Genomic DNA, 72,089 nt, shown 5'->3' with positions numbered 1-72,089 from the left:
TCTCGGATGCAGCTCTTGCCATGGGTGCCTCTCCTGCCACAAGTGCCATGACTGCCACTCTGTCTCGCGTTCTGCTCTTGCTGTGGGTGCTGCTTTTGCCGTGGGTGTCAAGAGTGCTGCTGCTGTCTCAGGTGCTCCTGTTTTCCTGGGTGCCAATGGTGTCTCGGGTGTCACTCTCTCATGGGTGCCACTGGTGTCCTGGGTATCACTGTTGTCATGACTCCCCTGGTTTCTTTGGTGCCCCTGGTGTCCCAGGTGTATCGGATGTCACAGGTGCTGCTCTTGTCATGTTGTCACTTTTGTCACGAGTGCCACAGGTGCCGCTGGTGCCTCGTGTGCAGCTCCTGCCATGTGTGAAGCTATTTCCACAAGTGTCATGGGTGTGGCTGGTGTGTCTCGTGCCACTCTTGTCCTGGGTGCCACTGTTGTCTCAGGTGCAAAACATCGTGAGTGTCAAGAGTGTGGCTGCTACCTCAGGTGCTGCTCTTGTGTGGGGTGCTGCTAGTCTCAGAGGCCATTCTTGCCATGGGTGCTGGTCATGCTGCGAGTATCAAGGGTTCGGCTGGTGTCTCTGGTGGCACTTTTGTCCCCGGGGTCACTGGTGTCTCGGGTGCCACTCTTGTCTTGTGTGCTGCTGGTATCTCAGCTTCTGTACTTGTCCTGCATCCATTGGTGTCTGGTGCCCTCTTGCTTTGGGCGCCACACTTACTGCGAGTGACACTGGTGCAGCTGATGTCTCTGTTACCGCTCCTGTCCTAGGTCCACTGGTTACTTGGCTCATGCTTTGTCCTGGGTGCCACTGGTGTCTCGGGTGCTGCTCTTGTCATGGGTGCTACTCGCAACGAGTGGCATGGGTGCCACTGATGTCTTGGGTGCAGCTCCTGCCATGTGTGCCTCTATCTTGCATTGAGGGGAGAATCTCCTTGCTTTTCTCGAGTTGTGGCAGGAAAAGTGGGATTGCTCTCGAGTTGTGCCAGGGACCTCAGGGAACTGCTCGTGTTGCTTCAGGAAAGTCAAGCTGCCATTCGAGATATGCGGGGCATCTTGGTATTCCTCTCCTATGCAGAGGCATAGGGCTTCATCTCGAGTTGATGCTGGAACCTCAGGATTCTTCTCTAGTTAGGACATGGATCATGGGCTTCCTATGGAGTTTCAACAGGGGAGTCAGGCCTCATCTCGTGTTGAGACAAGGAACTCCGCTTTCCTCTCGAGGTGTCAAAGGGGTGTCAGGCTTCTTGTTGAGTGGACATAGGCATCTGGGGCTTTATCTCCAGGTGCCAAAGGGCTGTCACACCTCCTTTCGTGTTTTGAGTGGATCCTCGGGTTACAGTCGAGTCGGTGCCGGGGAATCAGGCTTATCTGGAGTGGATGTGGACATCAGGGTCTTTTTGAATTGAGGCACGACTCCCGGGGATGAGCTCGACTTTCAAGGTGAGACCGGCCTCCCCTTGACGTGTGACAGGAACGTCCAGATTCCTTTCCCGATGAAGCACGGGAATTGACCCTTATCTCGAATTGAGGAGGGGGAACACGGGACTCTTCTTGAGTTGGGGCATGAAACTCGGTATTCCTCTCGAGTGGGGACGAGTATCTCAGGAACCTTCCTGAGTTGCATAAAGGGTGTAGAGTAACTTTTCGCGTTTCAAGAGGGAATGTGGGATTTCTCTCAAGACCTTGCTTTGGAAAAGGGCCTCATCTCGCATTGAGGGGAGAATCTCGTGGTCTCTAGTTGCGGCAGGAAGCTTAGAATTCCTCTTGAGTTGCGACGGGGACCTCAGGGACCTACTCGTGTTGCCGCCGAGACTTCAGGTCTCTTTTTGAGGTGCGAGGGGCACAACGGGATTCCTTTTGACTCGCTGCTGGTGAAGAGGGCCGTGTCTAGAGTTCAGTCAAGAGACTCAGTGTTCCTCTCCAGTGGCGACAGGGATCTCGGGTTTCCTGTCAAGGTTCAACTAGGGAGTCAGGCCTCGTCTGGTGTTGAGGCATGCAACTCTGCTTTCCTCTTCACTTAAAAGGGGTGTCAGGCCCCCTGTTGAGTTCAGGCAGGAATTCGGGCTTTTTCAAGAGGATCAGCAGTGGAGTCAGGCCTCCCATCATGTTGTGAGAGGATACTCAGTGTTCCATTGGAGCCGGTGCAGGGTAATCAAGATTTCTCTTGAGCTGAGGGGGAACTCAGTGTCCTTTTTCCTTGCAGCAGGATCCTCAGGCTTCCATTTGAGATTCAATACGTGAGACAGGCCTCCTCTTGTGCGAGGGGAAGTTGGGATTCCTCTTGAGTTGAAGCAGGGAATGGGCTTTCACCTCCAGATGAGGTGGGAAACACGGGGCTCTTCTCGAGTTGTGGTGGGAAACTCGGGTTTCCCCTCGAGGTGTGACTTGATTTCTGGGCCCCCTTGCGTTGCATGAAGGGAATCAAGCTTCCTCTCGAGTTTGGAGAGGGCACTCAGGATTGCTCTCTAGGCACTGAAGGAACAAAGGGCCTCATGTCACGAGGATGGGGGAATATCCTGGTTTTTCTCGAGTTGGGGCGGGAGGCTTGAGATTCCTCGGCAGGTGCCCTGGGAGACTCAGGGAGCCTTTCGTGTTGCCTCAGGGAAGTCAAGTCTTCATTCGAGTTGTGAGGGGGAGCACGGGATCGCTCTGGAGTCTCAACAGGGGAATCAGGCCTCAATTCGCATGGAAGGGGCAATCTCAAGGTGTTTCTTGAGTGGTGGCAGGAATTTTGGGTTCCCTGGAGTTGTGATGTGGACCTGAGGGAACCTCTCATCTTGTGTCTGGCAAGTCAGGAATCCTTTCGAGTTGTGAGGGGCCTCTTGGGATTCCTCTCGAGTTGGTGCAGGGGACTAGGGGCTCATCTCAAGTTGAGGCGGGAAACTCAGGGTTCCTCTCCAGTTCTGACTTGGATCTCGGGGTTCTTATGCAGATTCCCCTGGGGAGTCAGCCATCGACTGGTGTTGAGGCACGGAACTCCGCTTCCCTCTCGAGGTGTAAAAGGGGTGTCACGCCTCCTATCGAGTTGAGGTAGGGATCTGGGTCTATTTCTAAAGGTGTCACGAGGCTCTCAGTCTTCCCTTCATGTTGTGTGGTGATACTCGGGGTTCCATTCGAGTCGTAGCAGGGGAATCAGGCCTTATCTCGAGTGAATGGGGACATCAGGGTATTTTGGAAATGTGGCACGACCCCTGGAGTTCCTCTCGAGTTTCAAGGTGAGACTGGCCTCCTCTGGAGGTGCGACCGGAACGTTGGGATACCTTTCCCAACAAAGCAGGGGAATGGACGCCCATCTCGAGATGAGGAAGGGGAAACGGGGCTCTCCTTGAGTGGTGGCAGGACACTCGGTGTTCTTCTCCAGTGGAGACGGGTAAGTCGGGGAACTTCTGAGTTGCATCAAGCATGTCAAGGACCCTTTCAAGGCTCAAGAGTGAAGGTGGGATTTCTCTCAAGATGCTGCAGCGGTAAAGGGCCTCTTCTCGCATTGAGGGGAGAATCTCCTGGTTTTTCTCGAGTTGCGGCAGGAAACTGGGGTTCCTGTCAAGTTACGACGGGGACTTCAGGGACGCACTCGTGTTGCCTCAGGAAAGTCAAGTCTCCATGAGGATTGCGAGGGGCCTCTCGGGATTCCCCTCCACTCAGTGCAGGGGCTTAGGGCCTCATCTCAAGTTGAGGCCGGAACCTCAGGCTTCCTCTCCAGTACTGACATGAATCCCGGGGCTCCTATGGAGTTTCAACAGGGGAGTCAGACCTCGTCTCCTGTGGAGACATGCAACTCCGCTTTCCTCTCGAGGTGTAAAAGGGATGTCAGGCTTCCCATCGACTTGATATAGGGATCTGGGGCTTTCTCTTGAGGTGCCACAGGGCTGTCACACCTCCCTTCGTGTTTTGAGTTGATACTTGGGATGACAGTCGAGTCAGTGCAGGGGAATCAGGCTGATCTGGAGTGGATGGGGACATCAGGGTCTTTTCAAATTGAGGCTAGACTTCCGGGGATGTGCTTGAGTTTTCAGGTGAGACTGGCCTCCTCTTGAGGTGCGACGGAAACGTCAGGATTCCTTTCCCAACGAAGCAGGGGAATCAACCTTCATCTCGAGTTGAGGAGGGGGAACACGTGGCTCTTCTTGTGTTGTGGCATGAACCTCGCGGTTCCTCTCTAGTGGGGACGGGTATCTCGGGGAACTTGCTGAGTTGCAGAAAGGGTGTCAAGTAAACTTTCACATTTTAAGAGGGAACGTGGGATTACTCTCGAGACACTGCTCTGGAAAAGGGCCTCATCGCACATTGAGGGGAGAATCCCGTGGTTTTTCTCAAGTTGCAGCGGGAAGCTTGGGGTTCCTCTCGAGTTGTAACGGGGACCTCAGGGACCTGCTTGTGTTGGCTCCGAGAAGTCAGGTCTCTTTCCCAGTTGCAAGGGGGCACATCAGGATTGCTCTTGAGTCACTGCCGTCTAATAGGGCCACGTCTAGAGTTCAGTTGGTCAACTCAGTGTTCCTGTCTGGTGGCGACAGGGATCTCGGGCTTCCTCTCAAGGTTCAACTAGGCAGTTAGGCCTCGTCTGGTGTCACAGCATGGAACTCGGCTTTCCTCTCGAGTTTTCAAAGGGGTGTCAGGCCTCCTGTCGAGTTCAGGCGGGGAATCGGGGCTTTTTCAAGAGCATCAGCAGGGGAGTCAGGCCTCCCATCATGTTGTGAGGGGATCCTCGGTGTTGCATTGGAACCGGTACAGGGGAATCAGGACTTATCTCGAGTTGAGGGGGAACTCGGTGTCCTTTCATTTTGCAGCAGGATCCAAGGAGTTCCACTCGAGATTTGATAGTTGAGACAGGCCTCCTCTGGTGGTGAGAGGTGATGTTGGGATTCCTCTTGAGTTGAAGCAGGGAATGGGCCTTCATCTCCAGATGAGGTGGGAAACACAGGGCTCTTCTCGAGTTGTGGCAGGAAACTCGGGTTTCCTCTCGAGGTGTGACTTGATTTCTGGGCCCCCTTGCGTTGCATGAAGGGAATCAAGCTTCCTCTCGAGTTTGGACAGGGCACTCGAGATTGCTTTCTAGGCACTGAAGGAACAAAGGGCCTCATGTCGCGAGGATGGGGGAATATCCTGGGTTTTCTAGAGTTGGGGTGCGAGGCTTGCGATTCCTCTGCAGGTACCCCAGGGAACTCAGGGAGCCTTTCGTGTTACCTCAGGGAAGTCAAGTCTCCATTCAAGTTGTGAGGGGGAGCACGGGATCACTCTGGAGTCTTGGCAGGGGAATCAGGCCTCAATTCACATGGAAGGGGCGATCTCAAGGTGTTTCTTGAGTGGTGGCAGGAAGTTTGGGTTCCCTGGAGTTGCGATGTGGACCTGAGGGAACCTCTCATCTTGTGTCTGGCAAGTCAGGAATCCTTTCGAGTTGTGAGGGGCCTCTTGGGATTTCTCTCGAGTTGGTGCAGGGGACTAGGGGCTCATCTCGAGTTGAGGCGGGAAACTCAGGGTTCCTCTCCAGTTCTGACTTGGATCTCGGGGTTCTTATGCAGATTCCCCTGGGGAGTCAGCCATCGACTAGTGTTTAGGCACAGAACTCTGCTTCCCTCTCGAGGAATAAAAGGGGTGTCAGGCCTCCTGTCGAGTTGAGGTAGGGATCTGGGTCTATTTCTACAGCTGCCACAGGGTTCAAAGTCCTCCCTTCATGTTGTGAGGTGATACTCGGGTTTCCATTTGAGACGTGGTAGGGGAGTCAGGCCTTATCTCGAGTGAATGGGGATATCGGGGTATTTTGGAATTGTGGCACGACCCCTGGAGTTCCTCTCGAGTTTCAAGGTGAGACTGGCCTCCTCTAGAGGTGCGACGGGAAAGTCGAGATTCCTTTCCTGCCGAAGCAGGGGAATGGACCCCCATCTCGAGATGAGGAAGGGGAAACGGGGCTCTCCTTGAGTGGTGGCAGGACACTCCGTGTTCCTCTCCAGTGGAGACGGGTAAGTCGGGGAACTTCTTGAGTTGCATCAGGAATTTCAAGGACCCTTTCAAGGCTCAAGAGGGAAGGTGGTATTTCTCTAGAGATGCTGCAGCGGTAAAGGACCTCTTCTTGCATTGAGGGGAGAATCTCCTGGTTTTTATCAAGTTGTGGCAGAAACTGTGGTTCTTGTCGAGTTACGACAGGGACCTCAGGGACGTGCTCGTGTTGCCTCAGGAAAGTCAAGTCTCCATGCAAGTTGTGAGAGTCTTCTCGGGATTCTACTGCAGTCGGTGTTGGGTCCTAGGTCCTCATCTGGAGTTGAGGCCAGAACTCAGGGTTCCTCTCCAGTGCTGACATGGATCCCCGGGCTCCTATGGTGTTTCAACAGGGGCGATAGGCCTTGTCTCGTGTGGAGACATGCAACTCTGCTTTCCTCTCGAGCTGTAAAAGTAATGTCAGGCTTCCTGTCGAGTTGACATATGGATTTGTTGCTTTCTCTCCAGGTGCCACAGAGCTGTCACAGCTGCCATCGTGTTTTGTGTTGATATTCGGTGTGACAGTCGAGTCATTGCAGGGGAATCAATTTTATCTGGAGTGAATTGGGACATCAGCATCTTTTAGAATTGTGGCACGACCCCTGGAGTTCCTCTAGAGTTTCATGTTGAGAACGCCTCCTCTTGAGGTTTGACAGGAATGCCGGGATTCCTTTCCCAACAAAGCAGGGAAATGGACCCTCATCTCGAGATGAGGATGGAAAAACAGGGCTGATCTTGAGTTGTGGCAGGACCCTCGGTGTTCCGCTTGAGTGGAGATGAGTATGTCGGGGAACTTCTTGAGTTGCATCAAGGATGTCAAGGACCCTTTCAAGGCTCAAGAGTGAAGGTGGGATTTCTCTCTAGATGCTGCAGCGGAAAAGAGCCTCATTCTCACGTTGAGGGGAGAATCTCCTGGTGTCTCTCGAGATGTGGCAGTAAACTTGGGGTTCCTCTCCAGTTATGACGGGGACTTCAGGGACACACTCGTGTTGCCTCAGGAAAGTCAAGTCTCCATGCGAGTTGTGAGGGGCCTCTCGGGATTCCTCTCCAGTCAGTGCCGGTCCTAGGTCTTCATCTGGAGTTGAGGTCGGAATCTCAGGCTTCCTCTCCAGTGCTGACATGGATCCCGGTGTTCCTATGGAGTTTCAACAGGGGAATCAGGCCTTGTCTCGTGTGGAGACATGGAAGTCCGCTTTCCTTTCGACCTGTAAAATTCCTGTCAGGCTTCCTGTCGACTTGACATAGGGATTTCTGGCTTTCTCTCAAGGTGCCACAGGGCTGTCACACCTCCCTTCGTGTTTTGACTCAATACTTGGTGTGACAGTCGAGTCAGTGCAGGGGAATCAGGCTGATCTGGAGTGGATGGGGACATCAGGGTCTTTTCAAATTGAGGCTCGACTCCCGCGTGTGCGCTCGAGTTTTAAGGTGAGACTGGCCTCCTCTTGAGGGGCGACAGAAGCGTTGGGCTTCCTTTCCTGATGAAGCAGGGGAATTGACCCTCATCTGAAGTTGAGGAGGAGAACACGCGTCTCTTCTGGAGTTGTGGCGTGAAACTCGGTGTTCCTCTCAAGTGGGGAGGGGTATCTTGGGGACCTTCCTGGGTTGCATCAAAGGTGTGAAGAACCCTTTCATGTTTCAAGAGGCAACTTGGGATTCCTCTAGAGACACTTCTCTGGAAAAGGGCCTCATCTCGTGTTGAGGGGAGAATCTCATGATTTTTCTTGAGTTGCAGCGGGGGGATTGAGGTTCCTCTCGAGTTGTGATGGGGACCTCAGGGACCCGCTCGCATTGCCTCCGATAAGTCAGGTCTCTTTTCGAGTTGCCACGGGCACGTCGTGATTCCTCTTGACTTGCTGCCGGTGAATAGGCCTGTGTCTAGAGTTCAATCAGTCAACTCAGTGTTCCTGCAGTGTCTTGAGAGAAATTCCACCTTCCCTCTTAGGCCTCAAAGGGTCCTTAACATCCTTCATGCAAGTCAAATAGTTCATTGACATACCCATCTCCACTTGAGAGGAACACCGAGGGTCCCGCCACCACTCAAGGAGAGCCCCGTTTTTCCCTCCTCATCTCGAGATGAAGGTCTATTTCCATGCTTTGTCGGGAAAGGAATCCCGACGTTCCTGTCGCACCTCAAGAGGAGGCGGTCTCCACTTGAAACTCAAGAAGAACTCCAGGGGTCATGCCACAATTCAGAAAAGACCCCAATGTTCCAATCCACTCCAGATAAACCTCATTCCCCTGCACTGACTTGACTGTCACCCTGAGTATCAACTCAAAACACGATGGGATGTGTGACTGCCCTGTGGCACCTCAAGAGAAAGCTACAGATCCCTAAGTCAACTCGACAGGAAGCCTGACACTACTTTTACAGCTCGACAGGAAAGTGGAATTCCATATCTCCACACGAGACGAGGCCTGACTCCGCTGTTGAAATGCCATAGGAACGGCGAGGTCCATGTCAGCACTGGAGAGCAAACCTGAGGTTCTGGCCTCGACTCGTGATGAGGACCTAGGACACTGCACCAACTGGAGAGGAATCCCAAGAAGCCTCTCGCAACTCGCATGGAGACTTGACTTTCATGAGGCTACACAAGCGGGTCCCTGAAGTACTCATTGTAATTTGAGAGAACCCCAACTTTCCTCCCACAACTCGAGAAAAACCAGGAAATTCTCTCCACGCTAGATGAGGCCTGTTTCCACTGCAGCATTTTGAGAAATCCCACCTTCCCTCTTGGGCCTCGAAAGTGTCTTGATGCACCCTTGATGCAACTCAAGAAGTTAACTGACATACCCGTCTCCACTCGAGAGGAACACCAAGTGTCCCACCATAACTAAAGAAGAGCCCCGTTTTTCCCTCCTCATCTCGAGATGAGGGTCCATTTCCCTGCTTTGGCGGGAAAGGAATCCTGGTGTTCCTGTCGCAGCTCAAGAAGAGGCGTTCTCAACTTGAAACTCGAGAGGAACTCCAGGCGTCTTGCCACAATTCAAAAACACCTCAATATCCAAATGCAGCACAAATAAACCTGATTCCTGTGAACTGACTCGACTGCCACCCTGAGAATAGACTCAAAACACGGTGGGAGGTGTGACAGTCCTGTGACACCTCGAGAGAAAGTGACAGATCCCCTTGTTAACTCGACAGGAAGCCTGACACTACTTTTACAGCTCGAGAGGAAAGGGAACTACCATGTCTCCACAAGAGACGAGGCCTGACTCCCCTTTTGAAACTCAATTGGAACCCTGAGATCCATGTCATCACTGGAGAGGAACCCTCAGATTCTGGCCTCAACTCGAGATGAGAACCTAGGCCCCTGCAACGACTGGAGAGGTGAGGCAGTTAAAGATGTAACCCAGCAGCTGCTTACTTGTTTTTCATATTTGGGTATGCCAAAGGCTTTAAAAACTGACAATGACCCTGCTTATTCCTCTAAGTCCTTTCAGGAATTTTGTACAAAGTTTCAAATTAAACACAATACTGGCATCCCTTATAATCCACAGGGACAAGCCATTGTGGAAAGAGCTTACCAAACATTAAAAACACCAATTCAAAACTTAAAGGAAGGGGAATTTAAGTATAGTTCCCCCCATCAGATTTTACAGCATGCTCTTTTCGTAATAAATAATTTAAATGCTGATTCACCCAGAACCACTGCAATGCTTCGTCATTGGTGCCTGGAGCAATTGAATGCAAAACCATTAGTAAAATGGAGGGACCTCCTCTCTGGACAATGGAAAGGTCCCAACCCATTGTTAACCAGCGGCCAAGGATATGCTTGTATTTTTCCACAGGATGCAGATTCTCCAATTTGGGTTCCGGATAGACTGATTCACCATGTCACAGCTCCCTGGATACCGGATTCCTCCACTGCCATGACCCCTAAAAAGGAAGAGGCCTCCTCTACCTCCGCACCCTCCGCTTGCACGGGAAATGCCACGGACCTCGGGATGACTGACATCGGAGATCCCAGATGAGCAAGGAATGGATCCACCCACCAGACAGATGTCTCAACTTCACATATGGGGTATTACTCCCCCTAATATTTCTCCCTGCAAAAAGATGCCAGGTCGCCCTACTCAGGTGACTCAGCAAGCCCCCATACCCACTTGGGGTCAAATTAAAATGCTCTGTCACCAGGAATGGGGAATAGCTTCTTTACAGGGATCTTCAGCCTCTCCTGAGAAAATGTTTATTGCCATATGTGCTTTGCTTTCCTGCCAGGTAAGCGCCTCTCCCATTACAACTAAATATTGGGCATATCTCCCAGATTCTCCAAATTTCCAGGTTGTTACTGGGAATAATGAACCTATATGGGTTAACATAGACCAGCCTCAACTTTTGGGAGGATTTTATACTTCTTATACTAAAGATAAATACCGCCATTAATGTTAATTATACATTTAGGGGATTAACTGATGAACTCCCTATTTGCTTTAATTTCCCTACCAATAAAACAGGGCATTTTATCACTCCCACCAAAGAAGGCTGTGTTGGAGCTTCTAAAAAAGTAATTCTGACAGAATCTCTGACCCAAAAACCTGATTTTAAAGGGCCTCGGTCAGTATGGATATTACAGGCTCATATGTCTGGGATCCATGACCCCTTTAAATCCTTGTTCCTTGAGGCACCTTCAGAATACCCAAATTGTAGAAAAGTTACTCCTTCAAATGCCATCTGGAGCGATATAGACAATCATTCGGGGTTTCCGATTTGGAAATCTTGTACTTATAATTCAAGAATTGATTATAGAATACCAGGAGGAGGGAATTATTCAATTCAGGACTGGAGCAACCCAAATCCATCTCATAGCCATAGTTCCGAGGATGAATACATCTCTGGAATTGAAAACTGGCATGCCAGTATGATTCCTTGGCAACTAGACGCCACTAGGTGGCATTGTAATAAATTTGTTCCACCTATGTTGTCCTATACAACTAAAAACATAACCTTTTGGCAGCCAGAAATATGGAGAGCCCTTGCTTCTACTGCCTCTATCACTTTGACACACCCAAGTAAAGACACTACTTATTCTGCTATAGCTTGTTTACCCTCTCCTTATGTTTTTCTCTTTGGTAACAATTCCGGAAAACTTAATGGACAAATGAATTTCACGGGTGGACCCGATGTAGTGATGTAGTGACTGGTGAACAATGTATGCTTTCATCTTGTTTAACCCCTCAGTACAATCTTTGTTCTTTTGTAGTGTTGAAATGTCCACCCTATCTTATGATACCTGTAACTGTAACTACTCATTGGTATGATAATTATGGTCTTGCTGTGTTACAACTACAGGATTTAATGCAACAACAGTGATTTGTGGGCTTGCTTATTTTAGGGATATCAACTTTAATAGCTGCAATCACTTCTGTTACTGTGGCAGCAATATCATTGACTCAACAAGTGCATGCTGCTCAATATGTTGATACTATGTCAAAAAATGTTTCTTTAACACTAGCAACACAAGAAGCTATAGATAGGAAGTTAGAGATGAGGGTAGACGCCTTAGAAGAGGCAATCATGCATATTGGGGCTGAACTGCAAGCCCTAAAAGTAAAAATGGCTCTGTCTTGTCATGGTGATTACCGGTGGATATGCATTACATCCTTGAAAGTAAATGAGACAGATTATGAATGGGAAAATTTAAAAATCATATTTCAGGTGTTTGGAACAGCTCTGACATTGGCTTGGATTTAGAGAAACTTCATAATCAGATACAGGCCATGGAACATTCTGGATTGGATTTTACTGCCACTGGAGCAGCTAATGACTTTTCCCACACTTTCTCTAACTTCATTTCTGGAAAGAACATTCTGTCTGCTATTTTCAGCTATGCTGCTGTGGGTGCTCTAATCTTGCTTCTCATAATCATTCTTCCTTGTATTGTCAGGATCCTTCGGCAGAGCATTCAGAAGCTTGTGACTGAAATGCATCTGGCTGTTTTAAGAAACAAAAAAGGGGGAGATGCTGGGAGCCAGCATGAGGAATCCCACCATGGCAAAGGTCATGAGGAACAAGGCCTGACATATGCAAAGGCGAGATCAGGCCTCAAGGGTCCCCCTGGACATTCTCGAGCATCTACCCCCTAAACCAGAGTCTGCCTACCTTACCGCATTATGCTTTCACCTACACTTCTGATATTATGGGGGGACATCCCCCACGACCTCTCTCTGAAAAGGAGCTAACTTAGGGCTCCAGTTAATAAATCTCCTGGGCTTAACAAGAGTCTTTCAGTCCACAAGCTCCTCTGATGGCTCTTTAGCCTGCCTGACAGTTTTGTCTGGCCATATATGATTGTTCACTGCCTCCCAACCGTGAGAGACACAAGATGCTATAAACTTTCTAAATACAGATTCTTTTCAGAAATTAGAAAATTATTAGTATAGTATTAGCCAGTTAGTTAGAAGTTATACTGGTGGAGGGTTTCATTGTTGAGCCAATATTTGCTGCTAAGCCTCCATATCCCTTGCCCATTATACACACTAATTGATATAACTAGCATATAGGAGAAATAAGTATTAACCTTGATATTAATCACGTTAGACCTTAGGCTAAGTAAATTCTTTTCTTGATTATAGCCCACTGCACCTTTGCCCTGTAGGAATGCAACTTTATCTGGTGCCTTCAGAGGGTGGTGCCTGAATTAAGAAAAATCACCTTTGGAGAAAATAAGTTTTCTGGTTGACTAATCATCATCAGAAAGGGTCATAAAAAGTTAGCAGGCTTCTTGGCCAGAAGATTATGTAAATCACCTGAGAACTTTGTATGTTGGAAGGAATGCAGAAAGAAAGTGTGCTTTCAATAAGGGTCAGGACTGCTGACCCCACGTGACTTTGTATTTTCCATTTATCTCTATGTATGACTTAAAGTATAAAAACAGCCCTGGAAAATAAAGAAACGGACCAGTTCCTGGAAAGACTGGTTTCCCCAAGTCGTTCTTTCTCGCTCTCCTTTTCTGGCTGAATTCCCATCTGGAGCGTGGGGGCTCACCGGGCCTACTAATTTTGCCTGGGATTCTAAGATCTGAACGGGGAGGTGCTTTGTGTCTCCGCTCCACCAGGAGACTGGCAAGACACCTGTGGCCTACGAAGGGGGTGCAAACCCCTTGTCTTGGTGTTTTATTGGTTTTCTGCATAAACCAAGTTATTCAGCAAGTTTTCTCCACTAATTCTTTTCTAATCTCTCTCCATATCTTTAATTAAACAATTTTCCTCTAGACACCGACACCGTCCATGCTTCGAATTACCCTGGATCGAGAGGGGATGGAACCTGGCACTGAGGTTCAAGCCTCAACTTGAGATGAGGACCTAGGCCCCTGCACCAACTGGAGAGGAATCCTAAGAGGTCCCTTGCAACTCGCATGGAGACTTGACTTTCCTGAGGCAACACGAGCGGTTTGCTGCATCTCAAGGGAAATCCCACCTTCCCTCTTGAGCCTTGAAATGGTCCTTGACACCCTTGATGCAACTCAAGAAGTTCCCCAACATACCCGTCTCCACTCAAGAGGAACACTGAGTGTCCCGCCACCACTCGAGAAGAGCCCCGTTTTCAACTCCTCCTCTCGAGATTGGGGTCTATTCCCTGCTACATCAGGAAAGGAATCCTGACGTTCCCATTGCACCTCAAGAGGAGGTGGTCTCACCTTGAAACTCGAGAGGAACTACAGGGGTCGTGCCACAATTCCAAAAGATACTGATGTCCCCATGCACTCGAGATAAGACCTGATTCCCTTGCCACGACTCAAATGGAACCCTGACTATCACCTCACAACATGAAGGGAGGACAGAGAGCCCCATGGCACCTCTAGAAAGAGCCCCAGATCCCTACCTCAACTCGACAGGAGGCCTGACACCCCTTTTACACCTTGAGAGGGAAGCGGAGTTCCATGCCTCAAAACGAGATGACTGCTGACTCCCCAGGGGAATCTGCATAGGAACCCCAAGATCCAAATCAGAACTGGAGAGGAACCCTGAGTTTCCCACCTCAACTCGAGATGAGCCCCTAGTCCCCTGCACCAACTCAAGAGGAATCCTGAGAGACCCCTCACACCTCGAAAGGATTCCTGACTTGTCAGAGACAAGATGAGAGGCTCCCTCAGGTCCCAATCTCAACTCAATTGAGTCCAAACTTCCTGCCGCAACTCAAGAAACACCTTGAGATTGCCCCTTCCATGCGAATTGAGGCCTGATTCCCGTGCTGACACTCCAGAACAATCCCGAGCTCCCCCTTGCAACTCGAATGGAGACTTGACTTCCCTGAGGCAACACGAGAGGCTCCCTGAGTTTCCCGGGGTACCTGCAGAGGAATCCCAAACCTCTCACTGCAACTCGAGAAAAACCAGGATATTCCCCCATCCTCACGACATGAGGCCCATTGTCCCTGCAGCGCCTACAGAGCAATCTCGAGTGCCCTCTCCAAACTCGAGAGGAGGCTTGACTCCCTTCATGCAACTCAAGGGGGCCCATAGATCCCCGTCACAGCTCGAGAGGAAACCCGAGTTTCCTGCCACAACTCGAGAAGAGCTCCGTGTTTCCCACTTCATCTGGAGATGAGGGCCCATTCCCAGCTTCAACTCAAGAGGAATGCACAACTTCCCCTCGCACCACCAGGGGAAGCCTGTCTCACTTATTGAATCTCGAGTGGAACCCCGCAGCTCCTGCTGCAAGGAGAAAGGACACCAAGTTCTCCTCTACTTGAGATAAGCCCTGATTCCCCTGTACCGGCTCCAATGCGACACAGAGGATCCCCTCACAACATGATGGGAGGCCTGACACACCTGCTGATCCTCTTGAAAAAGCCCTGATTCCCCACCTGAACTCTTCAGGAGTTTGACAACTCGAGAGGAAAGCCAAGTTCCATGCCTCAACACCAGATGAGGCCTGACTCCCTAGTTGAATCTTGAGAGGAAGCCCAAGATCCCTATCTCCACTGGACAGGAACAATGTGTTGACCGAATGAACTCTAGACATGGCCCTATTCACGCCAGCAGCAACTTGAAAGAAATCCCGATGTGCCTCTCTCAACTTGCAAAGAGACCTGACTTCTTGGAGGCAATGCGAGCGGGTCCCTGAGGTCCCTGTTGCAACTCGAGGGAAACACCAAGCTTCCTGTCGAAACTCGAGAAAACCCACAAGATTCTCCCCACAAAGCGAGATGAGGCCCTTTTCCAGAGCAATGACTCGAGAGGGGGGTACTTGACACCCTTTCTGCAACTCAGCAAATTCCTCGAGATACCCGTACACATTCGAGAGGAACACCAAGGTTCATGTCACAACTCAAGAAGAGTCGCGTGTTCCCTCTCCTCGACTCGAGATGAGGGTCAATTCCCCTACTTTGTCAGGAAAGGTATCCCGACATTTCCATCACACCTCAAGATGAGGCCAATCTCACTGGAAAACTCGAGCACATCCCCAGGAGTCAAGCCTCAATGCAAAAAGACTCCCATGTCCCCATCCACTCCAGATCAGCCTGATTCCCCTGCACTGTTTGGACTGTCACCCCGAGTATCGACTCAAAACATGATGGGAGGTGTGACAGCCCTCTTATAGAGAGAAATCTCGAGAGAAAGCCACAAATCCTTATGTCAACTCGACAGGAAGCCTGATACTACTTTTACAGCTCGAGAGGAAAGTGGACTTCTATGTCTCCACACGAGACGAGGTGTGACTCCACTGTGGAAACTCCATAGGAACCCCGAGAGGCATGTCAGCCCAGGAGAGGAACCCTGAGGTACCAGCCTCAACTCGAGATGAGGTCCTAGGTCCCTGCATTGACTGGAGAGGAATCCTGAGAGGCCCCTCGCAACTCGCATGGAGACTGGACATTCCTGCGGCAACATGAGCGGGTCCCTGAGGTCCCCGTTGTAACTCAAACAGAACCCCACGTTTCCTGCCGCAACTCGAGAACAACCAGGAGATTCTTCCCTCAACGTGAGATGAGGCCCTTTTCCGCTGCTGCGTCTCGAGAGGAATCCCACCTTCCCTCTTGAGCCTTGAAAGGGTCCTTGACACCCTTGATGCAACTCAAGCAGTTCCCCAACATACCCGTCACCACTCAAGAGGAACACCGAGGGTCCCACCACAACAAGAAGAGCCCTGTTTTTCCCTCCTCAACTCGAGATGAGGGTCCATTTCCCTGCTTCACCAGGAAAGGAATCCCAGCATTCCCGTTGCACCTCAAGAGTAGGCTGTCTCAACTTGAAACTCTAGAGGTACTCAAGGGGTCGTGCCAGAATTCAAAAAGACCCCAATGTCCCAATCCACTCCAGATAAAGCTGATTCTCCTGCAGTGACTCGACTGCCACCCTGAGTATCGACTCAAAACACGATAGGAGGTGTGACAGCCCTCCCATCGAGAGGCACCTCGAGAGAAAACCACATATCCCTATGTCAACTAAACAGGAAGTCTGATACTACTTTGACAGCTCGAGAGGAAAGCGTACTTCCATGTCTGCTAATGAGACGAAGCCTGACTCCCCTGTTGAAACTCCAGAGGAACCTCGAGATCCATATCAGCCCTGGAGAGGAACCCTGGGGTTCCGTCCTCAACTCAAGATGAGGACCTAGGGTCCTGCACCAACTGGAGAGGAATCCCGAGAGGGCCCTCGCAACTTGCATGGAGACTTGACTTTCCTGAGGCAACACGAACAGGTTTCTGAGGTTCCCGTCATAACTCTAGAGGAAGCCCAAGTTTCCTGCCACAACTCGATAAAAACCAGGAGATTCTCCCCTCAACGCGAGATGAGGCCCTTATCAGCTGCAGCATTTTGAGAGAAATCCCACCTTCTGCCAGCATCCAGCCCAGGTGAATGCAGGGTAATTTGAAGTGGGGATGGAGTCGGCAATTGATTTAGAGAGAGATAAGGAAAGAATCTTGTAGATAAGAAAATAGAGGAGAGAAAGAGGCTGATAGTCCTGGGTTTACATAGAAAGCCAATAAAACCCCCAGACAAGTAGTTTGCCCTGTTCACAGAGGCCAGGTGCCCACCAGGTCTCCCGAGGGAGTGAAGATGCAAAACACCTTCCCATTCAGGTCTTAGAAACCCAGGCAGATAAGTGAATGCAGGGAGCCTCTTTGCTCTAAGGGACCAGTCTGAAAAAAAAAAAAAGAGTGAGAAAAAAAAGACATGGGGTGACCAAGATTCTTCGAGCAAGGCCCATTACTTTATATTCAAAAAGGACTTTCATACCTTTCTCACAAATGATGTTGTGTACATTATCTTCTGGCCTTGGAGGCCTGTGAAACATTTTATGACCCTCTTTTGATAAAGGCTGCTCAACCAGAAAACTTGTTTTCCCTCAAAGTGTTTTCTCTTTATATTTCTAATCTATGTCAGCCTCAGAAAGTATCAAAAAAAGTTACATTTCTCACGGAGCAAAGGTGCAGTAAGTTACAACAAAGAAAGAACCAATTAGCTTAAAAGTCTGATGTGGTTAATTTCAAGGCTACTACTTTGTTTTCTTACATTGCAACTATGTTAACGAACGTACTCCCAGGTGCACAGCAGATAAGAGATATGGGGACTTAGCAACAAGCATTGGCCCAATAATGAAATCCTACACCAGCACTACTCTAATAACTTTTAACTCTTTGAAAGGCTCTATGTTTTAGGCTTTCTGTGCCTCTCACAGTTGGGGTCTGTAAACAATCACATGAATAGTTGTAAAAGTCCAGGTAAACCTATCAGGCAAGTTAGAGAGCCATCAGAGGATTTGAGCTGAGACATTCCTTTTATATGCAGGAGACTGTTAACTGGAGCTCTAAGTTAACTTTTTTCAGAGGAAGGTGGTCAGGGATAGCCCCCTGTAATGTCAGAAACATAGGTGGAAAGCATAATGCAGTAAGGCAGGCAGACTCTGGTTCTGGGGGTAGATGCTCGAGAAAGTCCAGGGGGACCCCTGAGGCCTGATCCCGCCTTTGCTTTTTGTCAGGCCCCTTTCCTCATGACCTTTGCCATGGGGGGATTCCCCATGCTGGCTCCCAGCATCTCCCCACCTTTTTTAAATTTCTTAAAACTGTCAGATGTAGTTCAATCATGAGCTTCTGAATGCTCTGTCAAAGAATCCTGACAATACAAGGAAGAGTAATTATGACAAGCAGAATTAGAGCTCCCACAGTAGTATACCTAAGAACAGTAGACAGAAATTTTTTCCCAGAAATGAAGTTAGAGAATGTATGGAAAAAGTCATTAGCTGCTCCTGTGGCAGTAAAATCTAATCGGGAGTTCTCCATGGTCTATATCTGATTATGAAGTTTCCCTAAATTTAAGCCAATGTTGGAACTGTTCCAGACATAGTATCAACATATTGAGCAGTATGCACTTGTTGAGTCAATGATATCGCTGCCACAGTAACAGTAACAATGGCAGTAACAGTAATGGTAATAGTAACAGTAGTAGTTGTTGTTATTAAAGCTGAATTCCCTAAGATTAGTAAGACCACAAACCGTCCTGATTGCATTAAATCTTGTAGTTGCTTTAACACAGCAAGTCCATAATTATCATATCAATAAATAGTTACAGTTACAGGCACCGTAATATATGGTGGACGTTTTAACACCACAAAAGAGCAAACATTATATTGAGGAGTTAAACAAGATGAAAGTATACATTGTTCACAAGACACTACATTAGGTCCACCTGAATGATTCATTCGTATATTAAGTTTTCCAGAGTCATTGGTAAAGAGAAAAACATAGGGAGAGGGTAAACAAGCTAAAATAGAATAAGTAGAATCATTTTCTGGTCAGAGAGCGCTGCAGCAGCTCTGTCAGTCCCGCCGGGATCTCAATGTTTATCTTGCCTCTCCTGCTGGTGGGTCCCTGGGCTCTGCCCTCGCCCCCTTGTTAAACTGGCCTTGGGCCTAGCGGCGGCCAAGCAAGCACAGACGGATGCTGGTGGGGCCACGGGCTGTGAGTGCAGTGCACTGGGTCCCGGCAGCCAGGCTGGCCCCACCCGTGGCTCCTGGCATGCAGCTGTTCCATGTGGCAGTGGTGGCAGGGGCAGAGGAGTGCCCTTTCTCTTTTTTGTGGTCGCAGCAGTGGAGGAACCACATGCCTGGGGGACTGCGACATGGTCAATCAGTCTGTCTGAGATCCAAATTGGTGACACAGCACCCTGGGGAAAAATACAAGCATGTCCTCGATCACTAGTTAACAATGGGTCAGGACCCCTCCATTGTCCAGAGAGGAGGTCCTTCCATTTCACCAATGGCTTTGCATTTTGTTGTTTTGGACACCAATGACAAAGCATTGCAGTGGTTCTGGGTGAATCAGCATTTAAATTATTTATTACAAAGAGAGCATGTTGTAAAATCTGATGGGGGGAACTATACTTAATCTCCCCTTCCTTTAATTTTCGAATTCAGATTTTTAATGTTTGGTGTGCTCTTTCTACTATAGCTTGTCCCTGGGGATTATAAGGGATGCCTGTGTTATGCTTAATTTGGAACTTTGTACAAAATTTCTGAAAAGACTTACAGGTGTAAGCAGGAGCATTGTCAGTTTTTAAAGCTTTTGGCAAGCCCAAATATGAAAAGCAAGTAGAGAGATGCTGTATTACATCTTTATATGCTTCTCCTGTGTGGGCAGTTGTAATAATGACATGAGAAAAAGTATCTACAGTTACATGAACAAAAGACAATTTTCCAAATGAGGAGACATGAGTTACATCCATCTGCCAGAGTGCATTAGGTCTGAGACTGTGAGGGTTAACTCCCATAAGTAAATTAATTGTAGTAGTGGGACAATGTGAACAGGAAGGAACAAAACATGTGAAGGTAAATAATGCAGAATTTGACCAAAATAGTTTCCTGTAGCAATCTGCCAATTTTTATCAAACATTAGAAGAGCATCAAACTGTTCCTTGTTATGTGGAATTACAATTTCTGATGGCTCTTTACCAAATAATTCAAAGCTCCACTTTCTTCTCTTTAATATCAAAGTAGCTATCAACCCTGGATAAGAAGCCACTACTTTTTTAGCTTGAGCAGGAAGATGGACGCACTCTTGGGGGCCGTTTTGCCATAAAATTATTTTTTTTTGTCTGGCTACCCCAATTACACCTATGGGGGTGTTATGGCAAAGGAATTGTCAAGCAATTGTCAATGTAATTTTTTAGTTTTTAAAATTTATGTTTTAACAACATAAATTTAGGTCTAATGTTTAGTTTAGGTCTCTGTATAAATTTAAATAATAAATGTATAACCTTCTTATCTCATTTAGGTATACAGATATACCTAAATGCAAAATGTATTTATATATGTATTTATATATGTCAATAAGTATAAACTTATTGACATATATAAATCAATATATTCGAATTAATCTTTATAATTAATATATTAATTAATATATATTACAGCAATATAACATGTACACAACTAATACCAACCAACACAAACCAATGTACTGTAATAGTTTATGTCACACATATATAATATAATTATACAGTATATATAATATATATTATCACAGCACATCAATCTATACCAGTTAATATCAGCCACATACATATTATATTACTGCAATATATATATTATGTATATAATTATACAGTATACATATAATATATATATAGTATACATATTAATTTATATACAAATTAATTAAGTATAGATTTATAAATAGAATTAGGTATGCCTTTATTATATTTTATTTATACCCATACCTAATTAGGCAAACTGTAATTAGGCAAATATATTTGTATTATGTATTTATAACAATATATAAAGTATTGTTAATTGTACCGCCTATTGATAACTAAGAAACTGAGAAAACCTTCTCCAAGCAACTCCTATTTGAGACAATATGTCCCTCCTTCATAGGGTAAAGGGGAGCATAGGAACTACATAGAGCTGGGAAGTTCCACAGGTATCCTCAAACTGCCAATCTAACATTTTCACACTTTTAGCTACTGTGGGGGCTTGAGGGCAAATGAAACAAAATTTGACCCCTGAAATCTATCAGGACAACTTGCCAATCACCACTATTTTGTAAAAGACTTGCAGTTGATCCTTATTGGATGGAATTACTAAATTTGTTACTTCTTTTTAAAAAAAGTTCCACACTTTTTTTTTCTTCCTTTTATTAATTGTGCCACCAAGTTGGGAGAAGATAAAACTATTTTCTTGGCATCACTGGTAGATGGATCCAATGGGCCTTCTTGTCACAAGCATCCTGTAGGTGTATGTTTTGTGGCAAGAATAATTTAATCTCATCTTTTGATAATATTAATCCTAATTAACTGATCATTTAAAGTCTCATCTATTTTAACAAGAGCCGACTCTGTCTCACTAGTCAACTTTCCCTTAGAACTGGGATTAGGATAGCTTTTTTTAAGCTGTCAAACAAAGGCTTTAAATCTGCAGTAGTCAGTTTTAAATGTGGGCGTATCCAATTAATATCTCCTAATAATTTTTGGAAATCATTTAAAGTTAGTAAACAATCTCTCCACAGCTTCAAAGTGGCATTATCAGTTTTCAAAACTTTTGGCAGACCTAAATATGAGAAGTAAGTAAAGAGGTGTTGCACAGCATCTTTATAAGCTTCTCCAGTTATCCTTCCATAACCTAAATCTGGTCTATAGCTTTTTAGATGACAAGCAACCATCTAATCTTTGCTCGAATACCTCCAGCAATGGGGAACTCACTACTCCCCAAGGTTCTAAACTCTCCCTCGCCTTTTCCTCTGCAGCACCCCCACTCCACATACCACTTTGTCTAATCCCACCAAATCATTTTCAGTAGTATGTGTTGGCCAGGATCTGGGCCAGTCTTTCCCAGCAATGCAAGAGACGTCTGCTCTAGTGTCTAACAGCCCTGACATTTTATTTCCTTGAATTAAAAAATATTTTAAAGGCCTAGAAGCTGTAATTTCCTGCACCCAAAAAGCTAGATCACTAGATCCAAATCCTCTGGGGCCCCTAGCTTGAGAAGTCAAGGTTTTTCTGTCTGATAATAAGGTAAAAGTAAAAGCTGTGTTATTTTTTGACCTTTATTAATTTGCAGTTTTAGTAGGTGGAGAGATTAAAAGTTTAATTTCCTCAGTATAATCAGAATCTACTACACCAGGCACCATAGAAATTCCTTGAAAAGAAAGCAAGCTATGCCCTAGCACAAGTCTTACAATGTCCTCAGGCAGGGGGTCAGTCACTCCCGAAGGAATCAGAGTAACTGGCACGTCAGGGGTTATTGTTGCGGTGGTGGAACTGAGGTCTAGGCCTGACTGGCATGGCTTGTTGCCTCTATTTAGCAGGACATTGCCAGCGAAAATGCCCCATTTGGCCACAAGAGAAACATTTTTTATTTGTAGAATCTTTTTTATTATGATTATTTTTATTTCCTTTTTCTTTTTTCTCTCTCTCTCTCTCTTTTTTTTTTTGCTCGGGTGAGGCCTCTATATTTTTCAGCTTTAGGCAATGCTCTGGGAGGCTTTGGATGCAAAGTGGGGAATTTCTGGGCCCTGGGAGGTGCAAGCAGGAGGATTTTTAAAGGTTTTAAATTTTTAAAGGTTTGCGTGGAGGGGGAGGTGGTTTGCAAGGGCGCCCGGCCGCAGTGTCCTGTAAGCCATATCCTTCCTTGGGAGGTAGAGCACAGTCTCCCTCTTTTTATTCGTCAATGGCAGAAAATATGATCTGCGTAGAAGGTGGAGACCCACCACCATCCACCGCTATAGCCTCTCCCATCGTCGGTCTAACAGCCTCATGACGGGGTCCAGAACATTTCTAATCATATTCCACAGAGCAAAAGCTTCTACAGGCCCATGCAAAGTATACTAATTTTTTAGCTGTTTCTCTACCTTCACCCAAGTATCTAAATTAACAATGCCCTTTTCTGGAAACCAAGGACATTGCTCTTGTACAAATTTTAAAAAGAATTGAACACTAGCTTTTGTAACTTTAGTTTCTCTTTTGTTTAACGGTTGCAAAATAAGTTCTATAAAGAGTTGTCATTCTTTTGACTCATTGTTATCCATGTCAGAGATTTCTATAGAGAAAGATTTCTACAGAGAAAGAGAGATTTCTGTTTGTAAAGAAGGTTTCTTTTCAACCTTTGGAAAGAGGGGGTTTCTTTTGAACCTGAAGAAAGCAGGTTTCTTGCAACCTTTAGAAACCGGGTTTCTCTTCAACCCTTTAACACTTCCCACTCCCAATCACCCTGCCTATCCTACAGGGGGGGTCTGCAGCACCCTAAGTGGGGTTGTATCCATCCAAAAAACTCAACGCTGGGGGAGTAACAGAAATTACTACGGAGGGAGTAACCAAAATTACTCCAGGGGGAGCAACAGAAAGTGCTCTGGGGGGAGCAATAGATATTGCTCTGAGAGACCTACCTTCAAATAGCCTGTTCTGGGCGCCACTTGCTGGGGTCCAACCCGGTGAATCCAGGGTAATTAGAAGCGGGGACGGAGTCGGCTATTGATTTAGAGAGAGATAAGGAAAGAATATTGTAGATAAGAAAATAGAGGAGAGAAAGAGGCTGATAGTCCATGGTTTACATAGAAAGCCAATAAAACCCCCAGACAAGTAGTTTGCCCTGTTCACGGAGGCCACAGTTGCCATTCTGGTCTCCCAAGGGAGTGAAGATACAGAAAATCTTCCCATTCAGGTCTTAGAAACCCGGGCAGATAAGTGAACGCAGGGAGCCTCTAAGCTCCAAGGGATCAGCCTGAAAAAAAAAAAAGAGTAATTGAGAAAACAAAAGACACGGGGTGACCAAGATTCTTCGAGCAAGGCCTGTTACTTTATATTCAAAAAGGACTTTTATACCTTTCCCACAAATGATGTTGTGTACATTATCTTCTGGCCTTGGAGGCCTGTGAAACATTTTATGACCCTCTTTTGATAAAGGCTGCTCAACCAGAAAACTTGTTTTCCCTCAAAGTGTTTTCTCTTTATATTTCTAATCTATGTCAGCCTCAGAAAGTATCAAAAAAAGTTACACTTCTCACGGAGAAAAGGTGCAGTAAGTTACAACAAAAAAAGAACCAGTTAGCTCAAAAGTCTGATGTGGTTAATTTCAAGGCTACTATTTTGTTTTCTTACATTCCAACTATGTTAACTAACGTACTCCCAGGTGCACAGCAGATAAGAGATATGGGGACTTAGCAACAAGCATTGGCCCAATAATGAAATCCTACACCAGCACTACTCTAATAACTTTTAACTCTTTGAAAGGCTCTATGTTTCAGGCTTCTTGTGACTCTCACAGCTGCGGGGCTGTAAACAATCACATGCATAGTGTAAAAGTCCAGGTAAACCTGTCAGGCAAGTTAGAGAGCCATCTGAGGGGTTTGAGCTGAGACTCCATTTATATGCAGGAGACTATTAACTGGAGCTCTAAGTAAACTTTTTCCAGAGAAAGGTGGTAGGGGATAGCCACTTTGTAATGTCAGAAGAATAGGTGGAAAGCATAATGCAGTAAGGCAGGCAGACTCTGGTTCTGGGGGTAGATGATCGAGAAAGACCAGGGGACCCCTGAGGCTTGATCAAGCCTTTGCTTTTTGTCAGGCCCCTTTCCTCATGACCTTTGCCATGGGCAGGAATCCGCATGCTGGCTCCCATCAACCTTCTCTTTTGAGCCTTGAAAGGGTCCTTGACACCCCTGATGCAACTCAAGAGTCCCCCGACATACCTGTCTCCACTCTAGAGGAACAGCGAGGGTCCCACCACAACCCAAGAAGAGCCCCATTTATCCCTACTCATGTCAATATGAGGATACATTTCCCTGTTTCGTCGGGAAAGGAATCCTGGTGTTCCCATCGCACCTCACAAGGAGGTGGTCTCAACTTGACACTCGAGAGTAACTCCAGGGGTCGTGCCACCATTTCAAAAGACCCTGATGTCCCAATCCACTCCAGATAAACCTGATTCCTGTGCACTGACTCGATTGTCACCCTGAGTACCGACTCAGAACACAATGGGAGGTGTGACAGCCCTGTGGCCCCTCAAAAGAAAATCACAGATCCCTATGTCAACTTGATAGGAAGAAAGACACTACTTTTAAAGCTCGAGAAGAAAGTGGACTTGCATGTCTCTACACAAAACGAGGCCTGACTCCCCTGTTGAAACTACATAGGAACCCCAAGATCCATGTCAGCCTGGAGAGGAACTCAGAGGTTCCTGCCTCAACTCGAGATGAGGACCTAGGCCCCTGCACAGACTGGAGAGGAATCCCGAGAGGCCCCTTGCAACTCGCATGGAGACTGGACTTTTCTGAGGCAACACGAGCAGGTCCCTCAGATCCCCATCGTAATTCAAGATGAATCCCAAATTTCCTGCCGCAACTCGAGAAAAACCAGGAGGTCTCCCATCAATGCGAGGTGAGTCCCTTTTCCACTGGCGCGTCTCGAGAGAAATCCTACCTTCTTGCTTGAGCCTCAAAAGGGTCCTTGACACCCTTGATGCAACTCAACAACTTCCCCGACATACCCGTCTCCACTTGAGAGGAACACTCGAGGGTCCTGCCACAACTCAAGAAGAGCTCCTTTTTTCCCTCCTTATCTCGAGATGAGGATCCAATTCCCTGCTTTGTTGGGAAAGGAATCCTGGCGTTACCATCGCACCTCAAGAGGAGGCAGTCTCAACTTGAAACTTGAGAGGAACTTCAAGAGTTGTGCCACAATTCAAAAAGACCCAGATGTCCCCATCCACTCCAGATAATCTTGATTCCCATGCACTGAGTCGACTGTAATACCGAGTACTGACTCAAAACACGATGGGAGGTGTGACGGTCCTGAGACACCTCTAGAGAACGCCACAGATCCCTATGGAAACTCGACAGGAAGCCTGACACTACTTTTACAGCTGGAGAGGAAAGCAGACTTCCAAGTCTCCACACCAGACACGGCCTGACTCCCCCTTTGAAACTCCAGGGGAAGCCCTGAGATCCATGTCAGCCCTGGAGAGGAAATATGAGGTTCTGGCCTCAACTTGAGATGAGGACCTAGGCCCCGACATCGACTGGAGAGGAATCCTGAGAGGCCCCTTGCAACTCGCATGGAGACTTGTCTTTACTGAGGCAACACGAACGGGTCCCTGAGGTCCCCATCTTACCTCGAGAGGAACAGCAAGTTACTGCCACAACTAGAGAAAAACCAGGAGATTCTCCCCTCAACGTTAGATGAGGCCCTTTTCTGCTGCAGCGTCTTGAGAGAAATCCCACCTTCCCTCTTGAGCCTTGAAATGGTCCATGACACCCTTGATGCAACTCAAGAAGTTCCCTGACATACCTGATCCACTCAAGAGGAACACCAAATGTCCCTCCACAACTCAAGAAGAGCCCCAGTTTTCCCTCCTCATCTCGAGATGAGGGTCCATTTCCCTGCTTTGTCGGGAAAGGTATCCCTGCATTGCCATCGCACCTCAAGAGGAGGTGGTCTCAACTTGAAACTCGAGAGGAACTCCAGGGGTGTGTCACAATTTAAAAAGACTCTGATGTCCCAATCCACTCCAGATAAACCTGATTCCCCTGCACTGACTCGACTGTCACCCCGAGTATTGGCTCAAAACATGATGGGAGGTGTGACAGCCCTGTGGCACCTGGAGAGAAATCCACACATCACTGCCAGGAGCCAGCATGGGGAATCCTGCCCATGACAAAGATCATGAGGAAGGAGCCTGACATACAAAGGTGGGAGCAGGTCTCATGTGGCCCCCCTGGAACTTCTTGAGTATCTACCCCAAAACCAGAATCTGTCTGTCTTTTTGTGTTATGACTTTCACTGACTCCTCTGACATTAACAGGGGGCTATCTCTGACCACTTTTCTCTGAGAAAAGTTAACTTAGAGCTTCAGTTAACAGTCTCCTGCATATAAAAGTTGTGTCTCTGCTCAAATCCCTCTGATGGCTCTGTAACTTGCCTGACTGGCTACCTGGACTTTTACAACTACCCATGTGATTGTTTACAGACCCCCAGCCATGAGAGGCATGAAGCTTAAAACATCTTAAAGATATAGTGCCTTTTTTTAAAGAGCTAAGAATTATATTGGGGAAGGGTTTCATCGTTGAGTTATGATTTCTGCCAGGCCTCCAACTTTTAGGCACCTGGGAGGATATTAACCAATGTATTGGGATGCAGAAATAGGAATATAGTAGTTTGAGGTTAGCAATACTAGACTTTTGAGTTAATGAATTTTCTCTTTGTTATAAATCACTGTACTCCTCTTTCACTGTTATAAATTTTTATATCCTTGCAATGTAAGAATGTAACCTTAGTGCTTTCTGAGAGTGGCACCAGACTTTAGTAAGAACAATACTTTTAGGGCAAATAAGTTTTCTGGTTGATGGACCCTTATCAGAAAAGGGCCATAAAATGCTAATAGGCCTCCTGGCCAGAAGATGATGTAAATCACCTTAGACTTGTGTATACAGCTAAATATGCAGAGAGAAAGCCTGGTCTCAATAAGGGTCAGGTCTGCTGACCCTGCATGACTTTGTATTATCCATTGATGTCTATGTATAACTTAAAGTATAAAAGCTTTCCTGGAAAATAAAGGATGGACCAGTTTCTCAGAAGTCTGGCTCCCACCATGTCTTCTTTTCTTATTCTCCTTTTCAGGATAAATTCCCATCTGGTACATAGAGGCTCACCACGTCTACTTATTTGCCTGGACTTGTAAGACCCAAGAGAAAGGGAGCCCAAGGTGGGGCACCCTCCGCTATTCAAGTGGGCGCCTGTGTCCTGCCTTAGGCGGTTCAAACTCCAGGTCTCGGAGCTTTATTGGCTTTCTATGTAAACCAAGGAATACAGCCTCTTTTTCTCCTCTATTTTCTCTCCTCTCTCTACACTACACTATTCTTCCCTAATCTCTCTTTAAATCTCTAATTAATCTCTCTTTAATCGCCAACTCCGTCCCCACTTCAAATTATCCTGGATCCACCGGGGCTGGACCCCGGCCAGTGGCACCCAGAACAGGCTATTAGAAAGTAGGTCTCTCAGAACAATTTCTATTGCTCCCCCCGGAGCACTTTCTGTTGCTCCTCCCGGAATAATTTCTGTTACTCCCCCTGGAGTAATTTCTGTTACTCTGCCAGAGTAATTTCTGTTACTACCCCAGTGTTGAGTTTGTGGGATGGATACAAACCCACTTAGGGTGCTGCAGACCCCCCTGTATAAGATACACAGGGTGAGTAGGAGTGGGAAGTGTTAAAGGGTTGAAGAGAAACCCGGTTTCTAAAGTTTGAAAGAAACCTGCTTTCTAAGGGTTGAAAAGAAACCCCTGTTTACAAAGGTTGAAATGAAACCTGCTTTACAAAACTTAATTTTATGACATAGGTAACAGTGAATCAAAAGAAAGACAGCTTTTTATAGGAGTAATCTTGCAACTGTTAAATAAAAGATGAATTAAAGTTAAGAAAGCCAATATTCAATCTTTTTGTACATTCATACAAGAGCAATGTCCTTGGTTTCCAGAAGAGGGCACTGTTATTTTAGATACCTGGGAAAAGGTAGGAAAACAGCTGAAAGCTTATTACACTCAGCATGGTCCGGAAAAAGTACCTACTGATACTTTTTCCTTATGGAATATGATTAGAGATGCTTTAGACCTTGCTCTTGAATCTGAAAAGGTACATGTTAAAGAGGAAAGTGAAGGAAAAAATATACATGTAAAAAAGGAAGATGAGGAAAAAGAGGCTATACCTAGCTATCGGCAGCTAAATAAATGCTAGCTGCAATGACTGCCCAGGAGCAGATAGAAGATAGGAATGAGAAGAAAGATCAGCTTTTACCTCAATATGAGAAAGATTTAGAGGAAAGAGCAGCTCGATACCATTTTGATGAGGACTGGTCCCTTTTAGATAAAGATACTCCCAGGAGTTTAAGAGAAACGTCCCCAATCAGGCCATCTGCTCCCAGGAGTTTAATAGAAATGATGACACCCCACTCCAGTACTCTTGCCTGGAAAACCCCATGGACGGAGGAGCCTGGTAGGCAGCAGTCTGTGGGGTTGCTAAGAGTCGGACACGACTGAGTGACTTCCCTTTCACTTTTCACTTTCATGCATTGGAGAAGGAAATGGCAACCCACTCCAGTGTTCTTGCCTGGAGAATCCCAGGGACGGGGGAGCCTGGTGGGCTGCCGTCTGTGGGGTCACACAGAGTTGGACACGACTGAAACAACTTATCAGTCCCCAATCAGGCCACCTGCTCCCAGGAGCTTAAGGGAAACATCCTCAATTAGACCATCCATAAGATTTAAACATCAAACAGTTAAAAGATCTCCGGAGTATGAAAAGAAAAGACATGGGATGCTTCGGTTCCCCCTTGCCCTCCTCCCTATAGGGGTGAGAGGCCTCCACTAGAAGTTCCCCGGAGAAAGGTTCTCTGTAGCTCCGAGGATGAATTTGATCCCCACCTTGAGGCTTGTTTTCCCATAATATTTGACGGAAGCGGTGGGGGAAGAGCCCCTCACTGGGAACCCATACCAATGAAAATGGTTAAAGAACTCAAATAGGCTTGTGCTTCATATGGGCCTAAAACCCTGTATACTTTACAATTGGTAGAGGTCTTAGCGGCCAGATGGATGGCACCACATGACTGGAAGACAGTTGCTAAAGCTTGTCTGTTAGGAGGGCAATATGTACTTTGGAGAGCTGAATTTGATGACATTGCCCCAAAACAGCCCGATACCAACCAAAAATATGGCCCAAGATATATTGTTAAAAGTATGCTGACAGGGAATAATGAATTTGGAACACTTAGAGATCAGATGGGATTAGACATAAAGACTTTAGACCAAGTAACCGCCTGCACCCTCGGGGCTTGGCAATTGTTGCCTGAAGGGAAAGAATCAACCTCTTCCTTTTCAAACATTAAACAAAAACCAGAAGAGCCATATGAGGACTTTATATCACGACTTGCAGAGGCAGTACACAGAGTAATTTCCAATTTTGAGGCAGCAGGAGTACTGATAAAACAACTGGCATTTGAAAATGCTAATTCTACTTGCCAGGCCATTCTACGTCCTATAAAAAAATCTGGGCAAATAGGAGATTACATCAGGCAAGGTGCAGCTGTAGGGCCAGCAATGATGCAGGGCGTTGTCATAGCTGCAGCCATAAAGGGAAATTCTTATCAACAGGCAGTACAATCCTTTTGTACAAACAGAAATAACCCGTCAAAGAGTCATTCCAGTAGTCCAGGCCAGAATATTGGTTTATCCAAGGCCTGCCTCTCTTGCGGATGGGAGGGGCACTTTATGCGCACTTGCCTCCCAAAAGCAGCTGGTTCTGCTCTGCCAAATTCTGCCCCCCCCCGGCTGTGTCCGCTCTCACCCCAAAATTCTCTCACCCCACTCTTATCTGCTAATATCCCTATGTCTCTTTGCCCTCGTTGTCAAAAAGTATATCATTGAGCAAAAGAATGCAGGCCACAATTCCATAGAAACGGAGCTTTTTTGGGCCCTGACCAGCAGTTGGAAAACGGATTGAGGGGCCAGCCCCAAGCCCCGACAATAATTGGGGCAACAACACTGAATCCATTCATTCCCTTCGTCCCATCACAGAACTCATCAGAGCAATCACAGGCAGCACAGGACTGGACCTCAGTTCCACCACCTCAACAATATTAACACCAGATAGCCCCACTATAAAAATCCCTACAGGGGTTAAAGGTCCATTACCGACAGGCTTGGTGGGAATTATATTAGGCAGAAGTTCCTTGGCTATGCAAGGTCTTAACAATTATCCCTGGAGTAATTGACTCAGATTATACAGGAGAAATTCAGATAATGATTTCACCCCCAACTAAAACTATACAAATTCATCAGGGACAAAGAATAGCACAACTTTTACTTTTGCCTTACCACACTGCCATAGGGCACACAGCTACTCAAAGTGAAAGGCAGGAGAAAGGATTTGGGTCTAGTGATATGGTTTTTTGGATAACAGAAATTACTCAGAAACGCCCTATGAAAACTATTCTGGTCAATGGCAAGTCTATTGTGGCAAGTCTATTAGACACAGGAACAAATGTCTCTTGCATCTCTGGGAAAGACTGGCCCAGCTCCTGGCCCACACATGCCACTGAAAATGAGTTGGTGGGATTAGGGAGAACCCCTGCAGTAGTTAAAAGTGCAAAAATATTAGATTGGCAGTTTGAAGATACTTGTGGAACTTTCTTCCTGTATGCAGTTCCTTCGCTTCCCTTTACCCTGTGGGTAAGGGACGTGCTGTCTGAAATGGGAGTGCTACTTTTTAGCCCTGATGATAAAATGACCTCTCAAATGCTGCAAATGGGCTATGATCCATCTAAAGGATTAGGTAAACAACAGACAGGAATAATTGAGCCAATTTGCCCAACTCCTCTAAAGCTATGTACTGGATTGGGGTATCCAAATTTATAATGGAGGCCATTGTTTTTGCTGCTGACCCCATTAAGTGGAAATCTCAAAACCCGGTGTGGGTGGAACAATGGCCTCTGCCTAAAGAAAAATTACTGGCAGCTAAAGCGTTAATCTTTGAACAACTACAATTGGGACATATTGAGCCCTCCAATAGCCCCTGGAACATTCCTATTTTTGTTATTAAGAAAAAATCTGGTATGTGGCGACTTATACAAGGTTTAAGAGAGATTAATGCCACTATGGAGAATATGGGGGCTTTACAGCCTGGGATCCCTTCCCCAGTAGCCGTTCCAGAGGGATATAATATAATTGTAATTGATTTACAACATTATTATTTCACCATTCCTTTAAGTGCTGAAGATAAAAAGAGATTTGCCTTTAGTCTATCATCAGAAAATTTTAAACAGCCTTATTTAAGGTTTCAATGAAAAGTGTTACCTCAGGGAATGAAAAATAGCTCTACCTTATGTCAAAAATTTGTCAATACTGCTTTAGAAGATATTAGGGCTAAATACACACAAGTATATATGATCCACACATGGATGATATTTTAATAGCTCATCCAGATAAAGCTCATTTACAAACCATTCTCCAAAATTTAACTCAGGCATTGTCAGCTAGAGGCTTAACAATTGTCCCAGAGAAAATTCAAATAAATCCACCCATAACTTATTTAGGTAGGGTTATAAATTCAGTAACAGTGACTCATGCCCCAATACAATTAAAAAAGACCATCTTGTTACTTTGAATGATTATCAAAAACCTTTAGGTGATATTAATTGGATAAGGCCTTATTTGAAATTAACCACTGCTGAGCTGAAGCCTCTTTTTAACATTCTGCACAGGGATCCTGATCCAACTTCAAAAAGGCAACTAACCGCTGAGGCTCAGGAAGCCTTACGCAAAGTAGAAAAGGCTTTATCTGATAGTTATGTAAAAAGAATTGAATTAGCAGCTGCCTGGCAATTCCTTTGCCTGGCTACCCCAACCACACCTATGGGAGCTTTATGGCAAAATGGCCCCCTAGAATGGGTCCATCTTCCCGCTCAAGCTAAAAAAGTAGTGGCTTCTTATCCAGGGTTGATAGCTACGTTGATATTAAAGGGAAGAAAGAGGAGCATTGAATTGTTTGCCAAAGAGCCATCAGAAATTGTAATTCCATATAACAAGGAAGAGCTTGATGCTCTTTTAATGTTTGATGAAGATTGGCAGATTGCTGTAGGAAACTATTGTGGTCAAATTTTGCATCATTTACCCTTGCATGTTGTGTAAAATTTTATATCTAGACACCCAGTTATTTTTCCTGCTAGATGTACACAGTTCCCTATTCCAGATGCTCAGATAGCTTTCACTGACGGGTCAGCAAACAGTAAAGCCTCTATAGTTACAAGAAATCATCATAAGGTTTTAGTAATGCAAGAAACTTCAGCTCAAATAGGTGAACTCACAGCTGTTATAGAAGCTTTTGTTATGTTTGCAGATGAGAAAGTTAACCTTTACTCTGATTCTCAGTATGTGGTCAGGCTGTTTCCGCACATTGAGACTGCAGTTCTGCCCCAGAACAAAACTACTATGTTTCACTTGTTAACTCAATTGCAGCAACAAATTTGGAAAAGAAACAGAGTATTTTTCATTGACCACATTCGAGCTCATTCCGGACTACCTGGACCTTTAAATGCTCTAAATGATTTGGCAGATTCACTAACGAGGTATACAGTGGCTTCTGTTTTTGAAGAAGCCCGAGCCTCTCACTCACTTCATTGCCGGGGGCCAGCGTGAGGAACTCTGCCCATGGCAAAGGTCATGAGGAAGGAGGCTTGGCATATGCAAAGGCGTGATCAAGCCTCAGGAAACCCCCTGTTCGCGAGCATCTAACCCCAAAACCAGAGTCTGTTTTATGCTCTCCCCCATAACCGTTTCTCTCGGAGAAGGAGTAAACGTGCAGCTCCAAGGCAATAAAAATTCTTGGGCGTGACAAGAGTGTTTCAGCTTATGGACTCCTCTGAAGGTTATCTAGCCCGTCTGTATAGGTTCGTCCGGCCACATGTGAGTGTTTACAGCCTCCCAATCTGAGAGGCACAAGATGTTTTAGACTTACTAAAGGCAACTTCTTTTGGGGAGTTGGAAATTATTAGTATAGTGGGTTGGTTAGGAATTATATTGGTGAAGGGTTTTTCATTTGTTGTGTCAATAATTGCTGCTAATTCCCTGCTCTGGGTAGGACAAGGATGTTTCTGGTCAAACCTCTCTGCTGACAGACTAGCTTGTGTGACAGGATTATCCATACTCCTGCCACTATGCACATGATTGTTTACTACCTCTCAACCATAAACAGCACAGAGTATTTTGGAGTATTTTGAGAGTCTTAATTAGCATAGGGCTTTTTCTTCTTGTTGAGTCAATGATTGCCACCAGGCCTCCATATCCTTAGGCACCTGGAAATATATTAATCAATGTATTTGGAATATAGAAAAGGAAATATAGTAGTTTTTGATGTTAGCAATACTGGACTATTTGAGTTAATGAATTTTCTTTTTTGTAATAGATCACTGTACTTTGTTATAAACCACTGTGTCCTTGCTATGTAAAAATGTAACTTTATTACTATCTTAAGACTAAATAGATCTTAAGGGGAACATTGGTGAAAGGATTTTCATTTGTTGGGCTGATGTTTGCTGCTAAATCTCCATATTCCCTGCCCTTATAATGAATATAACTAACATATAGGAGAAATAAGCATTAACCTTTAAGTATATAGGAGAAATAAGTATTAACCTTTAAGATTAATCATGTTAACCTTGGGTTAAATAAATTCCTTTCTTGATTGTAACTCACTACACCTTCACCCTATAAGAATGTAACTTTATTTGGAGGGTGGTGCCTGGTTTAAGAAAAAACACCCTTGGAAGAAATAAGTTTTTTGGTTATCAGAAAAAAAGGATCATAAAATGTCAGCAGGTCTCACTCATGGCCAGAAGATGATGTAATATCCCTAAGACCTTTTTTTTATACATTTATGTGAAGCACCTGATTTTGATAAAGGTCAGGACTGCTGAACCCTGCGTGACTCTGTATTCATCCCTATGTGTAACAAAAGGTATATAAGCAAACCTAAAAATAAAGGAATCGGATCAGTTTCCAGAAAGACTGATTCCCCCATGTCGCTTCTTTCTTGCTCCCATTGCTCTGGCTGAATTCCCATCTGGATTCAGCCTCCTTTTCTCCACTACACTATCTCCTACTACACTATCTGTTTCTAATCTCTCTCTGTATCTGTAATTAAATATGTATTTTTCCAAAGATGCCAACGCTGTCCCCCCACCTTTGAATCACCCTGGATCCACCGGGGCTGGACCCCGGCACTTCATCATCAAAATGCTACTGCCTTAAGATATCAATTTCAAATTCCTTGAGAATCTGTTCGAGAGATTGTTCGTTCCTGCTTACACTTCCCCACTACTATTAATAGCCAGCCTATAAGAGTTAACCCTTGCGGTCTCAAGCCTAATGCCCTCTGACAAATGGATGTAACTCACGTCACCTCATTTGGAAAATTGTCTTTTGTTCATGTAACTGTAGATACCTTTTCTCATGTTAGTATTGTGACTGCTTGCACAGGAGAAGCATCTAAAGATGTAATACAACATCTCTTTACTTGTTTTTCATATTTGGGCTTGCCAAAAGCTTTAAAAACTGATAATGCCCTTGCTTACACTTCTAAGTCTTTTCAGGAATTTTGTACAAAGTTTCAAATTAAACATAACACAGGCATCCCTTACAATCCGCAGGGACAAGCCATTGTGGAAATAGCTCACCAAACATTAAAAATCCAAATTCAAAAATTAAAAGAAGGGGAATTTAAGTATAGTTCCCCCCATCAGATTTTACAACATGCTGTTTTTGTAATAAATAATTTAAATGCTGATTCATCTGGAACCACTGCAATGTTTCATCATTGGTGTCTGGAAGAATCAAACACAAAGCCATTGGTGGACTGGAGAGACTTCCTATCTGGACAATGGAGGGGTCCTGACCCATTGCTAACCAGCGGCTGAGGATATGTTTGTGTTTTTCCACAGGACACAGATTCTCCAATTTGGGTCCTGGACAGGCTGATTCATCATGACGCAGCTCCCCAGATACCGGATTCCTCCACTGGCGTGACCCCAAAAAAGGAAGGAGTCTCCCCTACCTCTGCTCCCTCTGCCAGCACAGGAAACTCTGCTGACCTCGGGACAGCTGACATCGGGAAGCCTGGATGAGCAGGGAGTGGACCCACCCACCAAACAGATGTCACAACTTCATATACAAGATATTGATCCCTCTAACACTTTACCCCGAAGGAAGGTGCCAGGACGTCCTACTCAGGCAATCAGTGAGCCTCCATACCCACCTGGGGACAGATTAAAACGCTCTGTCACCAGGCACAGGGGATAGCTTCTTTACAGGGATTTTCAACCTCCCTTGAGAAAGTGTTTATTGCTATGCTTGCCCTACTATCTTGCCAGGTAACCGCCTCCTATCCCACTCCATAAAAATATTGAGCATATCTCCCAGATCCTCCAACCTTCCAAGTAGTTACTTGGAACAGTGACCCTATACAAGTCCATAAAAATCAGCCTCGTCTTTTGGGAGGATTATATGCTTCCTATATGAAGGATGAATACCCCATCAATTTCAATTATACCTTTAGGGGATTGGCAGATGAACTTCCTGTTTGCTTTAATTTTCCCTCTGGTCAAACAGGAAACTTTATTACTCCCACCAAAAAAGGATGTATTGGAGCTTCTAAAAAAGTAATTCTGACAGACTCTCCAACATTAAAACTTGCATTTAAAGGGCAACGGGCAGTTTGGATATTACAGGCTCATATGTCTGGGGCCCTTGACCCCTACATATATCTGTTCCTCAGAGCCCCTCCAGGATATCCAACTTGTAACCATGTTGCTCCCACAGACGTTATATGGAACACTATAGATGATCACACAGGGTATCCAATTTGGAAATCTTGTACTTATAATTCAAGAATTGATTACAGAATACCAGGAGGAGGAAATTACTCAATTCAGGACTGGAGTAACACAAGCCCAAGTGAGGACACAAGGATCAATGATGATTTTACCGGAAGGTTTTATAATTGGAAAGAAAATTCAGTCCCTTGGCCATTATCCACCACTAGATGGCATCATAATCAATTTGTTCCTCCTATGTTGTCCTATACAACTAAAGATAAAACCTTTTGGCAGCCAGAAATTTGGAAAGCCCTCGCCGCTACTGCCCCTATTACTTTAACCAGGCAAGATAATGACTCTGCTTACTCTATTTTAGCTTGTTTACCTTCTCCATATATTTTTCTGTTTGCCAATGATTCTGGAAGACTTAATATACGAATGAATTCTTCAGGTGGGCCCAATATAGTGTCTTGTGAACAATGTATGCTTTCATCTTGTTTAACTCCTCAATATAATGTTTGTTCTTTTGTGGTGCTAAAACATCCACCCTATATTATGGTGCCTGCAACTGTAAATACTTATTGATATGATAATTATGGTCTTGCTGTGTTACAACAACAACAAGATTTAATGTGAACCGAAGGTTTGTGGGCTTACTTTTCTTGGGAATATCAGCTTTAATAGCTGCAATTGCTTCTGTTACTGTGGCAGCAATATCATTGACCCAACAAGTGCATACTGCTCAATATGTTGATACTATGTCAAAAAATGTTTCTTTAGCGCTGGCAACACAGGAAGCTATAGATAGGAAATTAGAAATGAGGGTAGACGCCTTAGAAGAGGCTATAATGCATATTGGGACTGAACTATGGGCTCTAAAAGGAAAAATGATGTTGTCCTGTCATGCTGACTACCGGTGCATATGTGTAACACCCCTGAAAGTGAACAAGACAGATTATGACTAAGAGAAAATTAAAAATCATATTTCAGGTGTTTGGAATAGCTCAGATATTAGTTTAGATTTAGGGAAACTTCATAATCAGATACAGACCATGGAACACTCCTGATTAGATTTTACTGCCACAGGAGTAGCAAATGACTTTTTCCATACATTCTCTAACTTGATTTCTGAAAAGAACATTCTGTCTACTATTTTTAGCTATGCTACTGTAGCTGCTGTGATTCTGCTTCACATAATTATTCTTCCTTGTATTGTCAGGATTCTTCCACAGAGCATACAGAAGCTCGCGACTGAACTACATATGGCTTTCTTAAGAAGTAAAAAAGGGGGAGATGCCGGGAGCCAGCATGAGGAATCCTCCCCGTGGCAAAGGTCATGAGGAAGGGGCCTGACATGCAAAGGCGGGATCAGGCCTCGTGCCCCACCCCAGAACTTCTCGAGCATCTACCCCAAAACCAGATTCTGTCCGTCTTATTATCTTATGACTTTCACCGACTCCTCTGACATTAACAGGGGGCTATCTCCGACCACCTTTCTCTGGGAAAAGTTAACTTAGAGCTCCAGTTAACAGTCTCCTGCATATAAAAGGAGTGTCTCTGCTCAAATCCCTCTGATGGCTCTCTAACTTGCCTGACAGGTTTACCATAATTTTACAACTACGCATGTGATTGCTTACAGGCCCCCAACCATGAGAGGCATGAAGCTTAAAACATCTTAAAGATATAGAGCCTTTTTTAAGAGCTAAGAATTATATTGGTGAAGGGTTTCATTGTTGAATTATGATTGCCGCCAGGCCTCCATCTTTAGGCACCTGGGAGGATATTAATCAATGTAATTGGGATGCAGAAATAGGAATATAGTAGTTTGATGTTAGCAATACTAGACTTTTGAGTTAACGAATTTTCTCTTTGTTATAAATCACTGTACTCCTCTTTCCTTGTTATAAATTTTTGTATCCTTGCAATGTAAGAATGTAACCTTAATTTACTGCTTTCTGAGAGTGACACCAGACTTTAATAATAACAACACTTTTAGGGCAAATAAGTTTTCTAGTTGATGGACCCTTATCAGAAAAGGGCCATAAAATGCTAATAGGCCTCCTGGCCAGAAGATGATGTAAATCACCTAAGACCTGTGTATACAGCTAGATATCCAGAGAGAAAGCATGGTCTTGATAAGGGTAAGGGCTGCTGACCCTGCATGACTTTGATCTCTGTGTATAACTTAAAGTATAAAAGCTTTCCTGGAAAATAAAGGATGGACCATTTTCTCTGAAATCTGGCTCCCCCTGTGTCTTCTTTTCTTTTTCTCCTTTTCAGGCTAAATTCCCATCTGGAACATAGAGGCTCGCTGTGTTTACTTATTTGACTGGGTCATAAGTTCCCCGACATACCCGTCTCCTCTCAAGAGGAATACCGAGTGTCCCGCCACAACTCAAGAACAGCCTCATTTTTCCCTCCTCATCTCGAGATGAGGGTCCATTTCCCTGTTTCATCAGGAAAGGAATGCTGGCATTCCCGTCGCACCTCAAGAGGAGGCGGTCTCACCTTGAAACTCGAGAGGAACTCCAGGGTTCGTGCCACAATTCATAAAGACACCTATGTCCAATCCACTCCAGATACACCTGATTCCTCTGCACTGACTCGACTGTCACCCCGAGTATCAACTCAAAACATGATGGTAGGTGTGACAGCCCTGTGGCACCTTGAGAGAAAGCCATATATCCCTAGGTCAACTGGACAGGAAGCCTGACACTACTTTTACAGCTTGAGAGGAAAGTGGACTTCCGTGTCTCCACACAAGAAGAGGCCTGAATCCCCTGTTGAAACTCATTAGGAACCCCGAGATCCATGTCAGCACTGGAGAGGAAACCTGAGGTTCTGGCCTCAGTTCCAGATGAGGACCTAGGACCCGGCACAAATTGCAGAGGAATCCTGAGTGACCCCTCAGAACTTAAATGGAGACTTGACTTTCCTGAGGCAACACGAGCAGGTTCCTGAGGTCCCCATCTTATCTCGAGAGGAACCCCAGGGTTCCTGCTGCAACTCGTGAAAAACCAGGAGATTCTTCCCTCAATGCGAGATGAGGCCCTTTTCCACTGCGGCGTCTCGAGAGAAATCCCACCTTCCCTCTTGAGCCTCGAAAGAGTCCTTGACACCCTTGATGCAACTCAAGAAGTTCCCCGACATACCTGTCTCCACTCGAGAGGAATACCAAGTGCCCCGTCACAACTCAAGAAGAGCCCCATTTTTCCCTCCTCATCTTGAGATGTGTCGGGGTCCAGCCCCAGTGGATCCAGGGTAATTTGAAGCGGGAAGGAGTTGGCGAGGAGAGACTTATTTATTTAGATATATAAAGAGAGATTAGGAAATAATAGTCTAGTAGGAAAATTAGTGGAGAAAAGAGGCTGAACAACTTTATTACACAGGAGACCAATAAAGCTCTGAGACAAGGGGCTTGCACCGTCTATGTAGGCCACCATCTCCCTCTTGAACAGTGGAGGTGTCACACCTTGGCTCCCTCGCGCATGGATCTTAGAAGCCAGGGCAAATAAGTAGACACGGAGAACCTCTGTGCTCCAGATGGGAATTCAGCCTGAAAAGGGAGAAAAGAATGACATGGGGGAGCCAAGCATTGGTGTCAGACCCCAGACTTTATTTTCAAAGGCAGCTTATATACTCCAAGTTGTACATAAATAAGTAATGGAATATGCGGAGTTATGCAGGGACAGCAGTCCCGACCCTTATTGAGACCAGGCTTTTTTTTCCCCCATACCTCCCATATACAAAAGGTCTCAGGTGGTTTTACATCATCTTATGGCCAGGGGGCCTGTTAACATTTTTTATGGCTCTTTTCCTAGATAAATGTCTATCAACCAGAAAACTCATTTTCCCTTGAAGTGTTTTTTCTTTAATTTACCTCACCCTTAAAGTAGTAAATCAAGTTACATTCCTGTAGAACAAAGGTGCAGTGGGTTATAACAAAGAAAGTACTTAACTCAAAGATCTAATGTTGCTAATGTCAGGGCTACTACCTGTTTTTTCTACATATCAGCTATATCAACAAATAAAAGATATGAAAACCTGGCAGCAAGTGATGGCTCAACAATGAAACCATAATCATTCCTATTCTAATGATTTTGTCTCCTCAGAAGCCCCTATATTTCTAGGACGTTTTAAGCTTCCTGTGCCTCTCGTGGTTGGGAGGCCACTAACAATCACATGTGCAGCTGTAAGAGTCTGGACAAACTTGTCAGGCAGGCTAAAAAGACAACAGAGGGGTGTTTGGATTGAAACACTCTTACTATACCCAGGAGACTTAATATCTAAAAGATGGTGGGGGGACAGCCAACTGTTAACATCAGAAGAGTAGGTGGAAAGCATAACACAGTAATGCAGGCAGACTCTGATTTTGGGGGTAGAGGCTCAAGAAAATCTAAGGGAACCCCTGAGGCGTGATCTCGCCTTTGCGTTTTGTCAGGCCCCTTTCCACACGACATTTCCATGGGCGGGATTCCCCATGTTGGCTCCCGATTTCCTGCTTCGTTGGGAAAGCATTCCCAGCGAACATCGCACCTCAAGAGGATGTGGTCTCAACTTGAAACTCTAGAGAAACTCCAGGGGTCATGCCACAATTCAAAAAGACCCTGATGTCCCAATCCACTTCAGATAAACCTGATTGCCCTGCACTGATTCGACTGTCACTCCAAGTATCAACTAAAAACACGATGGCAGGTGTGACAGCCCTGTGACACCTCAAAAGAAAGCCGCTGATCCCTATGTCAACTCAACAAGAAGCCTGACACTAATTTTACAGCACAAGAGGAAAACGACTTGCATGTCTCCACACAAGACGAGGTCTGACTCCCCTGTTGAAACTCCATAGGAACCCTGAGATCCATGTCAGCACTGGAGAAGAACTCTGAGGTTTTGGCCTCAACTGCAGATGAGGACCTAGAACCCAGCACCGACTGGAGCTGAATTCCGAGAGGGCCCTTGCAACTGGCGAGGAAACTTGACATTCCTGAGGCAACATGCATGGGTCCCTGAGATCCCTGTCATAACTCAAGAGGAACCCCAAGTTTCCTGCCACAACTCAAGAAAAACCAGGAGATTCTCCCCTCAAAGCAAGAAGAGGCCCTTTACTGCTGTGGTGTCTCGAGAGAAATCCCACCTTCCCTCTTGAGCCTCGCAAGGGTCCTTGACATCCTTGATTCAACTTGCATCATGTTGCAACCTTGATGCAACTCAAAAAGTTCCCTGACATACCGGTCTACAGTCGAGTGGAACACCGAGTGTCCTGCCGCAACTCAAAATGAGCCCCGTTTTCCCCTCCTTATGTCGACATGAGGGTCCATTTCCCTGCTACGTCGGGAAAGGAATCCCGGAGTTCCCATTGCAACTCAAGAGGAGGCGGTCTCAACTTGAAATTTGAGAGGAACTCTAGAGGTCTTGCCACAATTCAAATAGACCCCGATGTAAAAATCCTCTCCAGATAAACCTGACTCCCCTGCACTGACTCGACTGTTACCTCGAGTATCGACTCAAAACACGATGGATGGTGTGATAACCCTGTGGCACCTTGAGAGAAAGCCACAGATCCCTATGTTAACTCAACAGGAAGCCTGACACTACTTTTACAGCTCGAGAGGAAAGCGGACTTGCATGTCTCCACACGAGATGAGGCCTGACTCCCCTATTGAAACTCCATAGGAACCCCGAGATCCATGTCAGCACTGGAGAGGAAACATGAGGTTCTGGCCTCAACTCCAGATGATGACTTAAGACCCAGGACCGAAAGGAGAGGAATCCGGAGAGGCTCTTCTCAATTGGCATGGAGACTTGACTTCCTGAGGCAACACGATCGCATCCCTGAAGTCCCCGTAGTAACTCTAGAGGAAAACCAATTTTCCTGTTGCAACTCTTGAAAAACCAGGAGATTCTCCCCTCAACGCGAGATGAAGCCCTTTTCCACTGTGGCATTTCGAGAGATATCCCACTTTCCTTCTTGAGTCTCGAAACGGTCCTTGACACCCATGATGCAACGTGAATCAAGTTGCAACCTTGATGAACCTAAAGAAGTTCCCCGACATAGTCGTCCCCACTCTAGAGGAACACCAAGTATCCCGCCACAACTCAAGAAGAGCCCTGGTTTTTCGTCCTCATCTCGAGATGAGAGTCCATTTCCCTGCTTCGTTGGGAAAGGAATCCCGACGTTCCCCTCGCACCTCAAGTGGAGGCGGTCTCAATTTGAAACTCTAGGGGAACTCCAGGGGTCATGCCAAAATTCATAAAGACCCTAATGTCCCAATCAACCCCAAATAAAACTGATTCCCCTGCACTGACTCGACGGTCATCCCGAGTATCGACTCAAAACACGATGGCAGGTGTGGCAGCCCTGTGGCTCCTTGAGAGAAAGCTACAGATCCCTATATCAACTTGACAGGAAGCCTGACACTACTTTTACAGCTCGAGAGGAAATCGGACTTCCATGTCTCCACACGAGACGAGGCCTAACTCCCCGTTTGAAACTCCATTGGAACCCCGAGATCCATGCCAGCACTGGAGAGGAACCCTGAGGTTCCAGCCTCAACTCCAAATCCTGACCTAGGACTCAGCACTGACTGGAGAGGAATCCCAAGAGGCCCCTCGCAACTCGCATGGAGACTTGACTTCCTGAGGCAACATGAGCATGTCCCTGAGGTCTTCATCGTAACTCGAGAGGAACACCAAGTTTCCTGCCGCAACTCGAGAAATACCACAAAATTCTCCCCTCAACGCGAGATGAGGCCCCTTTCCACTCTGGCATCTCTAGAAAAATCCCACCTTCCCTCTTGAGCCTTGAGAGGGTCCTTGACACCCTTGATGCAACTCAAGAAGTTTCCCGACATACGGTCTCCACTCGAGAGGAACATTGAGTGTCCTGCCACAACTGAAGAAAAGCCCCGTTTTTCCCTCCTCAACTCGAGATCAGGGTCCATTTCCCTGCTTCGTTGGGAAAGGAATCCTGGCATTTCCGTCACACCTCAAGAGGAGGCGGCCTCAAGTTGAACTCGAGAGGATTTCTGCTGGGGTCCAGCCCCAGTGGATCCAGGGAATTCTAAGCAGGGATGGATTTGAAGTCTGGGAAAGGACTATTTAATTAGAAATATAAAGAGAGATTAGGAAAGAATAGTATAGTAGGACAATTTAGTGGAGAAAAGAGGCTGAATAACTTGGTTTATGTGGAGAACTAATAAAACCTTGAGAAAAGAGGTTTGCACCATCTACATTAGGCCACTGGCACCCGTCTGAATAGCAGAGGTTGCCCCGCCTTGGGCTCCCTCTCGCGTGGGTCTCAGAAGCCAGGGTAAGTAAGTAGACTCGGTGAGTCTCCATGCTCCCGATGGGAATTCAGCCTGAAAAGGAGAGGGAGGGAGAGGGAGAAAGAGAGAGAGACACGGGGGGAGCCAGATTTCCAAGAAACCAGTTCAAGAAGCTGGTCTGAGAAACTGGTCCATCCTTTATTGTCCAGAAAGGCTTTTTATACTTTTTGGTTGTACATAGAGATCAATGAATAATACAAAATTATGCAGCGTCAGCAGCCCTGACTCTTATTGAGACCAGGCTTTTACTCTGCATACCTAGCTGTATACACAAGTCTTAGGTGATTTACATCATCTGGCCAGAAGGCCAATTAACATTTTATGGTGGTTTTCTGATAAGGGTCTGTCAACCAGAAAACTTATTTGTCTTAATAGTGTTGTTCTTCCCAAAGTCTGGTGCCACTCTCAGAAAGCACTAAATAAAGTTACATTCTTACATAGCAAGGACACAACAATTTAAAACAATGAAAGAGGAGTACAATGATTTATAACAAAGAGAAAATTCATTAACTCAAAAGTCTAGTGTTGCTAACATCAAAACTACTATATTCCTATTTCTGCATCCCGATTATATTGATTAATATCCTTCTAGGTGCCTAAAAGATAAAGGATATGGAGGCCTGGCAGCAGTCATTGACTCAACAGTGAAAACCCTCTACCAATATAATTCTTAGCTCTTTAAAAAAGGCTCTGTATATTTAAGATGCTTTTAGCTTCGTGCCTCTCATGGTTGGGGGGCTGTAAAATATCACAAGTTGTAAAAGTCTCCAACTGTCAGGCAAGTTAGAGAGCCATCAGAGAGTTTTAAGCCGAGACATTCCTTTCATATGCAGGAGACCAGTTGGAGCTCTAAGTTAACTCTTTGCAGAGAAAGGTGGTCGGGGATAGCCCTCTGTAATGTCAGAAGAGTATACTATAGCAGACAGTAAACAGACAGATTTTGGTTTTGGGGTAGATGCTCAGACAGAGGACTTCTTGAGACCTGACTTGCCTTGCCCGTCAGGTCTTTCCCATGACCCTGTCATGGGTGGAATCTCCTGTGCTGGCTCTCGGCAGAACTCCAGGGGTCGGGCCACAATTCAAAAAGACCCTGATGTCCCTATCCACTCCAGATCATCCTGATTCCCCCGCACTGACTCCTCTGTTACCTAGGTCCAGCCCCGGTTGGATCCAGGGTGTCCAAGCATGGATGGCGTTGGCAATGAGAGATTTATTTATTTAGAGATATAGAAGGAGATAAGGATTTATTCGAAGATGTATATAGAGATAAAGTATGAATGTTGCAGTTAAGAAAATAGAGGAGAGAAAGAGGCTGATATTCCTTGGTTTATGCAGAAAGCCAATAAAATCTCAGACAAGAGACTTGCTCTGTTCACGTAGGCTACAGGCGCCCACTTGAATAGTGGAGGGTTACCCGCCTTGGGCTCCCTCTCACGTGGGTCTTAGAAGCCTGGGCAGGAAAGTGAACTCAGTGAGCCCCTGCACTCCAGGGGATCAGCCTGAAAAGAAGATAAAGGAAGAAACAAAGAAAGACACTGGGAAGCAAAGCAAAGATGAGGCGAGGCCCCACACTTCATTTTTTCCAGGGAGCTTATATACATTAAGCTGTACATAGAGAATAATGGAAAATACAAAGTCATGCAGGGCCAGGAGCTCTGACCATTATCGAGACCAGGCTTTCTTTCTGCATACCTATCTGTATACACAGGTCTTAGGTGATTTACATAATCTTCTGGCCAGGATGCCTATTAGCATTTTATGACCCTCTTCTGAAAGGGTCTGTCAACCCGAAAACTTATTTGCCCTAAAAGCGTTGTTCTTTCCAAAGTCTGGTGGCACTCTTAGAAAGCACTAAATAAAGTTACATTCTTACATAGCAAGGACACAATGATTTATAACAAAAAAGAGGAGTACAGTGATTTATAACAAAGAGAAAATTCATTAACAATGGTCTAGTATTGCTAACATCAAAACTATTAAATTTCTTTTTCTACATTTCAATTACATTAATTAATACACTACCAGGTGCCTGAGGATATGGAGGCCTGGCGACAATCATTAACTCAACAATGAAATCCTTCACCAATATTATCCTTAGCTCTTTAAAAGGCTGTATATCTTTAAAATGTTTTAAGCTTCCCATGCCTCTCGAGGTTGGGAGGCTGTAAACAATCACAAGCATAGTTTTAAAAGTTCGGAGAAACCTGTCAGGCGACATAGCAGCAGCAGCAGAGGGGTTTGAGCTGAGACACTCCCTTTATATGCAGGAGACTATTAACTGGAGCTCTAAGTTAACTTTTTCCAGAGAAAGGTGGATGGAGATAGCCCCTGTTAGTCAGAAGTCTGTAGTATAGCAGACAGTAAATAGACAGATTTTGATTTCGGGGTAGATACTCGGGCAGAAGACTCTTGAGACCTGACTCGCCTTTGCATGTCAGGCGTCTTACTCATGACTATTCTCATTGGTGGGATCTTCAGTGCTGGCTCCCGGCAGACTGTCACCCCAAGTGTTGACTCAAATCACAATGGCAGGTGTGACAGCCCTGTGGCACCTTGGAAGAAAGCCACAGATCCCTATGTCAACTAGACAGGAAGCCTGAAACTGCTTTGGCAGCTCGAGAGGAAAGCAGACTTCCATGTCTCCAGACAAGACGAGGCCTGACTCCCCTGTGGAAACTCTTTAGGAACCCCGAGATCCCTGTTAGCTTTGGAGAGGAACCATGAGGTTCCTGCCTCAACTCGAGATGAGGACCTAGGCCCTGGCATCAAATGGAGAGGAATCCCGAGAGGCCCCTCACAACGGATGGAGACTTGACGTTCCTGAGGCAACACGAGCGGCTCCCTGAAGTCACTGTCATAACTTGAGAGGAACCCCAAGTTTCCTGCCGCAACTCAAGAAAAACCAGGAGTTTCTCCCCTCAATGCAAGATGAGGCCCTTTGTGCTATACCTTCTCAAGAGAAATCACACCTTCCCTCATGAGCCTCGATAGGGTCCTTGACACCCTAGATGCAATTCAAGAGGTTCCCCGACATACCCGTTTCCACTCGAGAGAAATATCGAGTGTCCCCAAACAACTAAGAATGCCCTGTTTTTCCATCCTCATTTCGAGATGAGGGTCTATTTCCCTGCTTCGTAGGGAAAGGAGTCCCAGCGTTCCTGTCGCACCTCAAGAGCAGGCAGTCTCAACTTGAAGCTCGAGAGGAACTCCAGGGGTTGTTCCACCATTCCAAAAGACTCCAATGTCCCAATACACTCCAGATACACCTGATTCCCCTGCACTGACTTGACTGTCACCCCAAGTATGGACTCACAACACGATGGTAGGTGTGACAGCCGTGTGGCACCTCGACAGAAAGCCACAGATCCCTATGTCAAATCGACAGGAAGCCTGACACTACTGTTACAACTTGAGAGGAAACAGGACTTGCATGTCTTCACATGAGACGAGGCCTGACTCCCCTGTTGAAACTCCGGAAGAACCATGAGATCCATGTCAGCACTGGAGAGGAACCCTGAGGTTCTGGCATCAACTCCAGATGAGGATCTCAGCCCAGGCAGTGACTGGAGAGGAATCCCGAGAGGCCCCTCGCAACTCGCATGGAGACTAGACTTTCCTGAGGCCCCAGGAGTGGATCCCTGAGGTCCCCATCGTAACTCGAGAGGAACCCCGAGTTTCCTGCCGCAACTCGAGAAAAACCAGGAGACTCTCCCCTCAATGCGAGATGAGGCCCTTTTCTGCTGCAGCGTCTCAAGAAAAATACCTCCTTCCCTCTTGAACCTTGAAAGGTTTCTTGACACCCTTGAGGCAACTCAAGACGTTCCCCGACATACCCGTCTCCACTCAAAAGGAACAGCGAGGGTCCACCAGAGCTCAAGAAGAGCCCCGGATTTCCCTCCTCATCTCGAGGTGAGGGTCCATTTCGCTGCTTCTTGGGAAAGGAATCTTGGCGTTCCCATCGCACCTCAAGAGGAGGTGGTCTCAACTTGAAGCTCGAGAGGAACTCCAGGGGTCGTGCCACAATTCCAAAAGACCCTGATGTCCCAATCCACTCCAGATACAAGTGACTCCCCTGCACTGACTCGACGGTCATGCCGAGGATTGACTCAAAACACGATGGCAGGTGTGACAGCCCTGTTGCACCGGGAGAGAAAGCCACCGATCCCAATGTCAACTTGACAGGAATCCTGATACTGCTTTGCCAGCTCGAGGGGAAAGTGGACTTGCATGTCTGCAGAAGAGACGAGGACAGACTCCCAAGTGAAAACTCCAGAGGAACCCCGAGATCCATGTCAGCACAGGAGAGGAAACCTGAGGTTCCGGTCTCAACACCAGATGAGGACCTTGGCCCTGGCAGCAAATGGAGAGGACTCCCGAGAGGCCCCTCGCAACATGTATAGAAATTGGACTTTTTGAGGCAACACGAAAGGGTCGCTGACTTCCCAGTCATAACTCGAGTGGAATCCCAACTTTCCTGCTGCAACCCGAGAAAAATCAGGAGATTCTCCCCTCAACGCGAGATGAGGCCCTTTTCTACTGTGGCATCTCGAGACAAATCCCTCCTTCCCTCTTGAGCCTCGAAAGGGTCCTTGACACCCTTGAGGCAATGCAAGAAGTTCTCCAACATACCCGTCTGCACTCTAGAGGAACACTGAGGGTCCCGCCACAACTCAAGAAGAGCTACGGTTATCCCTCCTCATCTCAAGATGAGGGACCATTTCCCTGCTTCATCAGGAAAGGAATCCCGGCGTTCCCAACAAACCTCAAGTGGAGGTGGTCTCAACTTCACACTCCAGAGTAACTCCCGGCATCCTGCCTCCATTCCAAAGGACCTGGATGTATCAGTCCACTCCAGATACACCTGACTCCCCTGCACTGACTCGACGGTCATGCCGAGGATCGTCTCAAAACACAATGGCAGGGGTGACAGCCCTGTGGCACCTTGGAAGAAAGCCACCGATCCCTATGTCAACTAGACAGAAAGCCTGAGACTGCTTTGACAGCTCGAGAGGAAAGCAGACTTTCATGTCTGAACAGGTGATGAGGCCTGACTTCCCCGTGGAAACTCCAGAGGAACCCTGAGCTCCATGTCAGCACTGGAGAGGAACCTGAGGTTCTGTCCTCAACTCCAGATGAGGACCTTAGCTCTGGCAGTGACTGGAGAGGAATCCCGAGAGGCCCCTTGCAACCCGCATGGAGACTGTACTTTCCTTAGGCAACACGAGCGGGTCCCTGAGTTCCCCAGTCCTAACTTGAAACGAACCTCATGTTTCATGCCGCAACTTAAGAAAAAACAGGAGATCCTCACCTCAACGCGAGATAAGGCCCTTTTCTGCTGTGGCATCTCAGGAGAAATCCCACCTTCCCTCTTGAGCCTCGAAAGGGTCCTTGACACCCTTGAGGCAACTCAAGAAGTTCCCCGACATACCCATCTCCATGCGAGAGGAACACTGAGGGTCTCGCCACAACTCAAGAAGAGCCCCGGATTTCCATCCTCATCTCGAGATGAGGGTCCATTTCCCTGCTTCACCGGGAAAGGAAACGCGGCGTTCCCATAACACCTCAAGAGGAGGCGGTCTCAACGTGACACCCGAGAGGAACTGCAGGGATCGTGCCACCATTCCAAAGGACCCCGATGATCCAACCCACTCCAGATACACCAGACTCTCCTGCACTGACTTGACGATCACCCCAAGGATCGACCAAAACACGATGTCAGTTGTGGCAACCCTGTGGCACCTCGAGAGAAAGCCACCGATGCCTATGTCAACTCAAAAGGAAGCCGGACACTGCTTTGACAGCTCGAGAGGAAAGCGGACTTGCATGTCTACACAGGAGATGAGGCCTGATCCCCTGTGGAAACTCCAGAGGAACCACGAGATCCAGATCAGCACTGGAGAGGAACCCTGAGGTTCCGGCCTCAGCTCCAGATGAGGACCTTGGCCCCGGCAGCAACTGAAGAGGAATCCCGAGAGGCTCCTCGCACTCACATGGAGACTGGCCTTTCCTGAGGCAACACGAGCAGGTCCCTGAGGTCCCCCTGGTAACTCGAGAGGAACCCCACATTTCCTGCTGCAACTCGAGAAAAACCAGGAGATTCTCCCCTCAACGCGAGATGAGGGCCTTTTCCGCTGCAGCGTCTTGAGAGAAATCCCACCACTCTCTTGAGCCTTGAAGGGTCCTTGACACTCTGGAGGCAACTCAAGAATTTCCTGGAAATACCCGTCTCCACGCAAGAGGAACACCAAGGGTCCCCACACAACTCAAGAAGACCCCTGTTTTTCCGTCCTCATCTCGAGATGAGGTTCCATTTCCCTGCTTCGTCTGGAAAGGAATCCTGACCTTCGCGTAGCACCTCAAGAGGAGGCGTTCTCAACTTGAAAGTCGAGAGGAACTCCAGGGGTCCTGACACCATTCCAGAAGAACCTGATGTCCCAATTCACTCTTGATACACCTGACTCCATTACACTGAGTCAACGCTCACCCCGAGGATCGACTCAAAACACGATGGCAGATGTGACAGCTCTTTTGCACCTCAAGAGAAAGCCACAAATCCCAATGTCAACATGATAGGAAGACTGACACTACTGTAACAGCTTGAGAAGAAAGCGAACTTGCATGTCTCCACACGAGACGAGGCCTGACTCCCCTGTGGAAACTCCAGAGGATCCCCAAGATCCACGTCAGCACTGGAGAGGAAACCTGAGGTTCCAGCCTCAACTCCAAATGAGGACCTCGGCCCTAGCAGTGACTGGAGAGGAATCCCGAGAGGCCCCTCCCAATTTGCATGGAGACTGGACTTTCCTGAGGCAACACGAGAAGGTCCCATTGTAACTCAAGAGGAACCGCAAATTTCCTGCTGCAACTCAAGAAAAACCAGGAGATTCTCCCCTCAACGCGAGAGGAGGCGTTCTCCACTTGAAAGTCGAGAGGAATGCCAGGGGTCATACCACCATTCCAAAAGACCCCGATTTTTGGGAGCCAGCACGGGAGATCCCACCCTGGAAAAGGTGATGCATAGAGACCTGAAGGTGTAAGGTGAGTCAGGTCTCAAGGGGGCCTCTGCCTGAGCATCTACCCCGAAACCAAAATCTGTCTGTTTACTGTTTGCTATACTATACTCTTCTGATATTACAGGGGGCTATCCCCAACCACCTTTCTCTGGAAAATGTTAACTTAGAACTCCAACTGGTCTCCTGCATATGAAAGGAATGTCTCAACTCAAATCCCTCTGATGACTCTAACTTGCCTGACAGGATCCTGCAGACTTTTACAACTTGTGATACAGACCCCCAACCGTGAGAGGCATGCAGCTTAAAGCATCTTAAAGATATAGAGCCTTTTCTAAATATCTAGAAAATATGTTGATGATGGGTTCCACTGTTGAGTCAATGACTCTTGCAAGGCCTCCATATTCTTTATCTTTTAGGCACCTGAAGGATATTAATCAATGTAATTGGGATATTGAAAAAGGAATACAGTAGTTTTAATGTTAGCAACAGTAGACTTTTGAGTTAATGAATTTTCTCTTTGTTATAAATCACTGTACTCCCCTTTCATTGTTATAAATTGTTGTCTCCTTGCTATATAAGAATGTAACTTTATTTAGTGCTTTCTGAGAGTGGCACCAGACTTTGGGAAGAACAACACTATTAAGGCAAATAAGTTTTCTGGTTGACAGAACCTTATCAGAAAAGCGCCTTAAAATGTTAATTGGCCTTCTGGCCAGAAGATGATGTAAATCACCTAAGACTTGTGTATACAGCTGGGTATGTAGAGAGAAAGCCTGGTCTCGATAAGAGTCAGAGCTGCTGATGCTGCATAATTTTGTATTATCCATTGATCTCTATGTACAACCAAAAGTATAAAAAGTCTTTCCGGAAAATAGAAGATGGGCCAGTCAATGGAAAGACTGGTTTCTCCCGTGTCAACTCTCTCTCTCTTTCTCCCTCTCCCTCCTCCTTTTTAAGGCTAAATTCACATCTGGGGCGTGGAAGCTCAACATGTCTACTTACTTGCCCTGGCTTCTAAGACCCTCGCGAGAGGGAGCCCAATGTGGGGCACCCTCCGTTATTCAAGCAGGCGCCAGTGGCCTACGTAGATGGTGCAAACCTCTTGTCTTGGGGTTTATTAGCTCTCTGCCTAGCCCAGGTGATGCAGCTCCTTTTCTCCACTAATTTTCCTACCATACTAGTCAATCCTAATCTATTTATTTCTAATTAACTAATTTTTTCTAAGACACCAACCCTATATCCCCTGTGAATTTCCTGGATCCACCAGGGCTGGACCCCAACACCCGATGTCCCAATCCACACCAGATACACCTGATTTCCCTGTAATGACTCGACTGTCACCCTGAGTATTGACTCATAACACGATGGCAAGTGTGATAGCCCTGTGGCACCTTGAGAGAAAGACAGGGATCCCTATGTGAACTCTACAGAAAGCCTGACACTACTGTTAAAGCTTGAGAGGAAGGTGGACTTGCATGTCTCCACAAGAGACGAGGCCTGACTCCCCGGCTGAAACTATATAGGAATCCCGAGATCCATGTAAGCACTGGAGAGGAACCCTGAGGTTACAGCCTCAGCTCCAGATGAGGACCTAGGACACGGCAGCGACTGGAGAGGAATCCCGAGAGGCACCTCACAACTCACATGGAGACTGGACTTTCATGAGGCAACACGAGCAGTTCCCTGAGGTCCCTGTCGTAAATCGAGAGGAACCCCAAATTTCCTGCCATAACTCGAGAAAAACCAGTAGATTCTCCACTCAGCGTGAGAAATGGCCCTTTTCCGTGGAGGCATCTTGAGATAAATCCCACCTTCCCTCATGAGTCGAAAGGGTCCTTGACACCCCTGAGGCAACTCAAGAAGTTCCCCGACATAGCCGTCTCCAATCTAGAGGAATACGGAGGGCCCTGCCACAACTCAAGAAGAGCCCCGGTTTTCCCTCCTCATCTCGAGATGAGGGTCCATTTCCCTGCTTCTGCGGGAAAGGAATCCCGGCATTCCTGTCGCACCTCAAGAGGAGGCGGTCTCAACTTGAAGCTCGAGAGGAACTCCAGGGGTCATGCTACCATTTCAAAAGACCCCGATGTCCCAACCTGACTCTCCTGAACTGACTCGATGGTCACGCCGAGGATCAACTCAAAATATGATGGCGGGTGTGACAGCCTTGTGGCATCTCGAGAGAAAGCCACTGACCCCTATGTCAACACGACAGGAAGCCTGACACTGATTTTCCAGCTCGAGAGGAGAGCAGACTTGCATGTCTCCACATGAGACGAGGCCTGACTCCCCTGTGGAAACTCCAGAGGAACCCTGAGGTCCATGTGGCCACTGGAGAGGAACCCTGAGGTTCTGGCCTCGACTCCAGATGAGGACCTTGGCCATGGCAGTGACTGCAGAGGAATCCCGAGAGGCCCCTCGCAGCTCGCATGGAGACTGGATGTTCCTGAGGCCACACGACCGGGTCCCTGATGCCCCCGTCGTAACTTGAGAGGAACACCAAGTTAGCTGCCACACCTCGAGAACAACCAGGAGATATTCCCCTCAATGCGAGATGAGGCCTTTTTCCATTGCAGCGTTTCTAGAGAAATCCCACCTTCCCTCTTGAGCCTTGAAAGGGTCCTTAACACCCTTGAGGCAACTCAAAAAGTTCCCCGACATACCCATCTCTATTCGAGAGGAAAACAGAGGGTACCACAACAACTCAAGAAGAGCCCCGTTATTCCCTCCTCATGTTGAGAGGAGGGTCTATGTCCCTGCTTCGATGGGAAAAGAATCCCGCCATTCCCGTCGCACCTCAAGAGAGGGCGGTCTCAGCTTGACATTCGTGAGGAACTTCAAGAGTCGAGCCACCAATTCAAAAGACCCCGATGTCCCAATGCGCTCCAGGTACCCCTGACTCCCCTGCACTGACTCGAAGGTTATCCCGAGGATCAACTCAAAGCACTATGGCAGGTGTAACAGCCCTGTGGCACCTCGAGAGACAGCCACAGATCCCTTTGTCAACCCGACAGGATGCCTGCCACTGCTTTTCGAGCTCGAGAGGAGAACAGACTTGCATGTATCCACACAAGACAAGGCCGGACTCCCCTGTGGAAACTCCAGAGCAACCCCGAGATCCATGATGGTACTGGACAGTAACACTGAGGTTCCGGACTCAACTGTAGATGAGGACCTCGGCCCTGGCAGCGACTGCAGAGAAATCCTGAGAGGCCCCTCACAACTCGCATGGAGACTGGAGTTTCCTGAGGCCACACGAGCGGGTCCCTGAGGTCCCTGTCATAACTCGAGAGGAACCCCAAGTTTGCTGCTGCAACTCGAGAAAAACCAGGAGATTCTCCCCTCAAAGCGAGATGAGGCCCATTTCCACTGTGGTGTCTCGAGAGAAATCACACCTTCCCTCTTGAGCCTAGAAAGGGTCCTTGAAACCATTGAGGCAACTCAAGAAGTTCCCTGACATACCCATCTCCACTCGAGAGGAACAAAGAGGGTCCCTGAAAAAGTGAAGAGCCCTGCATTTCCCTCCTAATATCGAGAGGAGAGTCTGTTTCCCTGCTTCTTCCGGAAAGGAATCCTGGCATTCCTGCCGCACCTCACAAGGAGGCGGTCTCCACTTGACACTTGACAAGAGAGGAACTCCAGGGGTAGTGCCACCATTTCAAAAGACCCCAATGTCCCAATGCACTCCAGATAGACCTGACTCCCCTGCACAGACTCGACAGTCACCCCGAGGATTGATTCAAAACATGACAGCAGGTTTGACAGCCCTGTGGCACCTCGAGTGAAAGCCACCGATCCCTATGTCAACCTGACAGGAAAAGTGACACTGCTTTTCCAGCTCAAGAGGAGAGCGGACTTGCATGTATCCACATGAGACGAGGCCTGACACCCCTTTGGAAACTCCAGAGGAACCCTGACCCATGTCGGCACTGGAGAGGAACACTGAGGTTGCGGCCACATCTCCACATGAGGACCTTGGCCCCGGCAGCGACTACAGAGGAATCCCGAGAGGACCCTCGCAAGTCGCATGGAGACTGGACTTTCCTGAGGCCCCACGAGCGGCTCCCTGAGGTCCCCGTCGCACCTCAAGAGGAACCTCAAGTTTGATGCTGCAACTCGAGAAAAACAGGAGGTTCTCCCCTCAATGCGAGATGAGGACCTTTTCTACCCCATCTCAAGAGAAATCCCACCTTTTATCTTGAGCCTCAAAAGGGTCTTTGACACCCTTGAGGCAACTTAAGAAGTTCCCTGACATAGCCGTCTCCACTCGAGAGGAACACCGAGGGTCCCACCACAACTCAAGAAGAGCCCCGGGTTCGCCTCCTCTTCCCAAGAGGAGGCTCCATTTCCCTGCTTCATTGGGAAAGGAATCCTGGAGTTCCAGTCGTACCTCAAGAGGAGGCGGTCTCAACTTGACACTAGAGAGAAACTCCAGGGGTCATGTCACCATTTCAAAAGACCCCAATGTCCCAAGGCACTCCAGGTACACCTGAATGCCCTGCCCTGACTCGACAGTCACACCGAGGATTGACTCAAAACACGATAGCAAGTATGACAGCCCTGTGACACCTCGAGAGAAAGCCACCGATCCCTATATCAACCCAACAAGAAGCCTGACATTGCTTTCCCAGCTCGAGAGGAGAGCACACTTGCATGTCTCCACACGAGACTAGGCCTGACTCCTCTATGGAAACTTCAGAGGAACTCCCAGATCCATGTCGGCACTGAAGAGGAACCCTGAGATTCCGGTCTCAACTCCAAGTGAGGACTTCGGCCTCGGCAGCGACTGGATAGGAATCCTGAGAGGCCCCTCACAACTCGCGTGGAAATTGATTTTCCCGAGGCCCCATGAGCGGGTCCCTGAGGTCCCCGTCGTAACTCAAAAGGAATCCCACCTTTGCTTCCGCAACTCCAGAAAAACTAGGAGATTCTCCCCTCAACGCGAGATGAGGTCCTTTTCCACTGTGGCATCTCGAGAGAAATCACAACTTGCCTCTTGAGCCTCGAAAGGGTACTTGACACTCTTGAGGCCACTCAAAAGTTCCCCAGCACACCCGTCTCCACTCAAGAGGAACACAGAGAATCCTGCCACAACTCAAGAAGAGCCCCGATTTTCCTTCCTCATCCCTAGAGGAGGGTCAATTTCCCGACTTCATCTGGAAAGGAATCCCGGCGTTCCCGTCGGAACTCAGGAGGAGGCAGTCTCAACCTGACACTTGAGAGGAACCCAAGGGTTCATGCCACAATGTCAAAAGACCCCGAAATGCCAATGCACTCCAGATACACCTGACTCCCCTGCACTGACTCGACGGTCACCCTGAGGATCGACTCAAAACACGATGGTAGGTGTGACAGCCCTGTGGCACCTAGACAGCAAGCCACTGATCCCTATGTCAACCCGACAGGAAGCCTGACACTGCTTTTCCAGCTTGTGAGGAGAGTGGACTCGCATGACTCCATATGAGATGAGGCCTGACTCCCCTGTGGAAATCCCAGAGGAACCCCAAGATCCATGTTGGCACTGGAGAGGAACCCAGAGGTTCTGGCTGCAACTCCAAATGAGGAACTCAGAGCCAGCAGCGACTGTAGAGGAATCCTGAGAGGCCCCTCACAACTCGCATGGAGACTGGACTTTCCTGAGGCCCACCGAGCGGGTAACTGAGGTACCTGTCATAACTCGAGAGGAACCCCAAGTTTGCTGCCACAACTTGAGTAAATCCAGGAGATTCTCCCCTCAATGTGAGATGAGTCCTTTTTTCGCTGTGGCGTCTCGAGAGAAATCCCACTGTCATTCTTGAGCCTCGAAAAGGCCCTTGACACCCTCGAGGCAACTCAAGAAGTTCCCGGACGTACCCGTTTCCACTTGAGAGGAAAACCGGTGGCCCGGCCACAACTCAATAAGAGCCCCGGATTTCCCTCCTCATTCCTAGAGGAGGGTCGATTTCCCTGCTTTGTCGGAAAGGAATCCCGGCGTTCCCGTCGCACCTCAAGAAGAGGTGGTCTCAACTTGACACTCTAGAGCATCTCCAGGGGTCGTGCTACCATGTCAAAAGACTCCTATGTCCCAATGCACTACAGATACACCTGACTCCCATGCACTGATTCAAGGGTCACCCCCAGGATTAACTCAAAACATGATGGCAGGTGTAACGGCCCTGTGGTACCTTGAGAGAAAGCCACCGATCCCCATGTCAACATGACAGGAAGCCTGACACTGGTTTTTCAGGCTGAGAGGAGAGTGTACTTGCATGTCTGTACTCGAGACAAGTCCTAACTCCCCTGTGGAAACGCCAGAAGAACCCCGAGATCCATGTCAGCACTGGAGAGGAACACTGAGATTCCGGCCTCTTCTCCAGATGAAGACCTCGGCCCCAGCAGTGACTACAGAGGATTCTGGAGAGGCCCCTCGCAACTCACATGGAGACTGAAATTTTCTGAGGCCCCACGATTGAGTCCTTGAGGTTCCTGTCGTACCACAAGAGGAACCACGTTTGCTGCCGAAACTCAAGAAAAATCAGGAGATTCTCCCCTCAACATGAGATGAGGCCCTTTTCGGCTGGGGCATCTCCAGAGATATCCCACGTTCCCTCTTGAGCCTTGAAAGGTTCCTTGGTACCCTTCAGGAAACTGAAGAAGTTCCCTGACATACCCACCTCCACTCGAGAGGAACACCGAGGGTCCCCCCACAACTAAAGAAGAGCCCCGAATTTCCCTCCTCATCCCGAGTGGAGGTTCCCTTTCCCTGCTTCGTTGGGAAAGGAATCCTGGCGTTCCCGTCGCACCTCAACAGGAGGCAGTCTCAACATGTCACTAAACAGGAACTCGAGGGGTCGTTCCACCATTTTAAAAGACCCCAATGTTCCAATGCACTCCAGATACACCTGACTCCCCTACGACTGACTCGACAGTCACCCTGAGGATTGAGTCAAAGCATGATGGCAGGTGAAACAGCCCTGTGGCACCTCCAGAGAAAGCCACTGATCCCAATGTCAACCCGACAGGAAGCCTGATACTGCTTTCCAGCTCGAGAGGAAAGCGGCCTTGAATGTCTCCACACGAGACGAGGCCTTGCCGGGTCCAGCCCCTGCAGGATCCAGGGAAACCCGAGGGAGAAACGGCGTCAGCGATTGATTGAGAGAGACAGAGAGATAGACAAGAATGTTGTAGATAAGAAACTAGAGGAGAGGAGAAAAGAGGCTGGAGTTCCTTGGTTTATACAGAAAATCAATAAAGTCTCAAGACAAGAGACTTGCACCGTCTACGTGAGGCCACAGGTGCCCTCCCGGTCTCCCGAGGGAGTGAAGGCGCAGGGCGCCTTCCCGTTCAGGTCTTAGAAACCCAGGCAAATAAGTAGACACGGCGGATCTCTGTACTCCAGATGGGAACTAGCCTGAAAGAGAGAGTAAAAGGAGGAAAATGATTGACACGAGCAGATCAAGCTGCTTTGATGAGCGAGATCCATAGCTTTATTTTTAAACGGTACTTATATACCTTTTTTGTACATAGAGGAAATGAAAGATGCAAGGTCATACAGAGTCAGCCCAACATTCCAGCAGTATTGCCTTTATTGAAACCATGATTTTTCTGCATACCTTTTCCACAAAAGATGTTCTGTACAGTATCTTCTGGCCTTGGAGGCCTGTGAACATTTTATGACCCTCTTTTGATAAAGGCTGCTCAAGCAAAAAACTTGTTTTCCCTCAAAGTGCTTTTTCTTTATATTTCTAATCTATGTCAGCCTCAGAAAATGCCAAACAGAGTTATGTTTTTCACAGAGCAAAGGTGCAGTGAGTTACAAGAAAGAACCAATTAGCTCAAAAGTTTGATATGGTTAAATTCAAGGCTACACTTGTTTTTCTAGCATTTTCACTATGTTAACTAATGCATTCCCAGGTGCACAGTGGATAAGAGATATGGGAACTTAGCAACAAGCATTGGCCTAATAATGAAATCCTACCTCAGCACTAGCACTACTCTAATAACTTTCAACTCTTTCAAAGGCTCTATGTTTTAGGCTTTCCGTGCTTCTCACAGTTGGGAGGCTGTAAATAATTGCATGCATAGCTGCAAGAGTCTGGATAACCTGCCAAGCAAGCTAGAATGCTAACAGAGGGGGTTTGATTTGAAATGCTCCTCTCATGTCCAGGAGACTTATTAGCTAGAGCCCAAAGTTAATTTTCTTTAGAGATAGGTGGTCAGGTTTGGGCCCCTGTTAATGTCAGAGGAGTTGGGGAAAGTTGTGAAACAGTAAAACAGACAGAGTCTGGTTTTGGAGTAGATGCTTGAGAAAGCCTAGGGAGCCCCTTGAGTTCTGAAGCCTTGCTTAACAGTTCTCTTCCACATGACCTTGTCATGGGAGGGATTTCCCATGGCAGCTCCTGGCAAGGCCTGACTCCCCTGTGGAAACCCAGAGGAATCCCGAGATCCATCTCGGCATGGGAGAGGAATGCTGAGTTTCCGGCCTCAACTCCAGATGAGGACCTCGGCCCCGGCAGAGACTGCAGAGGAATCCCAAGAGGCCCCTCGTTATTCTTCTGGAGACTGGACTTTCCTGAGGCCACACGACCGGGTCCCTGAGGTCCTCATCATAACTCAGGAGGAACCCCAAGTTTGCTGCCGCAACATGAGTAAAACGTGGAGATTCTCCCCTCAATGCGCGATAAGGCCCTTTTCCTCTTTGGCGTCTCCTGAGAAATCCCACCTTCCATCTTGAGCCTTGAAGGGGTCCTTGACACCCTTGAGGCAACTCAAGAAGTTCTCTGAGATACACGTCTCCACTCGAGAGGAACACCCAGGGCCGAGGTCCTCATGTGTAGATGAGGCCGGAACCTCAGGGTTCCTCTGCAGTGCCGACATGGATCAGGGTTCCTCTGGAGTTTCAAAAGGGGAGTCAGGCCTCGTCTCGTGTGGAGACATGCAAGTCAGCTCTCTTCTCGAGCTGGAAAAGCAGTGTCAGTTTTTCTGTCGGGTTCACATAGGGACGACCATATGTCAACCAGACGAGATGAGGCCTGACTCCCCTGGTGAAACCCCAGAGGAACCCCAAGATCCATGTCCACACTGGACAGGAAACCTGAGTTGGCGGCCTCAACTCCAGATGAGGACTTCGGTCCCAGCAGCCACTACATAGGAATCTGGAGAGGCTCTCGCAACTCACATGGAGACTGGACTTTCCAGAGGCTACATGAGCGGGTCCCTTAGGTCCCCATCGAAACTCAAGAGGAACTCCAAGTTTGCTGCCGCAACTCGAGAAAAACCAGGAGATTCTCCCCTCAACGTGAGATGAGGCCCTTTTGTGCTGCCACATCTCTAGAGAAATCCCAAATTTTCACTTGAGCCTAGTATGTGCCCTTGACACCATTGAGGCAACTCAAAAAGTTCCCCGATATACCCGTTTCCACTCGAGAGGAGCACCGAGGGTTTCACCACAACTCAAGAAGAGCCCCGGTTTTCCTTCCTCATCCCGAGAGGAGGGTCCATTTCCCTGCTTCGTCGGGAAAGGAATCCCGGTGTTCCCGTCACACCTCAAGAGGAGGCCGTCTCCACTTGACACTCGAGAGGAACTCCAGGGGTCGTGCAAACATTTCAAAAGACCCCAATGTCCCAATGCACTCCAGACACACCTGACTCCCCTGCACTGACTCGACAATCACTCTGAGGATCAATTCAAAACATAATCGCAGGTTTGACAGCCCTGTGGCACCTCGAGTGAAAGCCACCAATCCCTATGTCAACCCGACAGGAAAAGTGACACTGCTTTTGCAGGTCCAGAGGAGAGCGGACTTGCATGTCTCCACACGAGATGAGGCCTGACTCCCCTTTGGAAACTCCAGAGGAATCCTGATCCATGTCGGCACTGGAGAGGAACCCTGAGGTTCCGACCTCATCTACACATGAGGACCTCGGTCCCGGCAGCTACTACAGAGGAATCTGGAGAGGCCCATCACACGTCGCATGGAGATTGAACTTTCCTGAGGTGCCACAAGCGGATCCTATGGTCCCAATCGTACCTCAAGAGGAACCCCAAGTTTGATGCCACAACTCGAGAAAAACAGGAGATCCTCCCCTCAAATGTGAGATGAAGCCCGTTTCCACTGTGGCATCATGAGAGAAATCACAACTTGCCTCTTGAACGTCGAAAGGGTACTTGACACCCTTGAGGCAACTCAAGAAGTTCCCCAGCACACCCGTCTCCACTCGAGAGGAATACAGAGAATCTCGCCACAACTCAAGAAGAGCCCCAGTTTTCCCTCCTGATTCCTAGAGGAGGGTCGATTTCCCTGCTTCGTCGGGAAAGGAATCCCAGCATTCCCGTCGCACCTCAAGTGGAGGCGGTCCCAACTTGACACTCTAGAGCAACTCCAGGGCTCGTGCCACCATGTCAAAAGACCCCTATGTCCCAATGCACTACAGATACACTTTACTCCCCTGCACTGACTGAGGGTCACCACGAGGATTAACTCAAAACACAATGGCAGGTGTGACGGCCCCGTGGCACCTCGAGAGAAAGCCACGGATCCCCATGTCAACATGACAGGAAGCCTGACACTGCTTTTTCATCCTGAGAGGAGAGTGGACTCGCATGACTGTACACGAGAGAAGTCCAGACTCCCCTGTGGAAACGCCAGAAGAACACCGAGATCCATGTCAACACTGGATAGGAACCCTGAGGTTTTGGCCTCTTCTCCAGACGAGGACCTCGGCCCCAGCAGCGACTACAGAGGAATATGGAGAGGCCCCTCGCAACTCGCATGGAGATTGAACTTTCCTGAGGCGCCACAGGCGAGTCCTGTGGTACCCGTCATACCACGAGAGGAACCACATGTTTGCTGCCTCAACTCGAGAAAAACCAGCAGATTCTCCCCTCAACGCGAGATGAGGCCCTTTTTGGGTGGGGCGTCTTGAGAGATATCCCACGTTCCCTCTTGAGCCTCAAAAGTGTCCTTGGTACCTTTCAGGCAACTGAAGTTCCCCCACATACCCGTTTCCACTCGAGAGGAACACCGAGGGTCCTGCCACAACTAAAGAAGAGCCCCAAGGTTCCATCCTCATCTCTAGCGGAGGGTCCGTTTCCCTGTTTGTCTGGAAAGGAATACCAGCATTCCCTTCGCAGCTCAACAGGAGGCAGTCTCAAATTGACACTCGACAGGCACTCGAGGGGTCGTTCCACCATTTTAAAAGACCCCAATGTTCCAATGCACTCCAGATACACCTGACTCCCCTGCGACTGACTCGACAGTCACCCTGAGGATCGACTCAAAGCACGATGGCAGGTGTAACAGCCCTGTGACACCTCCAGAGAAAGCCACCGATCCCTATGTCAACCTGACAGGAAGCCTGACACTGCTTTTCCAGCTCGAGAGGAGAGCGGACTTGCATGTCTCCACACAAGACAAGGCCTGACTCCCCTGTGGAAACTGCAGAGGAATCCCGAGCTCCATGTCGGCACGGGAGAGGAAAGCTGAGTTTCTGGCCTCAACTCCAGATGAGGACCTCGGGCCCGGAAGAGACTGCAGAGGAATCCCAAGAGGCCCCTCGTTATTTGCATGGAGACTGGACTTTCCTGAGGCCACACGACCGGGTCCCTGAGATCCCTGTTGTAACTCAGGAGGAACCCCAAGTTTGCTGCCACAACTCGAGAAAAACGTGGAGATTCTCTCCTCAACGCGCGATGAGGCCCTTTTCCACTTTGGCGTTTCCTGAGAAATCCCACCTTCCATCTTGAGCCTTGAAGGGGTCCTTGACACCATTGAGGCAACTCAAGAAGTTCTCCGAGATACACGTCTCCACTCTAGAGGAACACCCTGGGTCCTGCCACAGATCAAGAAGAGCCTCTTTTTTCCGTCTTCATCCGGAGAGGATGGTCCATTTCCCTGCTTCGTTGGGAAAGGAATCCTGGCATTCCCATCACACCTCAAGAGGAGGAGGCCTCAACTTGACACTCGAGAGGAACTCCAGGTGTTGTGCCACCATTTCAAAAGACCCTGATATCCCAGTGCACTTCAGATACACCTGACTCCCCTGCCCTAATATGACAGTCACCCCGAGGATCGACTCAAAACACGATGACATGTGTGACAGCCTTGTGGCACCTCAAGAGAAAGCCACCGATTCCTATGTCAACCAGATGAGACGAGGCCTGACTCCCCTGTGGAAACCCCAGAGGAACCTGGAGATACATGTCCACACTTGACAGGAAACCTGAGTTGGTTGCCTCAACTCCAGATGAGGACCTCGGCCCTGGCAGCCACTGCACAGGAATCCCGAGAGGCCCCTCGCAACTCACATGGAGAATGGACTTTCCAGAGGCCACACGAGCGGGTCCCTTATGTCCCCATCAAAACTCGAGAGGAACCCCAAGTTTGCTGCTGCAACTTGAGAAAAACCAGGAGATTCTCCCCTCAACGCGAGATGAGGCCCTTTTCTGCTGCCGCGTCTCAAAAGAAATCTCAAATTTCCCCTTGAGCCTCGTAAGTGTCCTTGACACCATTGAGGCAACTCAAGAAGTTCCCCAATATACCCGTCTCCACTCGAGAGGAACACCGAGGGTTTTGCGACAACTCAAGAAGAGCCCCGGTTTTCCTTCCTCATCCCGAGAGGAGGGTCCATTTCCCTACTTCATCAGGAAAGGAATGCTGGTGTTCCCGTTGCACCTCAAGAGGAGGCCGTCTCCACTTGACACTCGAGAGGAACTCCAGGGGTCGTGCGACCATTTTAAAAGGCCCCGATGTCCCAATGCACTCCAGATACACCTGACTCTCCTGCACTGATTTGACGGTCACCCTGAGGATTGATACAAAAAAGATGCAGGTTTGACAGCCCTGTGGCACCTCGAGTGAAAGCCACCAATTCCTATGTCAACCCGACAGGAAAAGTGACACTGCTTTTCTAGCTCGAGAGGAGAGCGGACTTGCATGTCTCCACATGAGACGAGGCCTGACTCCCCTTTGGAAACTCCAGAGGAATCCTGATCCATGTCGGCATTGAAGAGGAAACCTGAGGTTGCGGCCTCATCTCCACATGAGGACCTCGGCCCCGGAAGCGCCTGAGGAGGAATCCCAAGAGGACCCTCGCAAGTCACATGGAGACTGGACTTTCCTGAGGCCCCACGAGCTGGTTCCTGAGGTCCCCGTCCTACCTCAAGAGGAACCCCAAGTTTGATGCCGCAACTCGAGAAAAACAGGAGATTCTCCCCTCAACGTGAGATGAGGCACTTTTCCGCTGCCATGTCTCGAGAGAAATCCCACCTTCCGTCTTGAGCCTCGAAAGGGTCTTTGACACCCTTGAGGCAACTCAAGAAGTTCCCCGACATAGCCATCTGCACTCCAGAGGAACACTGAGGGTCCCGCCACAACTCAAAAAGAGCCCCGGCTTTGCCTCCTCTTCCCGAGAGGAGGGTCGATTTTCCTGCTTCATCCGGAAAGGAATCCTGGCATTCTCGTCGCACCTCAAGAGGAGGCGGTCTCACCTTGACACTAGAGAGAAGCTCCACGGGTCGTGCCACCATTTCTAAAGACCCCGATGTCCAAATGCTCTCCAGATACAACTGACTGCCCTGCCCTGACTCGACGGTCACCCCGAGGATCGACTCAAAACATGATGGCAGGTGTGACAGCCCTCTGGCACCTCAAGAGAAAGCCACCGATCCGTATATCAACCCAACAAGAAGCCTGACAGTGCTTTTTCAGCTCGAGAGAAGAGCACACTTGAGTGTCTCCACATGAGACTAGGCCTAACTCCCCTGTGGAAACTTCAGAGGAACCCCCAGATCCTTGTTGGCACTGCAGAGGAAACGTGAGGCTCCGGCCTCAAACTCCAAGTGAGGACCTCGACCTCAGCAGCGACTGGAGAGGAATCCCTAGATGCCCCTCGCAACTCGCATGGAGACTGAACTTTCCTGAGGCCCCACGAGCGGGTCTTGAGGTCCCCACTGAAATTGGAAAGGAATCTCACGTTTGCTTCAGCAACTCGAGAAAAACCAGGAGATCTTCTCCTCAATGTGAGATGAGGTCCTTTTCCACTGTGGCATCTCGAGAGAAATCAAAACTTGCCTCTTGACCCTCGAAAGGGTACTTGACACCCTTGAGGCAACTCAAGAAGTTCCCCAGCACACCCGTCTCCACTCGAGAGGAACAGAGAATCCTGCCACAACTCAAGAAGAGCCCCGGTTTTCCCTCCTCATTCCTAGAGGAGGGTCGATTTCCCTGTTTCATCGGGAATGAAATCCCAGCGTTCCTGTCACACCTCAAGAGGAGGTGGTCTCAACTTGACACTCTAGAGCAACTCCAGGGCTCGTGCCACCATGTCAAAAGACTCCTATGTCCCAATGCACTACAGATACACCTGACTCCCCTGCACTGACTCGAGGGTCAAGCCCAGGATCGACTCAAAACACAATGTCAGCTATGATGGCCCTGTGGCACCTCGAGAGAGCCACCGATCCCCATGTCAACATGACAGGAAGCCTGACACTGCTTTTCCAGCTCGTGAGGAGAGCGAACTCGCATGTCTCCATATGAGACGAGGCCTGACTCCCCTGTCAAAGCTAGAGGAACCATGAGATCCATGTTGGCACTGGAGAGGAAACCAGAGGTTCTGGCCTGAACACCAAAAGAGGAACTTGGAGCCGGCAGTGACTGTAGAGGAATCCCAAGAGGCCCCTTGCAGCTCGCATGGAGACTGGACTTTCCTGAGGCCCACCGAGTGAGTTACTGAAGTACCTGTTGTAACTCGAGAGGAACCTCAAGTTTGCTGCCACAACTTGAGAAAATCCAGGAGATTCTCCCCTCAATGCGAGATGAGAACCTATTTTGCTGTGGTGTCTCGAGAGAAATCCCACCTTCATTCTTGAGCCTCGAAAAGGCCCTTGACACCCTTGAGGCAACTCAAGAAGTTCCCGGACATACCCGTTTCCACTTGAAAGGAAAACCGATGGTCTGGCCATAACTCAATAAGAGCCCCGGTTTTTCCTCCTCATTCCTAGAGGAGGGTCGATTTCCCTGCTTCGTTGGGAAAGGAATCCTGGCATTCCCATCACACCTCAAGAGGAGGTGGTCTCAACTTGACACTCTAGAGCAACTCCAGGGGTCGTACCACCATGTCAAAAGACCCCTATGTCCCAATGCACTACAGATACACCTGACTTCCATGCACTGATTCAAGCATCACCCCCAGGATCGACTCAAAACATGATGGCAGGTGTAACGGCCCTGTGGCACCTTGAGAGAAAGCCACCGATCCCCATGTCAACATGACAGGAAGCCTGACACTGGTTTTTCAGCCTGAGAGGAGAGTGGACTTGCATGTCTGTACTCGAGACAAGTCCTGACTCCCCTGTGGAAACGCCAGAAGAACCCCGCGATCCATGTCAGCACTGGAGAGGAACCCTGAGGTTCTGACCTCTTCTGCAGACAAGGATCTTGGCCACGGCAGTGACTACAGAGGAATCTGGAGAGGCCCCTCACAACTTGCATGGAGACTGAACTTTCCTGAGGCCCCACGAGCGGGTCCTGAGGTCCCCGTCGTACCACAAGAGGAACCACATGTTTGCTGCCTCAACTCGAGGAAAAACCAACAGATTCTCCCCTCAATGCGAGATGAGGCCCTATTCGGCTGGGGCGTCTCGAGAGATATCCCACGTTCCCTCTTGAGACTTGAAAGTGTCCTTGGCACCGTCAGGCAACTCAAGTTCCCTGACATACCCGTCTCCACTCGAGAGGAACACCGAGGGTCCCGCCACAACTAAAGAAGAACCCCGAGTGTCCCTCCTCATCCCGAGCAGAGGGTCCGTTTCCCTGCTTCATCGGGAAAGGAATCCTGGCGTTCCCTTCACACCTCAACAGGAGGGGGTCTCAACTTGACACTCGACAGGAACTCAAGGGGTCGTTCCACCATTTCAAAAGACCCCAATGTTCCAATGCACTCCAGATACACCTGACTCCCCTGCGACTGACTCGTCGGTCACCCCGAGGATCGACTCAAAGCACGATGGCAGGTGTAACAGTCCTGTGGCACCTCCAGAGAAAGCCACTGATCCCTATGTCAACCTGACAGGAAGCCTGACACTGCTTTTCCAGCTCGAGAGGAAAGCGGACTTGCATGTCTCCACACGAGACAAGGCCTGACTCCCCTGTGGAAACCCGAAAAGAACCCTGAGTTCGATCTCCGCTCAGGAGAGGAACCCTGAGTTTCCGGCCTCAACTCCAGATGAGGACCTCAGGCCTGGCAGAGACTGCAGAGGAATCCTGAGAGGCCCCTCGTTACTCGCATGGAAACTGGACTTTCCTGAGGCCACACGACCGAGTCCCTGAGGTCCCCATCATAACTCAAGAGGAACTCCAAGTTTGCTGCTGCAACTCGAGGAAAACCTGGAGATTCTCTCCTCAACATGCGATGAAGCCCTTTTCCGCTTTGGCGTCTCCTGAGAAACCCCACCTTCCTTACTGAGCCTCAAAAGGGTCCTTAACACCCTTCAGGCAACTCAAGAAGTTCCACGAAATAACCGTCTCCATTCGAGAGGAACACCGAAGGTACAGCCACAAGTAAAGAAAAGCCCCGTTATTCCCTCCCCATGTCAAGAGGAGGGTCCATTTCCCTGCTTCTACGGGAAAAGAATTCTGGCATGCTTGTCGCACCTCAAGATGAGGCGGTCTCAGCTTGACATTTGAGAGGAACTCCAAGAGTTGCGCCACCATTTCAAAAGACCTTGATGTCCCAATGTACTCCAGATACACCTGACTCCCCTGCACTAACTCGACGGTTATCCCGAGGATCGACTCAAAGCACAATGGCAGGTGTTACAGCCCTGTGGCATCTCGAGAGACAGCCACAGAACCCTTTGTCAACCCGACAGGATGCCTGCCACTGCTTTTCCAGCTCGAGGGGAGAACAGACTTGCATGTATCCACACGAGACAAGGCCGGACTCCCCTGTGGAAACTCCAGAGGAACCCCGAGATCCATGACGGCACTGGAGAGTAACACCGAGGTTTTGGTCTCAAATCCAGATGAGGACCTCGGCCCCAACAGAGACTGCAGAAGAATCCCAAGAGGCCCCTTGCAACTTGCATGGAGACTGGGCTTTCCTGAGGGCCCACGAGCGGATCCCTGAGGTCCCCATTGCGACACAAGAGGAACCCCACATTTGCTGCCGCACCTCGAGAAAAACCATGAGATTCTCCCCTCAACGCGAGATGAAGCACTTTTCCGCTCCAGCATCTGGAGAGAAATCCCACCTTCCCTCTTGAGACTCTAAAGGGTCCTTAACACCTTTGATGCAACTCAAGAAGGTCCTTGATACACCTGTCTCAACTCAAGGGGAACACCAAATGTCCCGCCAAACCTCAAGAATAGCCCTGGATTTTCCTCCTCATTTCGAGAGGAGGGTCCATGTCCCTGCTTCCTCAGGAAAGGAATCCCAGCGTTCCCGTCGCACCAGAAGAGGAGGTGGTCTCCACTTGACACTCGAGAGGAACTCCAGGGGTCGTGCCACCATTTCAAAAGACTCTGATGTCCCAATGCACTCCAGATACACCTGACTCCCCTGCCCTAACTAAATGGTCACCCCGAGGATCAACTCACAACACAATGGCAGGTGTTACAGCCCTGTGGCACCTCAAGAGAAAGCCAGCGCTTCCTATGTCAACCCGACAGGAAACCTGACACTGCTTTTCCAGCTCGAGAGGAGAGCGGACTTGCACGTCTCCACATGAGACGAGGCCTGTCTCCCCTGTGGAAACTCCAGAGGAACCCCGAGATCCATGTCGGCACTGGAGAGGAATCCTGAGGTTCTGGCCTCATCTCCACATGAGGACCTCGGCCCTGGCAGTGACTGCAGAGGAATCCCAAGAGGACCCTCACAAGTCGCATGGAGACTGGACTTTCCTGAGGCTCCACGAGAGGGTCCCCGATGTCCCCATTGTACCTCAAGAGGAACCCCACGTTTGATGCCACACCTCGAGAAAAAATGGAGATTCTCCCCTCAACGTGAGATGAGGCCCTTTTCTGCTGTGGCATCTCGAGAGAAATCCCACCTTCCATCTTAAGCCTCGAAAGTTCCCTGACACCCTTGAGACAACTCAAGAAGTTCCCTGACATAGCCGTCTGCACTCGAGAACACTGAGGGTCCCGCCACAACTCAAGAAGAGCCACGGTTTCCCTCCTCTTCCCGAGAGGAGGGTCCATTTCCCTGCTTCTTCGGGAAAGGAATCCTGGCATTCCCATCGCACCTCAAGAGGAGGCGGTCTCAACTTGACACTCGAGAGAAACTCCAGGGGTCATGCCACCATTTCAAAAGACCCCAATGTCCCAATGCAAACCAGGTACACCTGACTGCCCTGCCCTGACTCGACAGTCACACCGAGAATCGACTCAAAACACGATGGTAGGTGTGACAGCCCTGTGGCACTTTGAGAGAAAGCCACCGATCCGTATATCAACCCAACAAGAAGCCTAACATTGCTTTTCCAGCTCGAGTGGAGAGTGCAATTGCATGTCTCCACACGAGACTAGGCCTTACTCCCCTGTGGAAACTTCAGAGGAACCCTCAGATCCATGACGGCACTGGAGAGGAAACGTGAGGTTCCGGCCTCAACTCCAAGTGAGAACCTCGGCCTCGGCAGCGACTGGAGAGGAATCCTGAGATGCCCCTCGCAACTCACATGGAGACTGGACTCTCCTGAGGCCCACTGAGCGGGTAACTGTGGTACCTGTCGTAACTCGAGAGGAACCCCAAGTTTGCTTCCGCAACTTGAGGACATCCAGGAGATTCTCCCCTCAATGCGAGATGAGTCCTTTTTTCACTGTGGTGTCTCCAGAGAAATCCCACCTTCATTCTTGAGCCTCGAAAAGGCCCTTGACACCCTTGAGGCAACTCAAGAAGTTCCCGGACATACCCGTTTCCACTCGAGAGGAAAACCGATGATCTGGCCACAACTCAATAAGAGCCCCGGTTTTCCCTCCTCATTCCTAGAGGAGGGTCGATTTCCCTGCTTCATTGGGAAAGGAATCCCAGCATTCCCATCACACCTCAAGAGGAGGCAGTCTCAACTTGACACTCTAGAGCAACTCCAGGGGTCGTGCCACCATGTCAAAAGACCCCTATGTCTCAATGCACTACAGATACACCTGACTCCCATGCACTGACTCGAGGGTCACCCCCAGGATCGACTCAAAACATGATGGCATGTGTGACGGCCCTGTGGCACCATGAGAGAAAGCCACCGATCCTCATGTCAACATGACAGGAAGCCTGACACTGGTTTTTCAGCCTGAGAGGAGAGTGGACTTGCATGTCTATACATGAGACAAGTCCTGACTCCCCTGTGGAAATGCCAGAAGAACCCCGAGATCCATGTCAGCAGTGGAGAGGAAGGCTGAGGATCTGGCCTCCTCCAGACGAGGACCTCGGCCCCGGCAGCGACTACAGAGGAATCTGGAGAGGCCCCTCTCAGCTCATATGGAGACTGTACTTTCCTGAGGCCCTACTAGCGAGTCCCTGGGGTCGCCATCGTACCTCAAGGGGAACCACATGTTTGCTGCTGCAACTCAAGGAAAACCAGGAGATTCTCCCCTCAACGCGAGATGAGGCCCTTTTCTGCTGCGGCTTCTCGAGAGAAATCCCACCTTCCTTCTTGAGCCTCGAAAGGGACATTGACAGCTTTGAGGAAATTGAAGAAGTTCCCAGACATACACGTCTCCACTCCAGAGGAATACCGAGGGTCCCGCCACAACTCAAGAAGAGCCCTGGTTTTCCCTCCTCATCACGAGAGGAGGGTCCGTTTCCCTTCTTCGTCGTGACAGGAATCCCGGCGTTCCCATCGCACCTCAAGAGGATGCGGCCTCAACTTGACACTCGATAGGGACTCCAGGTGTCGTGCCACCATTTCAAAATACCCCGATGTCTGAATATACTCCAGATACACTGGACTCCTCTGCAAATAACTAGACCGTCACCCTGAGGACCAACTCAAAACACGATAGCAGGTGTGACAGCCCTGTGGCACCTCAAGAGAAAGGCACCAATCTCTATGTCAACACGATAGGACGCCTGACACTGCTTTTCCAGCTCGAGAGGAGAGCGGACTTGCTGTCTCCACACGAGACGAGGCCTGACTCCCATGTGGAATCTCCAGAGGAAACCCGAGATCCATGTCGGCACTAGAGAGGAAACCTGAGCTTCCAGCCTCAACTCCAGATGAGGATCTTGGCCCCAGCCGCGACTGAAGAGGAATCCCGAGAGGCCCCTCGCAAGTCGCATGGAGACTGGACTTTACTGATGTCACACGAACTGGTACCTGAGGTCCCCGTCTTAACTCAAGAGGAACCCCAAGTTTCCTGCCAAAACTCGAGAAAAACCAGGAGATTCTCCCCTCAGCGCGAGATGAGGTCCTTTTCCACTGTGGCATCTCAAGGGATATCCCACCTTCCCTCTTGAGCCTCGAAAGTGTCCTTGACACCCTTGAGGCAACTCAAGAAGATCCCCAACATATCCGTCTCCACTCGACAGGAACACGAGTGTCCCGCCAAAACTGAAGTCCACTACAGAGGAAACTAATTTCCCTGCACCGTCTCAACTGTCACCCTGAGTATCGACTCACAGCACGGTGGCACGTGTGACAGCCCTGTGGGAAAGCATCGAGTGAAATCCACAGATCCTTGTGTCAACTCGTCAGGAAGCCTGACACTGCTGCTACAGCTCGGGAGGAAAGCAGACGTGCATGTCTCCACTCGAGTTGAGGCCTGACTCCCCTGTGGAGACACCAGAGGAACCCCACGTTTCAAGTCAGCAATGGAGAGGAAACCTCAGTTTCTGCCCTCGTCTCCAGATGAGGACTTAGGACCCGGCACCGACTGGAGAGGAATCCCGAGAGGCCCCTCCCACGTCACATGGAGACTGGCCTTTCCTGAGGCCACAAGAGCGGGTCCCTGAGGTCCCCATCCTATCTCGAGAGGGACCTGCCACAACTCTAGAAAATCCAGGAGGTTCTCCCCTCCAAGTGAGAGGAGAACCTTTTCCGCTGAGCCATCTCGAGGAAAATCACACCTTCCCTCTTGAACTTCGAAAGGGTACTTCACACCCTTGCTGCAACTCAAGAAGTTCCCCGACATATCCGTCTCCACTCGAGTGGAGCACCTAGGGTCCCGCCAACATCAAGAGGAGCCCCGTTTCTGCCTTGTAGTTCGAGATGAGGGTTCCTTTCCCTGCTTCGTCGGGAAAGGATTCCTGGTGTTCAGGTCCCATCTCAAGAGGAGGCACTCTCCACAGGAAAGTCGAGAGGAACTCCACGGGTCGTGCCACCATTCCCAAAGTCCCCCAAATGTCTCAGTCCACTCCAGAGAAACCTATTTTCCCTGCACTGCCTCGACTTTCATGCCGAATATTGACTCACACCACCGTGCCACGTGTGACAGCCCTGTGGGAAAGCCTCAGGGGAAAGCCTTGAGGGAAAGCCACAGATCCCTGTGTCAACACGACGGGAAGCCTGCCACTGCTGTTTAAGCTCAGG

The sequence above is a fragment of the Oryx dammah genome, unplaced genomic scaffold (genome assembly GCF_014754425.2).
Source record: "Oryx dammah isolate SB20612 unplaced genomic scaffold, SCBI_Odam_1.1 HiC_scaffold_1, whole genome shotgun sequence".
Classification (NCBI taxonomy): Eukaryota; Metazoa; Chordata; class Mammalia; order Artiodactyla; family Bovidae; genus Oryx; species Oryx dammah.
Note: the sequence above shows the minus strand (reverse complement) of the source record.